At 41.7% G+C, this 72,089-nt stretch overlaps 3 protein-coding genes across 3 annotated transcripts in view; 2 read left to right on the top strand and 1 right to left on the bottom strand.

Moving 5' to 3' along the window:
* klhdc8b (kelch domain containing 8B) overlaps nt 1–3,329 on the top strand; it is a gene marked incomplete at its 5' end in the record, with an annotated part of 163,103 nt that extends 159,774 nt beyond the window's left edge. The window contains one exon of the mRNA XM_083919431.1: nt 3,108–3,329. Coding sequence (XP_083775557.1) covers nt 3,108–3,304 — 197 coding nt within the window. The 3' untranslated portion in view covers nt 3,305–3,329. The remainder of the gene's footprint in view (nt 1–3,107) is intronic.
* Nucleotides 3,330–42,411: 39,082 nt separating this feature from the next.
* On the top strand, nt 42,412–60,400 carry LOC310951190 (scavenger receptor cysteine-rich type 1 protein M130; the record flags this gene model as incomplete). The annotated part of the gene is made up of 20 exons (XM_083919313.1): nt 42,412–42,454; nt 44,573–44,887; nt 45,081–45,185; nt 45,930–46,133; nt 46,225–46,416; nt 46,638–46,792; nt 47,633–47,780; nt 47,928–48,245; nt 49,648–49,950; nt 50,048–50,338; nt 51,171–51,473; nt 52,382–52,672; nt 52,967–53,242; nt 54,678–54,862; nt 55,055–55,163; nt 55,372–55,530; nt 56,664–56,759; nt 57,178–57,345; nt 57,475–57,641; nt 60,299–60,400. 20 exons carry the CDS (start codon nt 42,412–42,414, stop codon nt 60,398–60,400), a joined length of 3,930 nt encoding a protein of 1,309 aa, XP_083775439.1.
* A 6,970-nt stretch (nt 60,401–67,370) lies between these two features.
* Nucleotides 67,371–72,089, bottom strand: part of LOC310951189 (serine/threonine-protein kinase SBK1) — a gene marked incomplete at both ends in the record, with an annotated part of 5,158 nt that continues 439 nt past the window's right edge. Inside the window, 2 exons of the mRNA XM_083919312.1 lie at nt 67,371–68,015; nt 71,303–71,505. Of these exons, the coding sequence (XP_083775438.1) occupies nt 67,371–68,015; nt 71,303–71,505 (848 nt within the window). The remainder of the gene's footprint in view (nt 68,016–71,302; nt 71,506–72,089) is intronic.

The raw sequence follows: 72,089 nt of genomic DNA, 5'->3' as shown, positions 1-72,089 counted from the left end.
CACACACACACGCACACACACACACACACACACACACGCGCACACACACACACCATACACTCACCAGTCCATATCATTTGGGCACTCGCTGTGATGTGCGTTGCCATGGGAACCGCAACAACTTAGTGCTGGTTGATGTATAATGACAGTGAGCATTGCACCTGAGGTGAATGAGAGGGAGGAGGGAGAGAGGAACAGAGGGAGGAGAAGCAGAGCAGACGCTAGAAAGGAGAGGGATCCTCGGTGAGACTCAACACGTCGTGCTGTAGAGATAATATTCACGTTAGGCTCTTAAATAAGCCTACTGGCTGCGCAGTACTTATTAGAAACCTCTTGGAGGACATATTCGATGCAGTAACATCCATAAATTAATAACATGCAACATTTGCATACAAATGAATCTGTGTTATGCTGCTTTGCATTTCTAAGTGACGTGAAAGAGGAGTAATTCACCCTACAGCCGGAGTGAATTGACAGCTTTTACAGTAAGCTGTTCCAATTAACCAGGTGTCCATTGTTTTTCCCTCCTGGTCGGAGCGTCCTTGTTTAATGACTTATTTTGTTCACTTTGTTTTTTGGTTATTCCTCCCGTACGGAGCGTCATAGTTCAGAGATTCATTTGTTAACTTTGCCTTTTGTTTTTTCCTCCTGGACGGAGCGATTTTATGTTGTACTTTGCTTTTTTGACCATCCATATTTGTTTGTTCCTCCCGTGCGGAGTGATTTTTTGTTCGCTGCCTTTTTGCTCTGTGCCACGTTCTTGTCGTCGAGGAGTAAATTCAGTTTCGATCCTCGAACCTCCGAACCTCCGCATCTGAGTCCTCATTCCTGCCTGGGCCTGACGCCAGGAGGTGTTAAGAGTTGTTAAACCTGGGAATAAGCAGGTAGTTAGCGTTGATAATTAGGGCGCACTCACACTGTCCTTCGGCACCGCGCCCCGGGCTTTAGGGTACTTGTCATCCCCTCCCTCTCCCCCCGCGGGCCAGGCCCGTTTGTACTCACACTACCTGGGCCTCGGCGAATGCTTCTTGCTGCCTATACGTCATCACGCCGTAACACGTCACACGCATTGATGACGTCATCGAGATGCGTCGCATTGTTTACAAATCTTTCCATAGACCTCTGAGTTTTTGTGCGTCTTGTCGACTGTTTTTGAATATTTTCATCGACCAAATCTAAAGTAAACACTCCACCTCCGCATCACACCAACGTGAACCTTTCACCGCCATTGTTGTTGTTGTTAAATGTCCGCGCATGGTCCCTCCTTCTTTTTTCTATGTCCCAACAGGCGCACATAAAATGATGTGAGAGCTGCCGTAGGCGTCGTGCTCGTGCTCGTACACGTGCGCACGCTTGTGCTCGTACATGTGCAAACGCGCTCTACAAAAGCCCACCTCTCTCAGACGGGCTGTGGACCGCTAGATGCGGAGCGGTTGCACTCACACTGGTCAAACGAACCAGGCTTTACCCGAAAAACCTGTTTTGGCCCGGTGCGGAAGGACAGTGTGAGTGCAGAAGAAAGAAAATTGTTCCAAATGAGGAAAAGTCCTGACTATGTGAAGGGTAGAAGAAAGAGCAGGTCTTGCAGATTAGTGCTGTAGAGCTGATACACTTTCAGAACATTTCAACTGTGAAATAGGTATAAAGGGCCCCATTTAGACAATCTACCGTCTACAGTACACGGCGCAAGTGCATTAGTGTGCGTCCAACTCCACTTTTGCTAGTGAGACGGCACATTTTCTGGGAGGAGAATTAGAGCAGCAAGCTGTTTTCGGCTCAGGTGAAGGATCTGCTCGTGCAAAAAACTGCTCTCAATCCTCAGTCCCATCAACAATTCCATATGACTGCATAAGAACAAACACACCAATAATAACCTATTAAAACTGGGATGTGGAGGAGTGCTGCTGTGCACCCCAGTGTGTGTGTGTACAAGCACGATGTGCAGAACGAATGACTTTCACTCCCCCTCTATTAGTCTCTGTAGGCTGTTGCTTTGTATGAGTTTATGTGCGCTGTAAAGTCACTCCAAAAATATTGCAGGAAATTTAAGCAGCAAAAATTACAAACTGCAGTTTTAAACTTGGCAGAGGAAACTAAAAGACACTTTCAGCTTCTGGAATAATCAATGAAATGACTGTTCCTCGTGGGGAAACGTGCACCGGGGAGCAGCGGCGGTGGCTCTATAATATTTTCCTGATTTATGATGTTTTATTTCACCCGCCCATCTACAATGAATTAACTGTGGGACCGCAGATAGCTGCAGACAAATGCTCTTTTAGGAAAAGACTGATTATTGTATTGTTACTCGTTGAGACTATTTTAGTGTGGAGGAGATTAAGTCACGGGGATTCACCATCACAATGCTGTAGGATGTTATCTTTGTGTGTGTGTGTGTGTGTGTGTGTGTGTGTGTGTGTGTGTGTGTGTGTGTGTGTGTGTGTGTGTGTGTGTGTGTGTGTGTTGTGCAGTCCACATTATATGTGGTATTTAGTGGACCATAATTATCAATACTGAATGACAGTGAAAGAATAAGGTAGCGGTTCAAGGACACTGATTTGATATGTGGCTATTGATAGGGATGAGTGCAGGGGGGTGTTAAGACTATATATATATATATATATATATATTTGTGTGTGTGTGTGTGTTTGTGTATATTCCTGATTGGAAGTGTCCTGAGCAAACGTCCATAACCTTAAAGTGTCACATTTTACCATTATGACGTGTGTGTGTGTGTCCATGCAAATAATTACCATAAAGATGTGAATCATATGAGCGACAGAATGACCAACTACTATTGAATGTTTTAAAGCTAACAAATTCATAGCACTGGATCATTTTAGGTTATTTAAAGGAAATCATGAGGGGTTGTCGGAATTCCCCTCTTTCAAAGTGCATCTATTCAATTATCAGTATCAAATTGTGCAATATTAGTATTTTTATTCCTTCAGTGTTCTCAAATATGCACTCACAGCATTCAAATTCCCAGTAATGAAAAACCAAAACAAAGCGTGAGTGTATTTCTATCTGTTTTTACTGAACTAAAGACATTAGACTGCATTCCAAACATAATTGCCGTCATCCTGACATGTTACTTTCCAATTTTTCAGGTAATGAACCGTCGCCGCTGGGCTCCGTGGAGAGCTACAACCCGGTGAAGCGGCGCTGGGAGTACGTGGCGCCAATGCCCACTGCACGCTGCTCCTCTGCCCTCCTGCAGACACCCAGCATGCTTTTTGTTATCGGCGGAGTCGCCCAGGGACCCAGTAATGCGGTTGAGGCCCTCTGCTTACCAGAAACAGTTTGACACATGCACACATGCGGGAGTGCAAACCGGCGTTGATATTTTATTCATGTGCGTGCATAAACACACACACGGGTTAGATCCACAGACCGCACTTAGATACATTTCTTTATGGCCGACTGATGGATTCCTCTCGGACGCTGGGTTGTAAGAAAATCTTTTTGACACTCAACGAGCATTTTCGACCGCAGAGTCAGTTTGTGACGGAGCCGGATGAATACGAGATGAAGGACGTTTAATATGGCTTCTGTGACTGGCACGGAGAACTGACAGATTTTCTACACTGGGGAAATCAGAGGAAGATGGAAATGAGCAAAAAACCAGACACAACATGTTGTCTGGAGAAACAACACGCCTTTGAACTGTTGAGCATTTTTCAGAATAAAAGCAGGGTACTTTTCTGGATATTAAAGGAAGATAGGGCCATATCTGTATCTCTTCTCCGCGGCAGCGTCGCTCTCCCCTGCTCCTGCTGCTGCTGCTGCGACAACAAGCTTGGACACTTTTCTATGACCTTAAACGCAACAGTTGAGGAAGGTGAATGTCTGTTTGTGTCTTCTATTCTTTTTTGTTTCAGAGTCGTATATGTGTGAGAGTTAGCACCACTAGCAACCGCTACCACAGTGTCAATAACAGCGGCCCTTGACACGCGTTCACACCGTAACTGCTGTCCATTATCTACAACCAGTGAACCGTCGGCTGACGTTGACCACAGCCGCTGTGTTTCCTTTATTTACCGTCGCGGAAAAAGCTGACTGCGCTCGGCACCTCGCTTTGTTACACATCTACTCACCTCTGCGACAACATTAGCACCACTGCAATCAATCCCAGTCAGTCCCCGAGCTCCAACGGTCCTTCACACTGTAGCGCAAGGATGTAGTTGCACGTGGGGTGAATGCAGAGTTACTCATGCCGGCTGCACTGAAGCATCCAGACGTGTTGATAATGTTGATATTTATAATGTTCCCCTTGAGTTTTATGACTGACTGTAGTACATTGTGTTATTCGGATGATGGAAAAAAGGGGAAGAGCAACTTAAAGTGATGATACATGGGCAAAATTTTGAAGCAGTTTTGTTATTCTAGGTTTTATCAAGGAAGAGAAAAGAAGATGAAGAATTACTTTATTAATCACTCTGTTATTATTATACAGGTTACACACACACACAGGCACAAACAGGACCCATATACATGCAAATAATGGAGACATGTTAGAGCAAGGGGGCTGCCAATGGTTTGGGGGTTCAGTGCCGTGCTCAGCAGCACCTCGGCAGTGCCCAGGAGATGAACTGGCACCTCCAGTTCACACTCCATCCATGGTGTGGACTCCACACAGGGACTCGGACCGGCAACCTTCCGAGTCACCTATGAACTGAGCTACTGCCGCCCCAATGTTGTACAGATTGGATTTGTACGAGTACATTAAATTAGTGTTTTAGTAGAGTAGTGAAAGGGCTGAAGATACCCTGTTTTTGGTTTGGTTTAACCCCAGTTTGTTGTAGTTGCAGCCTATTTGCATAAATCTCAACAGAAGAGACCGTGTCAGGCCCAGGCAGGAATGAGGACTCAGAGGTGGCACTGAATTTATTAATTCAGTGTTTAATTCAATTCAATTCAATTTATTACTTCAGTGTAATTATTACAGGAACGTGGCACAGAGCAAAAAGCCACAAACAAAAAAATCACTCCGCACGGGAGGAACAAAACGAAAATCGCCAGTAATAAAGCAATGTACAAAATAAAGACGCTCCAACCAGGAGGAAAAAACAAAAAGCAAAGTTAACAAAATAAGTAATTAAATAAAGACGCTCCAACCAGGAGGAAAAAACAAAGTCACAAGAGAATTCAAAAATGTTAAACTTTAACTAAACAAGGATGTGGAAACAAAGAACTCGAGGGCATAAACAAGACTGTGGAAAAACGCTGGATACATTCGACACAAGGTGCGAAATAATCTGGCACGGAACAAGGGGGGAAGACACGGACTTTATACACATGAGGGAACCACAGGTGGAAACAATCGGGGATCAGGGAATGACGTCAGACCGGTGACACCAGAGGAAGGGCAAGTGACCTGGAACGAGAGGAGAGTTACTTTCAAAATAAAACAGGAAATTCACAAGACAAAAACCTAAAGACAGGACAAACCTCAGCGCGGCGTGACAGACTGGAGATGTTATATTGTAGCAACTCACATATTTAGTTTGTGAAAGGCATTTTTTCCATTTCAGCACTTAGTGCAGCACTTTTACTATAATTTGACACATACAGAGTGGCGAGAGAAAATGACTGTACAGGAAGATGGAGCTTTCTCTGACCTCCAATATATGCATTGTTTCTCACACACAAACACACGTACACACACACACGCACACACACGCACACACGAACACACACACACACACACACGCACACACACACACACACACACACACACACACACACACACACGCACACACACACACGCATCTTTTTCACTATCATGCCCCACTTCATATATATTCCTGGTCTGCCCCCTGAGAGACCTTGTTAACAGAGTCAGACATCTGTTGGGCTGCTGGAGCTCAATTGAGATGCCAATTGACAGTTGGCTATTTCTGGTGCTGCATTGTGTGCATCTAATTGAGTGTTACGTATGAGCCACTGTCATATGTACGTGTGTGCGCACACACACTCCCGCTTGTACACAGAGCCAAGCAAAGACCTGCAAGCCTGAGTGCAAGGAAGCCGTCACTTACTCACACAGTTCTATCTGCCAACGATCACATGAGCTCAGTGAAAACACAGAGATCACCTCTGTGAGTAAACAAACTCTGGCCCTCCACTCATTACTGGTCAGCCTACTTCGTATCGTATATGATACTAATATGACATATCATATTATACATGTGGCTGTGCTTGTTGGTCTACATCCATGGTTTTCTGTGCATTCGTGTGATTGTGACTGCATGTGGGCACATTGAAGCACGATTGTAGTGATGCTTGTGTGTGTGTTTGTGCAAATTCTTGACACCAAGCCACACATCTGTGATTGTGTGAGCTGTCTGGAGGAAGTACAGAGTCTCCTTTTCAGTCCTGTGTATCTCCAGCGCTTCAGTACAGTTTACATGCCACTCTGCAGCCCCAAAGGAAACCTGGGACTTTGCCCGAGCTAGCTCCCCCCTTTGGTTGTCTGGTTTGTTTTCTGATCTTTAACTTATCTCTCTCACTCCCTCTCTGTCAGTGTTAGATTGGGTTTTTTCTCATTCACTAGAAAATCTCATCTCATCTCATCTTCAGCCTCTTATCCGGGGCCAGGTCGCGGGGGCAGCTGCTTTAGCAGGGGACCCCAAACTTCCCTTCCCTTTCCCGGGGCCACATTAACCAGCTCTAACTGGGGGATCCTGAGGCGTTCCCAGGCCAGTGTGGAGATCTAATCTCTCCACCTGGTCCTGTTTTTCTGGCTCCTGATGTGACGTAAGTGTCAGGCTGTTTACTCAGTGGGGAGAAAGCCCTCTACCGCCTCAGACAGCAGGCTGAGAACAAAAGAGCAGGAGGCTTTAGTACAGGTAGTAGCTAATTACTCGCTGTACCTTTTTAGCAGGCCGTGAGTGGATGATTCACAGGCATATGTAAATGTGTTCTCACAGGACTAGCTGAAAGCCAAAATGCATTGTGGACCTGTTTTCCCATGACAAGCGTGCATTAATAGGGTTTTATTTAGCACAAGTTTCCAGGTGACATTTTTCAAAAGCGAGCCCTAAAAAATCTGCTGAACCTAAGGCGCCGAGCAATTTTACAAGCAATAAGTGCCGGAGAATTATTACACAGATTTTTAATACCCACAGTATAGAGCGATGTTGACTTGCATCAAACGCGCAAATATGAAATGAAATAATCTTTTTCAGGCACGTTTTTATTATCTGGAGCAAACAGACGAGCGTTGCATTACTTCAAAATGTTGCCTTGTGTATCATTACCTCTCAAGCATTTGCAGATAAAGTAGGTTCCCTCTAGACACATTCAGGGCCCTGTTTGAGTGTAGGCCCACTGTGCATGGCATGCTCTGTGCCTTAATTCACAAAAATAAGGCCCACACACTCAGGTTCTGACAAAGCAGCGAGGGGTGCAATTGGCACAGCGCAACGATGGGGGTGGAAAATGCTGAATTGGCACTGTTTTTAGTTTTATGAATGCAATGCAGAAGTTTGACAATGAAAAAGCCTCTCCGGGTTTTTGTTTCGTGCGGTCAAACTCGAACACAGTTTCCTGGGTAACGGGGAAAGAGTGTTAACACCTGCAGGTAGCATAAATGTGTTCCTCTTACATTAGCATAGCCACATGTTCTTGTTTTATTATCGTTAATTAGATAACTAAGTTTTATAGAATTGTTTAGTTTGTTAATTGTTCATGTTTGTTCATTATTTTGTGCTGTGGATTGAGGTCGTGAGGTGACAGATGTGTCGTGGTGTTGTCCAGATCTGAGACGGGTTCCCCAAAGTGTTTGTCACTAGTTGTGTATCCTTGCAACGCTTTGCTTCGGTGGATGTTGCAGCAAATATATTTTGTAATAGAATTATATAGAGAAATCTGTTTATTTTCACCATGTTGTTCAGATGAGATGCATAGGAGAACAGTTTGTATATTACGGGGTGTGATAATTGTGTTATTCAGCTCTGTAGTAGCTATAGTGCAACAGGGGAAACAACAGAGATACATTTGGGACATGCAAGCTGGCATTTATTGCTTTTTAATCTGTTAAGTCATATTAAACCTTCTGGGTTTTCACACCCAAAGGTCATCAGCAATATAAAAATATAAAGCAGATGAATTTCAACACAGAATATATGTATTTTTGAAATGCTGTGCTTCAAATAATTACATTATGGGAACCCACGCCCTTCAGTGCTTTCTGTCATTTGAACAAATGAGTGTTAAAGGGAAACTAGTTTGTACAGACATTTTGGGAAACACAAACCCAGAACCCCCCCCCCCCCTGATCTAATCTCTATGGCTGTACTGTGCTGTTTCCCTACAGTGATTGACATGGTAGAAAACCTGGTGAACTGCTTCGTGGTCTCAGTGCATCTGTATTGCCATGTGCTCCGTATGTGAAAAATGTGATTTTGGAGGTTTATTGAAAACAATGAAATGTACCGAAGGGGATAAGGAAACATGAAGAAGGTTGGACTTGACTCACTCAGATGGTGTGTGTGGGGAGGTGTAAGACAGTGTGTGTGAAACACTAAAAAGTTAACCTCAAAGCAATTTCAGTCAAACACAACTGGACTTGGTTATTTGTCTAGGAAGACGTTTCACCTCTCATCCAAGAGGCTTCATCAGTTCATGTACGCATCTGACCAGGCTGGGACTGATCTCACACCAGTTAGTTGGACCAGTCCCACCCTGGTCCTGGTCCTGGTCCTGGTCCACTCCCAGCCTGGTCAGATGTGTACATGAACTGATGAAGCCTCTTGGATGAGAGGTGAAACGTCTTCCTAGACAAAGAACCAAGTCCAGTTGCTTTTGACTGAAGTTGCTTTGAGGAGAACGACGACCTGGACACTTGAGAACACTCACAGACTAAAAAGTTAAATATACCATTTGTGCTATAAGGCTTTACACTTTTTAGTTTTATCCCTATAATGACAATTCAAATAGACTTACCCTCACACAGTAACTTCAAACTATGCACTTAACAATGCAACGACTGCATTTAGATATAACCGCAATTTATCAGAGAACATTTATTTAAACAATATAGCGTAAGCTTAAATGAGAGAAATAAATACAACATGCTAACAGTTTTACATAATAGCGCATTGTTTACTGAGACATGCATTATAATTCTGATTCTGTTCTACAGTCATATTGTTAAAACACATTTCTAAATATTTAAAAGAGCGCTCTTTACACACGAAGGTCAGTTTACTATTCTATTAGACAATTAGAGTCCTAATTAGCCAGTGGTAATGCCCTCTGTGGCTTAGCACGGGGCTTTCTATGGTCTAAGAGGACAATTATTTTGGCTTGAGGTCGAGGAATAACGTTTTTAATATAAAGCGTGTGTTACTGGGGACATGGAGAGGGTCTACTGAGACAACTGATTAAGGAATTGTAGAATCTAGCATCTTTTAGTTTTAACCCATTATTTGGAAGTAAAATTTAGGCTATTTCCGCCTCTACTGAGATAATTTTGACCACACTTTAAAAAAAAATCTGATTCTCATGAAGCCCTCAACAAAGACATCATGGGTACGACAGACCTGTGGTCAGATCTGACCAAGTGCTGACTTGTGTCTGCAGTCACATATATTATATTTAAATTAAATAAAGATTTCATTAAGATAACATTATACAATTACACATTCACATCACTACCTCTGAAACATCATGTAAACAGTCCATTTTACATAATTATAGAAATGTTTATTGTTTTAGAGACATGGTTGACCCTTAAGTGAATATTTCGACATTTTGGGAAAACATGTTCATTGTCTTTCTTTCTGAAAGTTAAATGAGAAGATTAATACCTCACTTGTGTCCATGTATGTAGTGTGGAGCTATACAGCCTGGAGGCATTTAGCTTAGCTTAGCTTAGTTTAGCTTAGCTTAGCTTAGCATAACGATTGGAAGCAGAGAGAACTTTTACATGAGAAAAATAAACTATATTAGGTTTTATAGAAAGTTAAACAGTTACATTTAGAGTAAATGTTTTTTAACATACAACATCCATCCCCCTATTTCATCTCTGCAGTGTCTCCGTCGGTTGCCTAGCAACCTCAGTTTCACGACAAGATTCCAGGACGCCACTATGCCCGGCTGTTTGGTTGCAAATAAATATTTAACTATCCCTATAACTTCTCATTTTTGTACAATTCTGGTCCTGTACAGATAAAAGAAATGAAATGTATCAATTAGTTTAATTTAGAGTTGTTATGCAGAACATTTCTTCATGTTTTACCCAGCATAGTCACCTCTTATCTGACTCTCCGTAAGAAGGCAATCAAGCACGTTTCTTAAAAAGTCTAACTAGTACTTTAATCAACACTGTTGCTTCGACAGGGAGGCAAACTAAAAATGATGGCACAGTTATACTAGTACTACAGTTGTAGCAAAGAAAACAGATACTATATCTTTTCCTCACCTGTGGTCAGATCTGACTACAGCTGCTCATTTACTGGTAAGCATCACTAAGTGTGTTGGTGAGCATGCTAATGTGAGGTACGTATTCTGCGCAACTGATGTACAAAGTTATTCCAACATATTTCATGCTAATCTATAATTCCTCCAAGAAAAAAAAAACAATAATACAGTCGTCTACTGCCTGTTTACAGGTGGAGTGTTTTCTCTTCCTAACCTGCTCACACAGACAAACAGAGTGAAACAAGTGCGGATGTGCCAGCATTACTTTTGTTATTATAATTCTTATAATAATATTTGTAATCATAATGATATTTGTTGTGGTTGTTGTTGTAATTGATCATTGTGACACTGCAGTGTGTTCTTCAGATGTTGGTTGAGATGAGACAAGATGTTTTAAAAAGTTTGAGGCGAGCCACGTCTGAATCCGTTTAAGGTTTGAATGATGTGACGAACGGACATGTGGAAAGGATGCCTCCCCTCATCAAAGCCTGCCAGGCACACTGTTACACCAATGATACAGGGGTTTCCAAAAGGATAAGCAGGGCTCATTTTGTTAGCGGGTATGTGATGATGATGATTAACTGATTCAACAGAACGAGAAACGGCTCTCGGTTCAACTGCTCTGCTTTTTCATTCTCCATGCATAATTCAGGCCACTCAAACGGGCCGTCAAACATCTTAAAGGGATGGTTTAGCTTTTTGAAGTGCGGCCGTATGAGGTATTTATCCAAAGTCAGTGTGTTACCTGCAGTAGATGAGGGTTAGCGCACTGCTAGTTCGGAGAAGCGGACACAGAAGCAACTGTGGACGGGGACAGCAGCTGCAGCAAAATGTCTTTTAGTCACCTAAAAAAAGGCACACTTAAAAAAACAGTTTAAGTGAACACTATATTAAGAATATTTTCACTGCTTTTCCTTGCTGTCGGACAGCTCATCTCTACATTTTCTCAACGTATTCTTAAACATAAGCCCGACTGTGCCGTGCTCTGTATTACTCCGCTGATAAACTGTTTGAGTTGGAGTAAGATGTAAACAAATACAAGCAAATAAAAATGGGTGATTATGACGACAATGATAAAATTCTGTTCACCACCTGGAGAGCATGCTTTTGGAGCAATACAGAAGAAGAAATGTAGTAAAGTACAGTACTTTAGATATCAAACACTTCACTAAAAGTTAAAACACTAGTGGGGTTTTTCAAAATATTCAGGAAGTAAAAATCCACCTCGACTTATTGATACTTATTAATAATGTCCCTTTTTACCACCTTGAAAGGAATATTAAAAAGAGCCTGAAACTGTCTTTTATACAGATAATATACTTTGGTAGATCCATCAGTTAAGTTTGGGCGCACTCACACTGTCCATCCGTACCGTGCCCCAGCACGTTTCACGGCTAAAGTCTAGTTCGTTTGACCAGTGTGAGTGCAACTGTACTGTGTCTAGGCGCGGTACGGTTGCTGTCCATGGAGAGGTGGGCTTTTGTAAAGAACGTTTGCACATGTACGAGGCCTACGTCGGTTCTGGCATCATTATATGTGCGTCTGTTCATAGCAAAAATAACGAGGGACCATGCGCGGACATTTAAAACAATGCCGGTGAAAGGTTCACGTTGGTGTGATGCGGAGGTGGAGTGTTTACTGCAGATTTGGTCGATGAAAATATTCAAAAACAGTTGACGAGACGCACAAAAACTCAGAGCGACGCAGAAGCATTCGCGCGAGTCCCAGGTAGTGTGAGTACAAATGGTGGGGGGGGGGGGGGGACAAGTACCCTAAAGCACGGGGCATGATACAGATGGACAGTGTGAGGGTTAGGGTGTGGGGCTCTATCAGGGTGATGACATGTTGCACATGTATCGTGGCTGGCAGGCTTTGATATCCAGACCGAGTCGTGGCTGTGACTCCAGTGCAGTGTTAGTTCAGTGCCTATACTTAATGTGAGGTAGTGCCTCAAATATGAATCCTGTTCTACAATAAACTGTTTTGACCTGCTGTCTGATTCCATATGCCCTGTGTGCTCTTTTTTTCACCCTGTCATATTCCGACACCTTCTTGTGGTAAAAAAATGGAGGAGCCTATTTCTATGTGCCTGTTTGCCTTTCTCTTCAGAGGCGTATCGCGGAGCTGTCATCAGAAAAATGTCACCCTATCCATAATGGATGAAGCTGACATCAAAACCCACTTCAAACGCAGCGAGTGGATGAAGTGCTCCTATAGATAGAAGCAAAATAGAATTAGCATTTCTTTTCTCACAGTGGTAGTAACTGTATATACGACTCCACGGTCAGATGCTGATCCAAATGAATCTCCCCTTCACACTCTCCAAAGGAACAATATGTCACGCAGAATACTTGTCATATAGAAAACAAGCTGCAGCCCTCGGGAAGCAGCCATTAAATCTATGATTGAATGAGATGATGCTTTCAGAGTGTTTATTACATCACAAAGCATGTTAAGCAGGGGGAAATTGGCTGCAACCAAACTCCACCCTCCAGTGGATATTCATCAAGAATGGGTTGAGCGTCGCTTTGTTGTTCTCATTGAAGTTGGACTGTAGATGAAGGCGTATGCTTGCATTCTATGGACCTCTTGAAGCGGAAAATATACAGCAGGTTGGAGAAAGATTGAAAGAACAGAAGACTACAAAGAGGCGTTAACCATTCATCGAGCCCCATCCTTTTTAGTTACTGTTGCCACGCCTGCAAGCTTTCCGTTCTCCTCTAGGCATATAATTAAAGGACCCCTCCAATCAAAAATGTGTTTTCTTCTCTATATGGCCTCTAAAATGTCTGACATTGATTGCACTACACTGAAGATGTATTTTCACATTCCTCTCCTGTAGGAGGAGATGTCTGCGCACTCAGCAAATTAAATTCATACGTAGGCAACATATCCCACTAGCAACACTGTTCCTCTCAGCTAGTATGAGCTGGCATACCTGATACGCTGAAAATCTCAGGAAACATTTCCAAAGCAGCTTTTTGTGGCCTCACTTTAGTCAGATGGATCGTGAGTTTGTGAAGTGAGAGGTGCATAAATGATTAATGGTAAGCTATTTGTAATAAAACATTTATGATATTCTATCGCCTCTTTCTCCTCGTTTCTGGTCTGACACAGATTGATTATTAGCATTATTCCAATTATGTCATGTAATTGTGATGATATACATGTCGTTAAAAAGGATTATTTAGCCAGAAGATGAATAATATAGAGGAATGAGGTAGAGAACAAGCCGGATATGAGTTTGGCCCAAAGATTATAGTGCCCAAAGAAATAAAAACACTAATATTTAGTCTGGGTTCCAATTTCAAAGGCTGATGAACAAGAATAATGACTGTTCTTGCTTTTGCATGAGACACAGTACCACTGATGTTGGGAGCTGTCTGGTCAATGCAAGCTTATTATTTTTGGAAAGGCAAAGAAACAAAGCAGATAAACACCAGGAAATCATGACTCTGTGTCCGATGAATGCGCCGGCAGAGTATGAAGTTCTTTCATCCAAGACACATTGTTATTCTTTCCCTGCAACCCACGGCGTCAGGAAGCTATTTGTAACATCGCTGTGGTACAAAGCCTGGCTGTTACGTTCAGTTGAGCCTGGTCTACTCAAGCAGGAAACCATATCACACACCACATACCAGACAGATTGAACAAGGCACCCTGAAATATGCAGGTGCATACTATATATTCATGTCTGTATGCATAAAACAATCGAATATGCATTGAAACATTGAATACTAACATTGTATGCAATAACATAAAACATTTGCTCATCAGGTATTTTCAGTATAAACACAACTAATTATCACTTTACAGATTGTAATAAGATAATTAATTAATTATTGAGATTTAACCCTTTTAAAGTTTAAGCTTTCCGCACTGTTTTAAGTTGTGATATCTTGTTGAAAGAGTAATTGAACTGCGAGGAGCAGTGTGAATTAGTGGCATCTAGAGTTCCCTGAATCCCCCTCTGCTCACCCCTACAACCAAGTGTGTAGAGAAACTACAGTGGCCTTCAGATAACATAAAAATGTGAAAGGCCCTCTTCAGAACTTCTTAACATATATTTGTTTTTCAAATACAAAATATTCCAAACCAAGGCTGAAATGAATCAATCACCACCATGTTCTATGATAGTGTGCCAGCTGTTGAGCCTCTCGGCAATTGCAGACCAGATTTTACTGTGTAGTACCCAAAAGCTCAGCTTAAGTTTGTTTTTGTTTTTTTGACTGAAACTCTTGTCAATGGCTTGGTTAACATTCTACAAAAGTAAAACAATCTCTGGTAATGTTGGCTGGAGTTTATTGAGTGTCAACATCCCTAAATCCAGCAAAGAGCAACAGAGCTAGCATACACTTTGATAGCATCCAAGATGGCTTCCACACGGTGAGAAACAACCTGAAGTAGTTCAATTCAGTTTTATCTATAGTGCCAAATCATAACAAATAGTGCCCAATCATAACAAAAGTGATCTCAAGACACTTTACAAATACAATAGTACTAAACTCTAACAGTATCACCAACAACTGCTGTCTTGCAATCTTTTGGTTTGAATCAAGAGAGATAAAACACAAGAAATTGTAGCCCACTTATTCCCACAAGCCAGGAACGTGTTTCAACACGGAGGGCTCCGTGGATGAGGACCCTCCTTATGTAGATACACAGTTCTCATTCTAAGCTAATGAAAACACATCCCCAAAGCAATTTCAGTCAAAAGCAACTGGACTTGGTTATTTTGTCTAGGAAGACGTTTCACCTCTCATCCAAGAGGCTTCATCTGTTCACGTACGCAACTGACCAGGCTGGGACTGGACCAGGACCAGGACCAGGCTGGGACTGGTCCAACTATCTGGTGTGGGGATCCCGGTATTTAACCTTTCACAAGGCCAATGATGTCACTGGAACCCTTTGTGCTCCAAGTGCTAACGACTTTCCTTAGAGCGACAGTCGTTTGTTGGAAGTTGGTTTCGACTTTGTTGGGTCATAACGACAAGTTGTTGGGGTCACAGGAGGCCATTTGTGAACAGTTGTTCTTTGAGGTTAGATTGTTGAATCTCCTGAGAATGGATGAAAGGGCAGCATTGTAAATTGGGAGATAAGTGGTGTCTTAGTCTTGTTTAGCGATGGTTTCTCTACTTTTGCATAGATGGCTTCTTTTACTCCTCTTTCAAACCACCTGTCCTCTCTGTCCAGGATGTGGACATTGTTGTCATCAAAGGAGTGGGCTTTCTCCTCGAGCTGTAAGTGGACAGCAGAGTCCAGGCCTGAGGAGTTAGCTCTCCTGTGTTGGGCCATGCGTTTATGCAGAGATTGTTTTGTTTCTCCATAAACCAGATTGCTTTTGTGGGTGTGTAGTGTTCTGTTCTTGGGATGTACTAGTCTCTGTCTGAGTGTGTTACAGGGTTTGAAATACACAGGAATGCAGTGTTTGATGAAGATCCTCCTGATACTTTCGCTGATACCCCAGCTGAATACGGGATGGCTATGTTGTTTCTCTTGTTTTGTTTTTCTCTTCAACCACTTTGTGGTTACAAACTTGTTTATTGCTGTTTGTAACCAGATAAACTAGCAAATACCAAACTACTTTTTACTGGGAAGGACCATCAAATGCATCGATCCTTGAACAAGTACATGAGAGAACTTGCATACATCTGTGTTCTATGATACAAGAGGAATCAGAATCAGTGATTTTGCTGGATTTATAGAATCGGCCAGCACATGGCTGCCCTCTGCCTGCCGATAAAATGGTCACTTTGAATTTCACCAACTCCTGTTACCACTGCTTTCCAATCATTTTTGTCTTTTTAACCAGGTTGACATTAAGCCAGGATCAATGGTAGGAGGTGGAAGAAAACACTACCATGTTTTTTCAGATACCTAGCAATAAATATACATATCATACTGTATGATGACTGGATAAAATATTATTACTACTGCTACTACCTACAGTGCTTCTTCTGTTGAGTTGATACAATCCAAACAGTTGTCTGTTTCTGCCACCTAGTGGTGCTCAACATCAACATCTTCAAGTGTCAGAGTGAGTGTCGGTGTGGGTGTTCAATTAAAAAAATGTATTGAATAAAAGTACAAATGTATTATCAAGTACTAAAAAAGTAGTAGAAAAATTAAAGGTGCTCATGATAGTATGTGCCAGTTTACTGGAGATAACATACAATGCCCTTTAGAAATGCTGTAAATAAGAGATTCTCAAATAATTTTCCTCATTGATGTTATTCTGTGCAGGTCTTTCTGTGTCCATGAACTGTTGGACATGTAGGACCTACAATTAGCACCCAGACACATTCAGGCATTCATTATGGTACAGCTTTTGTACTATCACAGGACACATAGAGGCAAACAGAGATAGACAACCATTCACACCTACGGGCAATTGAGAGTCATCTTTTAACCTAACACGTGCATGTCTTTGGACTGTGGGAGGAAACCGGAGAACCTGGAGAAAACCCACGCAGACACGTTCTTTAATGTGAACATACTTAGTAAGTCAATATACAGTACAGTACAGTGTCTCTAAGGGATAGATACAAGGTATACTAATCTAACCTCTATTACCTAAACTATATATACTGTACACAAACATATACATGTTCCTGCATATGTATATGTCTGTTCATGTCTGTTATTCATTAATGTTAACAATTCAATTCAATTCAATTTTATTTATAGTGCCAAATCATAACCAAAGTTATCTCAGGACACTTTACAGAGTAGGTAAAGGCCACACTCGACTTGACTATGACTTATTTGTGATTTACATAGACCCAACAATTCCGCCGTAGAGTACGGTGGCAACGAAAACCTTCCCTATTACAGGCATGAATGTCGGACGGACCCAGCTCTGTGGAGGACAACCATCTGTATTGACCAGTTGGGGAGAAAGAAAGGGAGAGATAAAAGACAGACAGATGGACAGAGAGACACAAACAGACACACTTCCAGAGATGCAAGCAACCAAAGCGTAACAGTAACTATAATAATATCTATAATAATGTGAATATGACGTATATGTGTTGGCAGTTAATACAGCAGAAAAGTAACATTATTATTATTAACATTATTTCATTGATTTTCTCTCCAGATAATTCCATTTAATGTCTAATATTCATGTCTGTCCAACCCAATTTGTCTACATGCTGGTCATAGTTTTTCAACCTACATAATATAGTTCCAAAAAAATAATAACCCATAAAATTATATCCATATGACATTACATGCTGAAACGTAGGCCACTCTACCTGGGATGAAGACATTCTCTGGTGCGTCTGGTGTGGGTTCAGGCAGAGTGCATAGTATGTATCCTTGGCTTGTCAACAAATGCAAGTGTAGCCCCAATCCAAGGGTTAGGGTTAGGGTTAGGCTGGGTTAGGGTTTAGCGTTAGGGTTAGGGTTTAGGATAAGGGTTAGGGTTTAGGGGTTAGGGTTATTTTAGAGACTTGAAACTTTGGCTACCCCCCCCCCCCATTTCGTGGGTGCTGAGCGCACTCGTGCTGGTTTCGTTGCGATCGGACATCGGGAACCCTTCGATATAAAACATTTGTATGCCTATTTTTTTCCCCTTAGGTGCTCATTTGTTGAGACTTCGACTACCCCCCTAATTATGGCCACGCGCTTTCCATCGGTACCAGAATGGAGTCTCTACGACGTTCCTATCAAAAGTTATGGCCTATTTAAAATAGGGTTAAGGTTTGAGATTAGGGTTAGGGTTAGGGTTATGGTTTAGGAATAGGGTTAGGGTTAGGGTTAGGGTTAAGGATTAGGGTTAGGGTTTAGGGGTTAGGGTTGGGGTTAGGGTTGGGGTTGGGGTTAGGGTTGGGGTTAGGGTTAGGGTTAGGGTTAGGGTTAAGGATTAGGGTTAGGGTTTAGGGGTTAGGGTTATTTTAGAGACTTGAAACTTTGGCTACCCCCCCTATTTCATGGGTGCTGAGTGCACTCGTGCTGGTTTCGTTACGATCGGACATCGGGAACCCTTCGATTTAAAACATTTGAGTGCTTATTTTTTTCCCCTTAGGTGCTCATTTGTTGAGACTTCGACTACCCCCCTAATTATGGCCACACGCTTTCCGTCGGTACCAGAATGGAGTCTCTACGACGTTGCTATCAAAAGTTATGGCCTATTTAAAATAGGGTTAAGGTTTGAGATTAGGGTTAGGGTTAGGGTTAGGGTTTAGGGGTTAGGGTTATTTTAGAGACTTGAAACTTTGGCTACCCCCCCTATTTCATGGGTGCTGAGTGCACTCGTGCTGGTTTCGTTGCGATCGGACATCGGGAACCCTTCGATATAAAACATTTGTATGCCTATTTTTTTCCCCTTAGGTGCTCATTTGTTGAGACTTCGACTACCCCCCTAATTATGGCCACGCACTGTCCATCGGTACCAGAATGGAGTCTCTACGACGTTCCTATCAAAAGTTATGGCCTATTTAAAATAGGGTTAAGGTTTGAGATTAGGGTTAGGGTTAGGGTTATGGTTTAGGATTAGGGTTAGGGTTAGGGTTAGGGTTAAGGATTAGGGTTAGGGTTTAGGGGTTAGGGTTGGGGTTAGGGTTGGGGTTGGGGTTAAGGATTAGGGTTAGGGTTTAGGGGTTAGGGTTATTTTAGAGACTTGAAATTTTGGCTACCCCCCCTATTCTGTGGGTGCTGAGCGCACTCGTGCTGGTTTCGTTGCGATCGGACATCGGGAACCCTTCGACATAAAACATTTGTGTACCTATTTTTTTTCCCTTAGGTGCTCATTTGTTGAGACTGTGGTTTTTTCCCTTAGATGCTTATTTGTTGAGACTTCGCCTACCCCCCTAATTATGGCCATACACTTTCCAGTGGTACCGGAATGGAGTCTCTACGACGTTCCTATCAAAAGTTATGGCCTTTTTTTAAATAGGGTTAAGGTTTGAGATTAGGGTTAGGGTTAGGATTAGGGTTAGGGTTTAGGATCAGGGTTAGGGTTAGGGTTAGGGTTAAGGATCAGGGTTAGGGTTTAGGGGTTAGGGTTATTTTAGAGACTTGAAATTTTGGCTACCCCCCCTATTTTGTGGGTGCTGAGCGCACTCGTGCTGGTTTCGTTGCGATCGGACATCGGGAACCCTTCGACATAAAACATTTGTGTGCCTATTTTTTTTCCCTTAGGTGCTTATTTGTTGAGACTTCGCCTACCCCCCTAATTATGGCCATGCACTTTCCATTGGTACCGGAATGGAGTCTCTACGACGTTCCTATCAAAAGTTATGGCCTTTTTAAAATAGGGTTACGGTTTGAGATTAGGGTTAGGGTTAGGGTTAGGGTTAGGGTTTAGGATCAGGGTTAGGGTTAGGGATTAGGGTTAGGGTTTAGGGGTTAGGGTTATTTTAGAGACTTGAAATTTTGGCTACCCCACCTATTTTGTGGATGCTGAGCGCACTCGTGCTGGTTTCGTTGCGATCGGACATCATGAACCCTTCGATATAAAACATTGTGTGCCTATTTTTTTTCCCTTAGGTGCTCATTTGTTGAGACTTCGCCTACCCCCCTAATTATGGCCGCGCGCTTTCCATTGGTACCAGAATGAAGTCTCTACGACGTTCCTATCAAAAGTTATGGCCTTTTTAAAATAGGGTTAAGGTTTGAGATTAGGGTTAGGGTTAGGGTTTAGGATTAGGATTAGGGTTAGGGTTTAGGATTAGGGTTAGGGTTAGGGTTAAGGATTAGGGTTAGGGTTTAGGGGTTAGGGTTATTTTAGAGACTTGAAATTTTGGCTACCCCCCTATTCTGTGGGTGCTGAGCGCACTCGTGCTGGTTTCGTTGCGATCGGACATCGGGAACCCTTCGACATAAAACATTTGTGTACCTATTTTTTTTCCCTTAGGTGCTCATTTGTTGAGACTGTGGTTTTTTCCCTTAGATGCTTATTTGTTGAGACTTCGCCTACCCCCCTAATTATGGCCATACACTTTCCAGTGGTACCGGAATGGAGTCTCTACGACGTTCCTATCAAAAGTTATGGCCTTTTTTTAAATAGGGTTAAGGTTTGAGATTAGGGTTAGGGTTAGGATTAGGGTTAGGGTTTAGGATCAGGGTTAGGGTTAGGGTTAGGGTTAAGGATCAGGGTTAGGGTTTAGGGGTTAGGGTTATTTTAGAGACTTGAAATTTTGGCTACCCCCCCTATTTTGTGGGTGCTGAGCGCACTCGTGCTGGTTTCGTTGCGATCGGACATCGGGAACCCTTCGACATAAAACATTTGTGTGCCTATTTTTTTTCCCTTAGGTGCTTATTTGTTGAGACTTCGCCTACCCCCCTAATTATGGCCATGCACTTTCCATTGGTACCGGAATGGAGTCTCTACGACGTTCCTATCAAAAGTTATGGCCTTTTTAAAATAGGGTTACGGTTTGAGATTAGGGTTAGGGTTAGGGTTAGGGTTAGGGTTTAGGATCAGGGTTAGGGTTAGGGATTAGGGTTAGGGTTTAGGGGTTAGGGTTATTTTAGAGACTTGAAATTTTGGCTACCCCACCTATTTTGTGGATGCTGAGCGCACTCGTGCTGGTTTCGTTGCGATCGGACATCGGGAACCCTTCGATATAAAACATTGTGTGCCTATTTTTTTTCCCTTAGGTGCTCATTTGTTGAGACTTCGCCTACCCCCCTAATTATGGCCGCGCGCTTTCCATTGGTACCAGAATGAAGTCTCTACGACGTTCCTATCAAAAGTTATGGCCTTTTTAAAATAGGGTTAAGGTTTGAGATTAGGGTTAGGGTTAGGGTTTAGGATTAGGATTAGGGTTAGGGTTTAGGATTAGGGTTAGGGTTAGGGTTAAGGATTAGGGTTAGGGTTTAGGGGTTAGGGTTATTTTAGAGACTTGAAATTTTGGCTACCCCCCTATTCTGTGGGTGCTGAGCGCACTCGTGCTGGTTTCGTTGCGATCGGACATCGGGAACCCTTCGACATAAAACATTTGTGTACCTATTTTTTTTCCCTTAGGTGCTCATTTGTTGAGACTGTGGTTTTTTCCCTTAGATGCTTATTTGTTGAGACTTCGCCTACCCCCCTAATTATGGCCATGCACTTTCCATTGGTACCGGAATGGAGTCTCTACGACGTTCCTATCAAAAGTTATGGCCTTTTAAAAATAGGGTTATGGTTTGAGATTAGGGTTAGGGTTAGGGTTAGGGTTAGGGTTTAGGGTTAGGGTTAGGGTTAAGGATTAGGGTTAGGGTTTAGGGGTTAGGGTTATTTTAGAGACTTGAAATTTTGACTACCCCCCTATTTTGTGGGTGCTGAGCGCACTCGTGCTGGTTTCGTTGCGATCGGACATCGGGAACCCTTCGACATAAAACATTTGTGTGCCTATTTTTTTCCCCTTAGGTGCTCATTTGTTGAGACTTCGCCTACCCCCCTAATTATGGCCGCGTGCTTTCCATCGGTACCAGAATGGAGTCTCTACGACGTTCCTATCAAAAGTTATGGCCTTTTTAAAATAGGGTTAAGGTTTGAGATTAGGGTTAGGGTTAGGGTTAGGGTTTAGGATTAGGGTTAGGGTTAGGGTTATGGTTTAGGATTAGGGTTAGGGTTAAGGATTAGGGTTAGGGTTAAGGGGTTAGGGTTGGGGTTAGGGTTGGGGTTGGGGTTAAGGATTAGGGTTAGGGTTTAGGGGTTAGGGTTATTTTAGAGACTTGAAATTTTGGCTACCCCCCCTATTCTGTGGGTGCTGAGCGCACTCGTGCTGGTTTCGTTGCGATCGGACATCGGGAACCCTTCGACATAAAACATTTGTGTGCCTATTTTTTTTCCCTTAGGTGCTCATTTGTTGAGACTGTGTTTTTTTCCCTTAGGTGCTTATTTGTTGAGACTTCGCCTACCCCCCTAATTATGGCCATACACTTTCCAGTGGTACCGGAATGGAGTCTCTACGACGTTCCTATCAAAAGTTATGGCCTTTTTTTAAATAGGGTTAAGGTTTGAGATTAGGGTTAGGATTAGGATTAGGGTTAGGGTTTAGGATTAGGGTTAGGGTTATGGTTAGGGTTAAGGATTAGGGTTAGGGTTATTTTAGAGACTTGAAATTTTGACTACCCCCCTATTTTGTGGGTGCTGAGCGCACTCGTGCTGGTTTCGTTGCGATCGGACATCGGGAACCCTTCGACATAAAACATTTGTGTGCCTATTTTTTTCCCCTTAGGTGCTCATTTGTTGAGACTTCGCCTACCCCCCTAATTATGGCCGCGTGCTTTCCATCGGTACCAGAATGGAGTCTCTACGACGTTCCTATCAAAAGTTATGGCCTTTTTAAAATAGGGTTAAGGTTTGAGATTAGGGTTAGGGTTAGGGTTAGGGTTTAGGATTAGGGTTAGGGTTAGGGTTATGGTTTAGGATTAGGGTTAGGGTTAAGGATTAGGGTTAGGGTTAAGGGGTTAGGGTTGGGGTTAGGGTTGGGGTTGGGGTTAAGGATTAGGGTTAGGGTTTAGGGGTTAGGGTTATTTTAGAGACTTGAAATTTTGGCTACCCCCCCTATTCTGTGGGTGCTGAGCGCACTCGTGCTGGTTTCGTTGCGATCGGACATCGGGAACCCTTCAACATAAAACATTTGTGTGCCTATTTTTTTTCCCTTAGGTGCTCATTTGTTGAGACTGTGTTTTTTTCCCTTAGGTGCTTATTTGTTGAGACTTCGCCTACCCCCCTAATTATGGCCATACACTTTCCAGTGGTACCGGAATGGAGTCTCTACGACGTTCCTATCAAAAGTTATGGCCTTTTTTTAAATAGGGTTAAGGTTTGAGATTAGGGTTAGGATTAGGATTAGGGTTAGGGTTTAGGATTAGGGTTAGGGTTATGGTTAGGGTTAAGGATTAGGGTTAGGGTTTAGGGGTTAGGGTTATTTTAGAGACTTGAAATTTTGGCTACCCCCCTATTCTGTGGGTGCTGAGCGCACTCGTGCTGGTTTCGTGCGATCGGACATCGGGAACCCTTCGATATAAAACATTTGTGTGCCTATTTTTTTTCCCTTAGGTGCTTATTTGTTGGGACTTCGCCTACCCCCTAATTATGGCCATGCACTTTCCATTGGTACCGGAATGGAGTCTCTACGACGTTCCTATCAAAAGTTATGGCCTTTTAAAAATAGGGTTATGGTTTGAGATTAGGGTTAGGGTTAGGGTTAGGGTTTAGGATTAGGGTTAGGGTTAGGGTTAGGGTTAAGGATTAGGGTTAGGGTTTAGGGGTTAGGGTTATTTTAGAGACTTGAAATTTTGACTACCCCCCTATTTTGTGGGTGCTGAGCGCACTCGTGCTGGTTTCGTTGCGATCGGACATCGGGAACCCTTCGACATAAAACATTTGTGTGACTATTTTTTTTCCCTTAGGTGCTCATTTGTTGAGACTTCGCCTACCCCCCTAATTATGGCCGCGTGCTTTCCATCGGTACCAGAATGGAGTCTCTACGACGTTCCTATCAAAAGTTATGGCCTTTTTAAAATAGGGTTAAGGTTTGAGATTAGGGTTAGGGTTAGGGTTTAGGATTAGGGTTAGGGTTAGGGTTAAGGATTAGGGTTAGGGTTTAGGGGTTAGGGTTATTTTAGAGACTTGAAATTTTGGCTACACCCCCTATTTTGTGGGTGCTGAGCGCACTCGTGCTGGTTTCGTTGCGATCGGACATCGGGAACCCTTCGATATAAAACATTTGTGTACCTATTTTTTTTCCCTTAGGTGCTTATTTGTTGGGACTTCGCCTACCCCCTAATTATGGCCATGCACTTTCCATTGGTACCAGAATGAAGTCTCTACGACGTTCCTATCAAAAGTTATGGCCTTTTTAAAATAGGGTTAAGGTTTGAGATTAGGGTTAGGGTTAGGGTTAGGGTTTAGTATTAGGGTTAGGGTTAGGGTTAGGGTTAAGGATTAGGGTTAGGGTTTAGGGGTTAGGGTTATTTTAGAGACTTGAAACTTTGGCTACCCCCTATTTCATGGGTGCTGAGTGCACTTGTGCTGGTTTCGTTGCGATCGGACATCGGGAACCCTTCGATATAAAACATTTGTATGCCTATTTTTTTCCCCTTAGGTGCTCATTTGTTGAGACTTCGACTACCCCCCTAATTATGGCCACGCACTGTCCATCGGTACCAGAATGGAGTCTCTACGACGTTCCTATCAAAAGTTATGGCCTATTTAAAATAGGGTTAAGGTTTGAGATTAGGGTTAGGGTTAGGGTTATGGTTTAGGATTAGGGTTAGGGTTAAGGATTAGGGTTAGGGTTTAGGGGTTAGGGTTGGGGTTAGGGTTGGGGTTGGGGTTAAGGATTAGGGTTAGGGTTTAGGGGTTAGGGTTATTTTAGAGACTTGAAATTTTGGCTACCCCCCCTATTCTGTGGGTGCTGAGCGCACTCGTGCTGGTTTCGTTGCGATCGGACATCGGGAACCCTTCGACATAAAACATTTGTGTACCTATTTTTTTTCCCTTAGGTGCTCATTTGTTGAGACTGTGGTTTTTTCCCTTAGATGCTTATTTGTTGAGACTTCGCCTACCCCCCTAATTATGGCCATACACTTTCCAGTGGTACCGGAATGGAGTCTCTACGACGTTCCTATCAAAAGTTATGGCCTTTTTTTAAATAGGGTTAAGGTTTGAGATTAGGGTTAGGGTTAGGATTAGGGTTAGGGTTTAGGATCAGGGTTAGGGTTAGGGTTAGGGTTAAGGATCAGGGTTAGGGTTTAGGGGTTAGGGTTATTTTAGAGACTTGAAATTTTGGCTACCCCCCCTATTTTGTGGGTGCTGAGCGCACTCGTGCTGGTTTCGTTGCGATCGGACATCGGGAACCCTTCGACATAAAACATTTGTGTGCCTATTTTTTTTCCCTTAGGTGCTTATTTGTTGAGACTTCGCCTACCCCCCTAATTATGGCCATGCACTTTCCATTGGTACCGGAATGGAGTCTCTACGACGTTCCTATCAAAAGTTATGGCCTTTTTAAAATAGGGTTACGGTTTGAGATTAGGGTTAGGGTTAGGGTTAGGGTTAGGGTTTAGGATCAGGGTTAGGGTTAGGGATTAGGGTGGGTTTAGGGGTTAGGGTTATTTTAGAGACTTGAAATTTTGGCTACCCCACCTATTTTGTGGATGCTGAGCGCACTCGTGCTGGTTTCGTTGCGATCGGACATCGGGAACCCTTCGATATAAAACATTGTGTGCCTATTTTTTTTCCCTTAGGTGCTCATTTGTTGAGACTTCGCCTACCCCCCTAATTATGGCCGCGCGCTTTCCATTGGTACCAGAATGAAGTCTCTACGACGTTCCTATCAAAAGTTATGGCCTTTTTAAAATAGGGTTAAGGTTTGAGATTAGGGTTAGGGTTAGGGTTTAGGATTAGGATTAGGGTTAGGGTTTAGGATTAGGGTTAGGGTTAGGGTTAAGGATTAGGGTTAGGGTTTAGGGGTTAGGGTTATTTTAGAGACTTGAAATTTTGGCTACCCCCCTATTCTGTGGGTGCTGAGCGCACTCGTGCTGGTTTCGTTGCGATCGGACATCGGGAACCCTTCGACATAAAACATTTGTGTACCTATTTTTTTTCCCTTAGGTGCTCATTTGTTGAGACTGTGGTTTTTTCCCTTAGATGCTTATTTGTTGAGACTTCGCCTACCCCCCTAATTATGGCCATGCACTTTCCATTGGTACCGGAATGGAGTCTCTACGACGTTCCTATCAAAAGTTATGGCCTTTTAAAAATAGGGTTATGGTTTGAGATTAGGGTTAGGGTTAGGGTTAGGGTTAGGGTTTAGGGTTAGGGTTAGGGTTAAGGATTAGGGTTAGGGTTTAGGGGTTAGGGTTATTTTAGAGACTTGAAATTTTGGCTACCCCCCTATTCTGTGGGTGCTGAGCGCACTCGTGCTGGTTTCGTGCGATCGGACATCGGGAACCCTTCGATATAAAACATTTGTGTGCCTATTTTTTTTCCCTTAGGTGCTTATTTGTTGGGACTTCGCCTACCCCCTAATTATGGCCATGCACTTTCCATTGGTACCGGAATGGAGTCTCTACGACGTTCCTATCAAAAGTTATGGCCTTTTAAAAATAGGGTTATGGTTTGAGATTAGGGTTAGGGTTAGGGTTAGGGTTTAGGATTAGGGTTAGGGTTAGGGTTAGGGTTAAGGATTAGGGTTAGGGTTTAGGGGTTAGGGTTATTTTAGAGACTTGAAATTTTGGCTACCCCCCTATTCTGTGGGTGCTGAGCGCACTCGTGCTGGTTTCGTGCGATCGGACATCGGGAACCCTTCGATATAAAACATTTGTGTGCCTATTTTTTTTCCCTTAGGTGCTTATTTGTTGGGACTTCGCCTACCCCCTAATTTTGGCCATGCACTTTCCATTGGTACCGGAATGGAGTCTCTACGACGTTCCTATCAAAAGTTATGGCCTTTTAAAAATAGGGTTATGGTTTGAGATTAGGGTTAGGGTTAGGGTTAGGGTTTAGGATTAGGGTTAGGGTTAGGGTTAGGGTTAAGGATTAGGGTTAGGGTTTAGGGGTTAGGGTTATTTTAGAGACTTGAAATTTTGACTACCCCCCTATTTTGTGGGTGCTGAGCGCACTCGTGCTGGTTTCGTTGCGATCGGACATCGGGAACCCTTCGACATAAAACATTTGTGTGCCTATTTTTTTTCCCTTAGGTGCTCATTTGTTGAGACTTCGCCTACCCCCCTAATTATGGCCGCGTGCTTTCCATCGGTACCAGAATGGAGTCTCTACGACGTTCCTATCAAAAGTTATGGCCTTTTTAAAATAGGGTTAAGGTTTGAGATTAGGGTTAGGGTTAGGGTTTAGGATTAGGGTTAGGGTTAGGGTTAAGGATTAGGGTTAGGGTTTAGGGGTTAGGGTTATTTTAGAGACTTGAAATTTTGGCTACACCCCCTATTTTGTGGGTGCTGAGCGCACTCGTGCTGGTTTCGTTGCGATCGGACATCGGGAACCCTTCGATATAAAACATTTGTGTACCTATTTTTTTTCCCTTAGGTGCTTATTTGTTGGGACTTCGCCTACCCCCTAATTATGGCCATGCACTTTCCATTGGTACCAGAATGAAGTCTCTACGACGTTCCTATCAAAAGTTATGGCCTTTTTAAAATAGGGTTAAGGTTTGAGATTAGGGTTAGGGTTAGGGTTAGGGTTTAGGATTAGGATTAGGGTTAGGGTTAGGGTTTAGGATTAGGGTTAGGGTTAGGGTTAAGGATTAGGGTTAGGGTTTAGGGGTTAGGGTTATTTTAGAGACTTGAAATTTTGGCTACCCCCCCTATTCTGTGGGTGCTGAGCGCACTCGTGCTGGTTTCGTTGCGATCGGACATCGGTAACCCTTCGATATAAAACATTTGTGTGCCTATTTTTTTTCCCTTAGGTGCTTATTTGTTGGGACTTCGCCTACCCCCCTAATTATGGCCATGCACTTTCCATTGGTACCGGAATGGAGTCTCTACGACGTTCCTATCAAAAGTTATGGCCTTTTAAAAATAGGGTTATGGTTTGAGATTAGGGTTAGGGTTAGGGTTTAGGATTAGGGTTAGGGTTAGGGTTAAGGATTAGGGTTAGGGTTTAGGGGTTAGGGTTATTTTAGAGACTTGAAATTTTGGCTACCCCCCTATTTTGTGGGTGCTGAGCGCACTCGTGCTGGTTTCGTTGCGATCGGACATCGGGAACCCTTCGACATAAAACATTTGTGTGCCTATTTTTTTCCCTTAGGTGCTCATTTGTTGAGACTTTGCCTACCCTCCTAATTATGGCCGCGTGCTTTCCATCGGTACCAGAATGGAGTCTCTACGACGTTCCTATCAAAAGTTATGGCCTTTTTAAAATAGGGTTAAGGTTTGAGATTAGGGTTAGGGTTAGGGTTAGGGTTTAGGATTAGGGTTAGGGTTAGGGTTAAGGATTAGGGTTAGGGTTTAGGGGTTAGGGTTATTTTAGAGACTTGAAATTTTGACTACCCCCCTATTTTGTGGGTGCTGAGCGCACTCGTGCTGGTTTCGTTGCGATCGGACATCGGGAACCCTTCGACATAAAACATTTGTGTGCCTATTTTTTTTCCCTTAGGTGCTCATTTGTTGAGACTTCGCCTACCCCCCTAATTATGGCCGCGTGCTTTCCATCGGTACCAGAATGGAGTCTCTACGACGTTCCTATCAAAAGTTATGGCCTTTTTAAAATAGGGTTAAGGTTTGAGATTAGGGTTAGGGTTAGGGTTTAGGATTAGGGTTAGGGTTAGGGTTAAGGATTAGGGTTAGGGTTTAGGGGTTAGGGTTATTTTAGAGACTTGAAATTTTGGCTACACCCCCTATTTTGTGGGTGCTGAGCGCACTCGTGCTGGTTTCGTTGCGATCGGACATCGGGAACCCTTCGATATAAAACATTTGTGTACCTATTTTTTTTCCCTTAGGTGCTTATTTGTTGGGACTTCGCCTACCCCCTAATTATGGCCATGCACTTTCCATTGGTACCAGAATGAAGTCTCTACGACGTTCCTATCAAAAGTTATGGCCTTTTTAAAATAGGGTTAAGGTTTGAGATTAGGGTTAGGGTTAGGGTTAGGGTTTAGGATTAGGGTTAGGGTTAGGGTTAGGGTTAAGGATTAGGGTTAGGGTTTAGGGGTTAGGGTTATTTTAGAGACTTGAAACTTTGGCTACCCCCTATTTCATGGGTGCTGAGTGCACTCGTGCTGGTTTCGTTGCGATCGGACATCGGGAACCCTTCGATATAAAACATTTGTATGCCTATTTTTTTCCCCTTAGGTGCTCATTTGTTGAGACTTCGACTACCCCCCTAATTATGGCCACGCACTGTCCATCGGTACCAGAATGGAGTCTCTACGACGTTCCTATCAAAAGTTATGGCCTATTTAAAATAGGGTTAAGGTTTGAGATTAGGGTTAGGGTTAGGGTTATGGTTTAGGATTAGGGTTAGGGTTAAGGATTAGGGTTAGGGTTTAGGGGTTAGGGTTGGGGTTAGGGTTGGGGTTGGGGTTAAGGATTAGGGTTAGGGTTTAGGGGTTAGGGTTATTTTAGAGACTTGAAATTTTGGCTACCCCCCCTATTCTGTGGGTGCTGAGCGCACTCGTGCTGGTTTCGTTGCGATCGGACATCGGGAACCCTTCGACATAAAACATTTGTGTGCCTATTTTTTTTCCCTTAGGTGCTCATTTGTTGAGACTGTGTTTTTTTCCCTTAGGTGCTTATTTGTTGAGACTTCGCCTACCCCCCTAATTATGGCCATACACTTTCCAGTGGTACCGGAATGGAGTCTCTACGACGTTCCTATCAAAAGTTATGGCCTTTTTTTAAATAGGGTTAAGGTTTGAGATTAGGGTTAGGGTTAGGATTAGGGTTAGGGTTTAGGATCAGGGTTAGGGTTAGGGTTAAGGATCAGGGTTAGGGTTTAGGGGTTAGGGTTAGGGTTAGGGTTTAGGATCAGGGTTAGGGTTAGGGATTAGGGTTAGGGTTTAGGGGTTAGGGTTATTTTAGAGACTTGAAATTTTGGCTACCCCACCTATTTTGTGGGTGCTGAGCGCACTCGTGCTGGTTTCCTTGCGATCGGACATCGGGAACCCTTCGATATAAAACATTTGTGTGCCTATTTTTTTCCCTTAGGTGCTCATTTGTTGAGACTTCGCCTACCCCCCTAATAATGGCCGCGTGCTTTCCATTGGTACCAGAATGAAGTCTCTACGACGTTCCTATCAAAAGTTATGGCCTTTTTAAAATAGCGTTAAGGTTTGAGATTAGGGTTAGGGTTAGGGTTAGGGTTTAGGATTAGGATTAGGGTTAGGGTTAGGGTTTAGGATTAGGGTTAGGGTTAGGGTTAGGGTTAGGGTTAAGGATTAGGGTTAGGGTTTAGGGGTTAGGGTTATTTTAGAGACTTGAAATTTTGGCTACACCCCCTATTTTGTGGGTGCTGAGCGCACTCGTGCTGGTTTCGTTGCGATCGGACATCGGGAACCCTTCGATATAAAACATTTGTGTACCTATTTTTTTTCCCTTAGGTGCTTATTTGTTGGGACTTCGCCTACCCCCTAATTATGGCCATGCACTTTCCATTGGTACCAGAATGAAGTCTCTACGACGTTCCTATCAAAAGTTATGGCCTTTTTAAAATAGGGTTAAGGTTTGAGATTAGGGTTAGGGTTAGGGTTAGGGTTTAGGATTAGGGTTAGGGTTAGGGTTAGGGTTAAGGATTAGGGTTAGGGTTTAGGGGTTAGGGTTATTTTAGAGACTTGAAACTTTGGCTACCCCCTATTTCATGGGTGCTGAGTGCACTCGTGCTGGTTTCGTTGCGATCGGACATCGGGAACCCTTCGATATAAAACATTTGTATGCCTATTTTTTTCCCCTTAGGTGCTCATTTGTTGAGACTTCGACTACCCCCCTAATTATGGCCACGCACTGTCCATCGGTACCAGAATGGAGTCTCTACGACGTTCCTATCAAAAGTTATGGCCTATTTAAAATAGGGTTAAGGTTTGAGATTAGGGTTAGGGTTAGGGTTATGGTTTAGGATTAGGGTTAGGGTTAAGGATTAGGGTTAGGGTTTAGGGGTTAGGGTTGGGGTTAGGGTTGGGGTTGGGGTTAAGGATTAGGGTTAGGGTTTAGGGGTTAGGGTTATTTTAGAGACTTGAAATTTTGGCTACCCCCCCTATTCTGTGGGTGCTGAGCGCACTCGTGCTGGTTTCGTTGCGATCGGACATCGGGAACCCTTCGACATAAAACATTTGTGTGCCTATTTTTTTTCCCTTAGGTGCTCATTTGTTGAGACTGTGTTTTTTTCCCTTAGGTGCTTATTTGTTGAGACTTCGCCTACCCCCCTAATTATGGCCATACACTTTCCAGTGGTACCGGAATGGAGTCTCTACGACGTTCCTATCAAAAGTTATGGCCTTTTTTTAAATAGGGTTAAGGTTTGAGATTAGGGTTAGGGTTAGGATTAGGGTTAGGGTTTAGGATCAGGGTTAGGGTTAGGGTTAAGGATCAGGGTTAGGGTTTAGGGGTTAGGGTTAGGGTTAGGGTTTAGGATCAGGGTTAGGGTTAGGGATTAGGGTTAGGGTTTAGGGGTTAGGGTTATTTTAGAGACTTGAAATTTTGGCTACCCCACCTATTTTGTGGGTGCTGAGCGCACTCGTGCTGGTTTCCTTGCGATCGGACATCGGGAACCCTTCGATATAAAACATTTGTGTGCCTATTTTTTTCCCTTAGGTGCTCATTTGTTGAGACTTCGCCTACCCCCCTAATAATGGCCGCGTGCTTTCCATTGGTACCAGAATGAAGTCTCTACGACGTTCCTATCAAAAGTTATGGCCTTTTTAAAATAGGGTTAAGGTTTGAGATTAGGGTTAGGGTTAGGGTTAGGGTTTAGGATTAGGATTAGGGTTAGGGTTAGGGTTTAGGATTAGGGTTAGGGTTAGGGTTAAGGATTAGGGTTAGGGTTTAGGGGTTAGGGTTATTTTAGAGACTTGAAATTTTGGCTACCCCCCCTATTCTGTGGGTGCTGAGCGCACTCGTGCTGGTTTCGTTGCGATCGGACATCGGTAACCCTTCGATATAAAACATTTGTGTGCCTATTTTTTTTCCCTTAGGTGCTTATTTGTTGGGACTTCGCCTACCCCCCTAATTATGGCCATGCACTTTCCATTGGTACCGGAATGGAGTCTCTACGACGTTCCTATCAAAAGTTATGGCCTTTTAAAAATAGGGTTATGGTTTGAGATTAGGGTTAGGGTTAGGGTTTAGGATTAGGGTTAGGGTTAGGGTTAAGGATTAGGGTTAGGGTTTAGGGGTTAGGGTTATTTTAGAGACTTGAAATTTTGGCTACCCCCCTATTTTGTGGGTGCTGAGCGCACTCGTGCTGGTTTCGTTGCGATCGGACATCGGGAACCCTTCGACATAAAACATTTGTGTGCCTATTTTTTTCCCTTAGGTGCTCATTTGTTGAGACTTTGCCTACCCTCCTAATTATGGCCGCGTGCTTTCCATCGGTACCAGAATGGAGTCTCTACGACGTTCCTATCAAAAGTTATGGCCTTTTTAAAATAGGGTTAAGGTTTGAGATTAGGGTTAGGGTTAGGGTTAGGGTTTAGGATTAGGGTTAGGGTTAGGGTTAAGGATTAGGGTTAGGGTTTAGGGGTTAGGGTTATTTTAGAGACTTGAAATTTTGACTACCCCCCTATTTTGTGGGTGCTGAGCGCACTCGTGCTGGTTTCGTTGCGATCGGACATCGGGAACCCTTCGACATAAAACATTTGTGTGCCTATTTTTTTTCCCTTAGGTGCTCATTTGTTGAGACTTCGCCTACCCCCCTAATTATGGCCGCGTGCTTTCCATCGGTACCAGAATGGAGTCTCTACGACGTTCCTATCAAAAGTTATGGCCTTTTTAAAATAGGGTTAAGGTTTGAGATTAGGGTTAGGGTTAGGGTTTAGGATTAGGGTTAGGGTTAGGGTTAAGGATTAGGGTTAGGGTTTAGGGGTTAGGGTTATTTTAGAGACTTGAAATTTTGGCTACACCCCCTATTTTGTGGGTGCTGAGCGCACTCGTGCTGGTTTCGTTGCGATCGGACATCGGGAACCCTTCGATATAAAACATTTGTGTACCTATTTTTTTTCCCTTAGGTGCTTATTTGTTGGGACTTCGCCTACCCCCTAATTATGGCCATGCACTTTCCATTGGTACCAGAATGAAGTCTCTACGACGTTCCTATCAAAAGTTATGGCCTTTTTAAAATAGGGTTAAGGTTTGAGATTAGGGTTAGGGTTAGGGTTAGGGTTTAGGATTAGGGTTAGGGTTAGGGTTAGGGTTAAGGATTAGGGTTAGGGTTTAGGGGTTAGGGTTATTTTAGAGACTTGAAACTTTGGCTACCCCCTATTTCATGGGTGCTGAGTGCACTCGTGCTGGTTTCGTTGCGATCGGACATCGGGAACCCTTCGATATAAAACATTTGTATGCCTATTTTTTTCCCCTTAGGTGCTCATTTGTTGAGACTTCGACTACCCCCCTAATTATGGCCACGCACTGTCCATCGGTACCAGAATGGAGTCTCTACGACGTTCCTATCAAAAGTTATGGCCTATTTAAAATAGGGTTAAGGTTTGAGATTAGGGTTAGGGTTAGGGTTATGGTTTAGGATTAGGGTTAGGGTTAAGGATTAGGGTTAGGGTTTAGGGGTTAGGGTTGGGGTTAGGGTTGGGGTTGGGGTTAAGGATTAGGGTTAGGGTTTAGGGGTTAGGGTTATTTTAGAGACTTGAAATTTTGGCTACCCCCCCTATTCTGTGGGTGCTGAGCGCACTCGTGCTGGTTTCGTTGCGATCGGACATCGGGAACCCTTCGACATAAAACATTTGTGTGCCTATTTTTTTTCCCTTAGGTGCTCATTTGTTGAGACTGTGTTTTTTTCCCTTAGGTGCTTATTTGTTGAGACTTCGCCTACCCCCCTAATTATGGCCATACACTTTCCAGTGGTACCGGAATGGAGTCTCTACGACGTTCCTATCAAAAGTTATGGCCTTTTTTTAAATAGGGTTAAGGTTTGAGATTAGGGTTAGGGTTAGGATTAGGGTTAGGGTTTAGGATCAGGGTTAGGGTTAGGGTTAAGGATCAGGGTTAGGGTTTAGGGGTTAGGGTTAGGGTTAGGGTTTAGGATCAGGGTTAGGGTTAGGGATTAGGGTTAGGGTTTAGGGGTTAGGGTTATTTTAGAGACTTGAAATTTTGGCTACCCCACCTATTTTGTGGGTGCTGAGCGCACTCGTGCTGGTTTCCTTGCGATCGGACATCGGGAACCCTTCGATATAAAACATTTGTGTGCCTATTTTTTTCCCTTAGGTGCTCATTTGTTGAGACTTCGCCTACCCCCCTAATAATGGCCGCGTGCTTTCCATTGGTACCAGAATGAAGTCTCTACGACGTTCCTATCAAAAGTTATGGCCTTTTTAAAATAGCGTTAAGGTTTGAGATTAGGGTTAGGGTTAGGGTTAGGGTTTAGGATTAGGATTAGGGTTAGGGTTAGGGTTTAGGATTAGGGTTAGGGTTAGGGTTAGGGTTAGGGTTAAGGATTAGGGTTAGGGTTTAGGGGTTAGGGTTATTTTAGAGACTTGAAATTTTGGCTACCCCCCCTATTCTGTGGGTGCTGAGCGCACTCGTGCTGGTTTCGTTGCGATCGGACATCGGTAACCCTTCGATATAAAACATTTGTGTGCCTATTTTTTTTCCCTTAGGTGCTTATTTGTTGGGACTTCGCCTACCCCCCTAATTATGGCCATGCACTTTCCATTGGTACCGGAATGGAGTCTCTACGACGTTCCTATCAAAAGTTATGGCCTTTTAAAAATCGGGTTATGGTTTGAGATTAGGGTTAGGGTTAGGGTTTAGGATTAGGGTTAGGGTTAGGGTTAAGGATTAGGGTTAGGGTTTAGGGGTTAGGGTTATTTTAGAGACTTGAAATTTTGGCTACCCCCCTATTTTGTGGGTGCTGAGCGCACTCGTGCTGGTTTCGTTGCGATCGGACATCGGGAACCCTTCGACATAAAACATTTGTGTGCCTATTTTTTTCCCTTAGGTGCTCATTTGTTGAGACTTTGCCTACCCTCCTAATTATGGCCGCGTGCTTTCCATCGGTACCAGAATGGAGTCTCTACGACGTTCCTATCAAAAGTTATGGCCTTTTTAAAATAGGGTTAAGGTTTGAGATTAGGGTTAGGGTTAGGGTTAGGGTTTAGGATTAGGGTTAGGGTTAGGGTTAAGGATTAGGGTTAGGGTTTAGGGGTTAGGGTTATTTTAGAGACTTGAAATTTTGGCTACACCCCCTATTTTGTGGGTGCTGAGCGCACTCGTGGTGGTTTCGTTGCGATCGGACATCGGGAACCCTTCGATATAAAACATTTGTGTGCCTATTTTTTTTCCCTTAGGTGCTCATTTGTTGAGACTTTGCCTACACCCCTAATTATGGCCGCGTGCTTTCCATTGGTACCAGAATGGAGTCTCTATGACGTTCCTATCAAAAGTTATGGCCTTTTTAAAATAGGGTTAAGGTTTGAGATTAGGGTTAGGGTTAGGGTTAGGGTTAGGGTTTAGGATTAGGGTTAGGGTTAGGGTTTAGGATTAGGGTTAGGGTTTAGGGGTTAGGGTTATTTTAGAGACTTGAATTTTTGGCTACACCCCCTATTTTGTGGGTGCTGAGCGCACTCGTGCTGGTTTCGTTGCGATCGGACATCGGGAACCCTTCGATATAAAACATTTGTGTGCCTATTTTTTTTCCCTTAGGTGCTTATTTGTTGAGACTTCGCCTACCCCCCTAATTATGGCCATGCACTTTCCATTGGTACCAGAATGAAGTCTCTACGACGTTCCTATCAAAAGTTATGGCCTTTTTAAAATAGGGTTAAGGTTTGAGATTAGGGTTAGGGTTAGGGTTAGGGTTTAGGATTAGGGTTAGGGTTAAGGATTAGGGTTAGGGTTTAGGGGTTAGGGTTATTTTAGAGACTTGAAATTTTTGCTACCCCACCTATTTTGTGGGTGCTGAGCGCACTCGTGCTGGTTTCGTTGCGATCGGACATCGGGAACCCTTCGATATAAAACATTTGTGTGCCTATTTTTTTTCCCTTAGGTGCTCATTTGTTGAGACTTCGCCTACCCCCCTAATTATGGCCGCGCGCTTTCCATTGGTACCAGAATGAAGTCTCTACGACGTTCCTATCAAAAGTTATGGCCTTTTTAAAATAGGGTTAAGGTTTGAGATTAGGGTTAGGGTTAGGGTTAGGGTTTAGGATTAGGATTAGGGTTAGGGTTTAGGATTAGGGTTAGGGTTAGGGTTAGGGTTAAGGATTAGGGTTAGGGTTAGGGGTTAGGGTTATTTTAGAGACTTGAAATTTTGGCTACCCCCCCCTATTCTGTGGGTGCTGAGCGCACTCGTGCTGGTTTCGTTGCGATCGGACATCGGGAACCCTTCAATATAAAACATTTGTGTGCCTATTTTTTTTCCCTTAGGTGCTTATTTGTTGAGACTTCGCCTACCCCCCTAATTATGGCTATGCACTTTCCATTGGTACCGGGATGGAGTCTCTACGACGTTCCTATCAAAAGTTATGGCCTTTTTAAAATAGGGTTAAGGTTTGAGATTAGGGTTAGGGTTAGGGTTGGGGTTAGGGTTAGGGTTTGGAATTAGGGTTAGGGTTAGGGTTAGGGTTTGGAATTAGGGTTAGGGTTAGGGTTTGGAATTAGGGTTAGGGTTGGGGTTAGGGTTAGGGTTTGGAATTAGGGTTAGGGTTAGGGTTTGGAATTAGGGTTAGGGATTAGGGTAAGGGTTTGGAATTAGGGTTAGGGTTGGGGTTAGGGTTGGGGTTAGAGTTAGGGTTAGGGTTGGGGTTAGGGTTTGGAATTAGGGTTAGAGTTAGGGTTAGGGTTGGGGTTGAGGTTAGGGTTAGGGTTTGGAATTAGGGTTAGGGTTTAGGGTTAAGGTTAGGGTTTAGTGTTAGGGCTAGGGTTAGGGTTAGGGATTAGGGTTAGGGTTTAGGGGTTAGTGTTATTTTATGAAACTTGAAACTTGGGCTACCCCCCCTATTTCATGGGCACTTAGTGCTCTCATGCTGGTTTTGTTGCGATCGGACATCGGGAACCCTTTCATTTTAAACAATTTTGTGCCTATGTTAGGGTTAGGGCTAGGTTTTAGGATTAGGCTTAGGGTAAGGGTTGGGGTTGGTGTTGGGGTTAGGGTTGGGGTTAGAGTTGGGGTTAGGGTTAGGGTTGGGGTTAGGGTTTGGATTTAGGGTTAGGGTTAGGGTTAGGATTTAGGGTTAACGTTTAGGGTTAGGGATAGGGTTAGGGTTCAGGGTCAAGGTTAGGGTTAGGGTTTAGGGTTAGGGTTAGGGTTTAGGGGTTAGTGTTATTTTAGAGACTTGAAACTTATGCTATCCCCCTATTTCATGGGCGCTGAGTGCACTCGTGCTGGTTTTGTTGCAATCGGACATCGGGAACCCTTTCATTTTAAACAATTTTGTGCCTATTTTTTTTCCTTAGGTGCTCCTATGTTGAGACTTCGCCTACCCCCCTAATTATGGCCTCGCCCTTTCCATTGGTACCAAGATGGAGTCTCTACGACGCTCCTATCAAAAGTTATGGCGTATTCAAAATAGGGTTAAGGTTTGGGATTAGGGTTAGGGTTAGGGTTTAGGATTAGGGTTATTTTAGAGGGTTAGGGTTAGGGTTAGGTGTTTAACGTATCTATGTGACACAACATAGGGTTATATTTTCTGCGTTAAATATATATTGAGCCATTTTGTTCTGCTGCATTATGTGGTACTATGTTGGGGCCGTTGAGGGCCACGTCAAACTGTGGTACCCTTAGCACATGGATGACTGATTTTGAGGGTGCCCTTTAACCTTGTAATCAGTTTGACGTAAATCCACGGATTTGTCAATAAAACAAAATTAAAAAGTGATAAAAGCCCCAGTCTACGTACACAACTACTTGTGTTTCTTTAAATAAACTCTAATAAACACAGTTGAGAGTTGACACTTTGATGTTTCCTGAGAAAATATCAGAAGCTAGTGTGAGATCACTACTTCCTGCTTAGATAGAAGACTTGGTTTCAAAAGCTCAAACCACAGGAATGTGGCTTTATTTCTGCGAAGCCAGCTCCGCTCACAGGATATTGGTTGAGTCAGTTATAACTAATCTCTGATCGCTTGAGTGATAAATGTAAACTCTGTGGTCCAAACTTGAGATCAGACATGTGGAATGTTCTGCCGTAATATTCTACCGCTCAGCGGGGGGAAGTTAAACATTTTTCGTGTCTATTTCAAATTACAAGCCCTCCTCTTAACCATAACATCAATCATACAGTCGATTTTACATACTATACATTCAGTTTATAATATTTCCAGGCTATATATATATATCAGATATATTTATTGACTGTATGAATGTAACTTCTTCTAACCCTTAGAGACACGGTACTATACTGTATATGGACTTGCTGAGTATGTTCGCATTAAAGAACTTGCCACTAGTAATTAAAGTATACAGTACACCTACAAAATTAACTGAATTGATGAACGAGCTATGAATAAATTAAATAAATACAAGCAAATAACACACACACACACACACACACACACACACACACACACACACACACACACACACACACACACACACACACACACACACACACACACACACATATATATTTAATGTATCTATGTGACACTTAGCTAAAGCAAACAATGTCCTCTATGAGAAGTGAGCAACTACTTCCATTGTTTAAGTGAGTTTTGAAGGTATTTTAAAGGAGACACTTTGTTTACTGATTTTAGGCAAAAGGCTGTGACTTAAAAAAGGGGAAAATGTAACTCACTTAGGTAAAACCTGCCAATATTGCCCTATATTCTGTGGGCAATGTCACTGTTAGAGCAGCTTAGACAAAAAAAGACAAATTAATTCATATTCATTAATATTCACTTATCTGTCTACAACTTTCTTATGGTGATGTAATCTGTGTATGATATGTTCATGTACTGCTTATACGTGCTAACAACGGGGTGTGAGTGTGAGTGTTACCTGTACTTTTTACTCCACTACAATTATGTGACCGTTAATGTAAAGTTTTGGGTTTTATATACAATACGTATGAGCTCATCTCACTGGTGTTATGTTACAGTGTAGGTATATGTCTTACATCGGTAAGAGAGCTACAAAAGAAGAAAGAAAAGTTAAAACAGTGTTAGCAACGTAAGTAATTAAAGGGCACTTGGGAGTCTAATACAGTATGTGTTTTGCATTTTGTAACTTAGTGGTTGATTTCACTGACTGACAGCTCTGGGAAGTCTGAAACCACAAAGCCGCAGCCGTGTGCAACTCTGTTATGTTTTTCAGTTTGCACCTGTAACTGTAAGTCCAGACAGCATTTAATAAAATCTGACCCTGGACCTGAGCATATAGAGCAGTCATTTTTTTGTTTCACTGATGGAGTATGCTTAGGTCTTCTAATAAAAGATGATTTTTTATAGACATGTTTGGAGTTGCATACTGTACCTACAGCACAAGCAAACTACTGTAAATGTACAGTGCTTTACTCGAGCTCTGGGCTCCTTTACTTAAATTAAAGTAGAAATACATCAAGGTAAAAATACTCCATCACAAGTAAAAGTCCTGCATTCAAAGTAAACTTAAGTAGAATTACAGAAGTATCATCAGCAAAATGTAGAATGCAAATGTACATTGTTATATATGACACTAATTATTTTATTTCAAAATTGAATTAGATGATAAGTACAGAAAGTGTTGGGCCCCTAAAAATGATATATCGATGTGTGCGCATGCACTTTCTCTCCAATGAAACACAAACATGTAACTGAGCAAAACGAGCTGAAAACGTGCTGCTTCCCCACATCATGCGAGTCAAGTGCTGCTCGTGCAGCAGCACCCAGAGCAAGCGTCAGGCTGCAGCCGTCAACACTTTCTACACCGTGTTATCACTACTTTTACTAAAACAAACAAAAAAGGCTCCATAAGGACGGGATTGTGGGTTGTTGTTGTGGGGGACGTTAAGTGCAGCTCAGGCTTTGTATTGAACAACTTCAGAATTACTTAAAGGGTGCATACTTAAAATAATAATATATTTTTTTATTGAAGACAATTGTTCTTAAAACATGATCACCATCCATACTAGCATCAATTACAAGACAACTTTAAAATATGTTGTCCTAAATACGTGAAATTAAACTTTCTTTTCATTCCATCCGATTCCTTAGTTACAAAAATACAGTATTATATATATATTTTTTATTAGTTTTTACTTTACACATATTGTTGGGAACTGATTATTGCTGAGCAGTCATGTTTTAAAAAATTTAAATAAGATTTTAGTTTTACATCTATGATAATTATTAACCATTGGTATTAAAAGTACATTTAATCAATGTAGGTCTTCACCTGTGTGGCTGTGTTTAAAAAAATAGTTGGATTTTATAGGAAGCAAAGACATTTTAATCAGATTTGAGGTTTATTTATATTATTATAACACATTTCATCAGCAAGGCATTCAAAGTGCATTAAAGAGCATTTGAAACAGTCATTGAAGAGAACTTTAAATAAAACCTGTGAGAATAGAAAAGGAAACGTGTAAAATACCAGAATAACAGTTGCAGTGCAGTGTAAAAAATTATTTTTTATTTTTATTTTAAATAGGCCGAATAAAAACAGAAAAGCCTTCAGCCTTGATTAAAAAAACCAACCATTGTTGCAGAAGACCTGCAGTTAATTAGGAGTTATTTCCACGTACAGTATGTGATGCATAGAAACGAGACACTGCTTCAACATCTTTAGTTCCGACTCATCTCATCGCATCTGCAGCCTCTTATCCGGGGTCGGGTCGCCGGGGCAGTAGCTTTAGCAGGGGACCCCAAACTTCCCTTTCCCGGGCCACATTAACCAGCTCTAACTGGGGGATCCCGAGGCGAGATATAACCTCTCCACCTGGTCCTGGGTCTTCCCCAGGTGTTGTTATGTGATTCACCTTCTTGGTCTCAGTTTGTGGACTTTGCAGAATAAAAATGGATGGAATTGATTTCACGGGCATACATGCAAGTCTCCATTATAATTAAAAGTATAAACATATAAATACTTAGAGTAAAACCTTACAGTGCAGTCTTTGTTGGATGAGGAAAACACATTTTTGAAGATGAACATGTATGAGCTATAAAACTTAAACATGCACTTTGCAATTTATCAATAATTCAATTCAAATGAGCTTTATTGGCTCCACAGATCAGAAACCTATAATGCCGAGGCAGGACAGAAAAGTATGAATAATTAGCAGGTGAATAGAAATAGGCTGTATTTACAATAACGTGCAACCGTCAACGATCATATAAACAACAATAATAAATAACAATAATGCTTTCACAGATGTAGCCTTCTTAATCAAAAATACTTTAACAGTGAACATACTTTGCTGCTTATATTTCACACGGGCTTTTCTTCCCACATAAATTAAATTAAATTCAATTCAATTTTATTTAAAGTGCCAGATCATAACAACAGTTATCTCAGGACACTTCACAGTGAGACCCACAATGTGGTAGTTTCCGAGGATCGGGGAGATGTAGAAACTCTGGAAATATCAAGTAAATAAAAAAACAATAATAAGTAACAATAATGCTTTAATTTTATTTCAATCTGCTGCTAAATTGCACGCTGCGTATTGTTGTATATTGTATAAACCTACGCTAAACCATAATGTCTGTTGCACTCTGTCACACTTAGTTCATTGCTTGATTTATCCGATGTTAGCTTTATTTTGATTTGATTTATGTTTTTATGCTTATTGTTACTCTGACCCTTTCCCACCTTTGTATTGAAACTGTTGCACAATAATTTCCCTCGGGATAAATGAATCTTCTTGAATCTTGAATCTTGAATCTAACAATAATGCTTTTTCAGACGTAGCCTTATTAATCAAACATATTTACAGAGCTTTTTTCCCTAAATTTAACAGTCAACATACTTTGCTGCTTATATTTCACTTTTCTTTACTTTTCTTGTAGAAACTCTGGAAATATATTACTTCTTATTTTTCATCAAAGAAAACCTCCCGTGTATCTGTCACAATAGAGTAAGAAGTGAGATTGGTAGTCTTTAATTTAACAATCTCATGTAATCCACGTTTACTGCACTTAATGTCCCCAAATTTGTCCCATTATCATGGTGAATTTTAGTGTTGACATATTGACTTTTTACATAAATATAATTGCGTAAATATTTCGTACGCTGCCTTCACTGATTTATGGTTGTTGGGATTTTTGAAACAATGTTTTACACATCTTTTTCCACCCCAGAACCAACATATAAATGAGTGAATCGGTTTTCTTTTACTGTCAAACTATGCGCCACGTGCATGCCACAGCTCATTTGGGGGGCATATCCTTGGCAATATAAAAGTGAGCTGATCCTTCGTCTGCCTCTCTCTCTGGTCATGAGCTGTGGTGACGATGTGGTTCCTCCTTCTCCTCCTCTACACAGCTCTCGTGGAAGGCAAGTTACAACTACTCTTTTGGATTCATCTCTGCTTGCTCGTCACTAACTCAAACTGGACGGTATTTCTAATCTGACGTACACTATTTTATATAAGATAGGTGTTTTTGGAAGGGCACGTGCGGGTGCTGCAGGAAATGTCTTGCTCAATCTGCAAATTATATTTATTTTTTTTTTTCCTTAATGTGAAAGCAAACATGAAAAGGTAGTAGGTAGTAATTATTACGTCTGTAAGCAGCATTATAGCAAAACAATCTAGCAGTTTATTCATGTAATGTTTGAGGGTTTTCACTTTTGTTTCTTTTTATAATCAAGATTTTAAAATTGAGATAATCCTACAGTTCCACAATCAGAAAAAAACATCCTTACACTATTGTCAACATCAATTAAGATCACTGGCTAAAGGATTTTACAGATCTGATAACGATGGAGAAAGCAGCCGTTCCCCTGCTGAAATCCTACAGAGATAATGGTCTAAACAACTTATGGACTTCTGTTCGGGAATATGTAGAGGAAAGAGAATAATAAAAAAAAGCATCAGGCTCTGTATTTTCCTCCCCCCCCCCTTCCTTGAGAACAATGAAACTTTGATTTAATACTCATCGAGAAATAAATGAATACCTTTTTGAAATGTTGATTTGTGCTCCCCTGACGCATCAACTGTTATTGTTGTATTTGTATTGTTTTATGTCGTAGTCTTGTGTTATGCTATGTTATGTTAGACCATAAAATGTAAACAAAAAAAATAATAATATTAAATTATTTGCTAGGGTAACAAACTAAAAATGTATTTTAATCATGTGGAAATACCCTGATGTGTAGAGAGAAATCCCATGCATATTATTTTTTTATTATGAAATCAGTGAACATTTCAGATTTAAAAACGTATGAAAATGAACAATAGTCATTCCACGCGTCCTCTGCCTGATAAATAATTAATATCATGTAAGTGTCAGGGTACGTTTGATTTATGTAGAAGTTATGTCAGGATACTTTTGCACTTTTGGCAAACCTTTTTATGAATCAAATTTGTAGGAATCTAAAATAATTTTGGATTCAATCATTTTCAATGGGTTGAAATAAAACAACTATTTTGATGTAACTTTGGAAGCTGCAGCACCCACAGATAATTCCTAATGAAATCAAAGTGGTGCCACAATCAGCTGACTGTTCTGCGAAATTTCAGAATTTGCAAAATTACTTTAAATACAACAGAGAAAGAGAAGAAATAGAAAGGTAAAGTAGAAATAACAAAACAAGATGTTATGACCATTAAAAAATACCAAAACTTAGAAAAAGCTGTGTCTCCATTTTATAATTTTGTGTACATATCAATATCAGGTCCCCCCCCCCCCGAATAGTTTTCTATTAAGGGAAAATGTGTAAACATAAATATATTATTAGCAATACAGGGGAATACAGTTTGTAACATTATGTACTGAATAAATACGTGCAGTACTTGGATCTAATGAATCTGTCTTTCTATTCTTTTACTATAATTTATAACAAATGACACAGGATTTCTAATCCAGGAAACCAAATTATTCCCAAATTTCTATATAACACCATTTTTTTTAATTTGCATTAAAAAAAATACTAAGAATTTGGAGCTGCAGTGTTATCAAATAATAACACATGAGAGAGTTTCAAAAATGGAAAAAGGAATGTTTCATGGTAGTCCGATTTCTGGTTTTAAAATAACCAATGAATCCTTCAGGGGCGACTGTGGCTCATTGAGAGAGTGGGTCGTCCTCCATTCGAGAGACTGGCGATCCCCACCTCCCCCGGTCCACATTTCGAGGTGTCCTTGGGCAAGACACTGAACCCCAAATTGCTCCCCGTGCTGCGCATGGGTGTGTAAATGTGGTGTGAATGGTTAGATTAGATGGTCTATAGATGTCCACCGCCATCAGTGTGAATGTCTGTGTGAACGGGTGAATGTGACAAACACTGTGAAAGCGCCTTGAGTATGTAGAAGGCTCTGCAAAAACATAAAAAACACACACACTAAAAAAAGAACAACTCAAAATTCACATCCAATAAATTCATGGAAACAACAAAATGACATCCCATGACGTATATATACATACTTCTCCAAACCTCCTCTCGTGTGACCAGGTGAGGACAGGCTCATCCTAAGGGGAAACAGAACAAACCCATGTGAAGGCCACATTGAAATCTACCATGAAGACAAACTGGGCTATCTTGGAGAGAAATACTGGAACAGGAACGCTGAAGAGGTGGTGTGCAGGAGTATTAACTGTGGGGAACCCGTGAAGAGCTCAACAGAGACTGCGCTGCAGCCCATCAGCCAAGTCTGGCTCAATGAAGTGAACTGCGATGGAGATGAGCGTCATCTGTGGAAATGTTCACATCCCGGTTGGGGCATCAGCAATCACCAAAAGGGGACTCTGAAAAAGATTGAATGTTCACGTAAGGCTGAACTTTTTCATTTTGATTCTTGTTGAGAAGTAACGCACACATTGAAATGCTCCAGTTCTGCGCAAAATAGCTGCTAAGAATAATCCAAAATAGAGAAAATGACATGATAATGAGGATGATGATGATGATGATGTTGGCTGTTGATTGTATTTGTAATGGCTGTTTTCTGTTTTTGCACTTCTAGATAACATTAAAATCAGCCTGGATGGATTTAACTGTGCAGGAGCTGTCCAATACTCCACAGATGGGGAAACGCCTCCAGGTTACTTCTGTGCTGATAATGGCTGGGGTAAGCATCATTCATACTCTTCACACTTCAACAAGAGTCAGTCTTTCTAAGTGCTGCAAGTGCGTTGAAATGGGAAACAGGACATCTTGTTCATGTAAAGAGCAAATGCAGTAAATATACTTCAAAGATCAAGTCAAATGTAAAAAAATGGCCCTATATTGGATCATGATAGTAGTGCGTCGATGTGTATTTATTCCTCCTTGATGGCCAGAGGAGGGATTGCAACTTAACTTGACCTCTGACCCCTTGATAGGTTTGGTCTAATGGAAGGTTAGGGAAACAAAACTTTGCTTGATTTGAATATACTGTATACTCATAATTTTGGGGTTAACAAGATATATTTAAACCATTTTTCTTTAAATCTAGCAAGTAGCTTTCCTCTAATTGTGTTCATGCTGCATGATCAACTATTACTATACATACTGTATTTTGTAAGTCAGCTTCTGCAAAAACAGCATGAAGCTCTGCACACCATGGAGAACTGTGAGATTTACACCACAGACAAAACTTCTTATTAACTCATTGAACAAAATTATTCCAAATATCCTTAAATCCTTATTTACTTTCTAAAGCTAGGAAAAAGGACTATTTGTTTCTTTTTAATTAATGTTGTCTTGTAGGCCTATTTGGGCTGGGCCTATTATTTATGCAACCAATCAATCAACCAACCAACCAACCAATCAATCAATCAATCAACCAACCAATAAACCAATCAATCAATGATATATGATTCCTCTCATAAAGGAAAAGAAGCAGCCAATCTTGTGTGTAAACTCCTCAAGTGTGGAACATCCAAAGAGATTCCTCAGAAACCATGGATGGTTTGGAAAAGATTCCCAACCTCAAGAAAGATGTCGATCAAGTGTTCAGGCATTGAAGATCACCCGTGGCAGTGCGCCCCTCAGGAATCACCATCATGCAAAAGTCCTGCTTCTGTCGAATGCACAGGTAACACGCACATATGTCCAATGAAAATACAGTTTACGTTTACTCAAGTGTTGCAACACGTCTGTGAATTAAGAAAAGGGTTCATAAACAGGTTATGAGAGACTGCGACTCATAGGAGACGAACCAAATGCGTGTTCTGGGTGGCTGGAAAAAGAGGAAGATGACAAATGGAATCCTGTTATAAACGACACAACCAGTCCTGATGAATGGTGCAACCAAATGCACTGTGGTGCCAGTGCCAGTTACACACTGCACGACAATGGCACACAGCTGACATGCACAGGTAAGTCAAGTAATTAATGTTCCACCCATCTTTTCCAAAAACAACCTCAAAACAAGCACATTGTTGTTGTATTTTCTGTCCAAATTAGCTTTTTTTGTCTTATATAAAGAGTCTTTCAAGTCATATTCGTAGCCTATTTTATTCACCCACTATCTTGAGCCACTTGGAATATTATGATATTAATTAATATTAAAACGTTCCTATATTTGTATTTCTCACAGACAATATTACAGTAGTTCTGATGGACAATAACAGACCCAGCAGGTGCTATGGTGGAGTTCATATTGAAGTGAATAGTTTGCCTCAGCCCGTGTGTGCTTTCACCTGGACCAACGAGGATGCTAAAGTGGTTTGCGGGGAGCTAAACTGCGGCAGTGTGAGTTTTCACAACTAAATTAAATGTTTTATTTAATGTGAACGGATAGTAAGTAATGCTGTGGCAATGACAAGTACATGATAATGCTAACTAATGTAGTTTATCATTAGCACACGTAGATAAAAAAGAAGTCAGAAAAGGCTAAAGTTAGCTAACATTAGCAAACCTTGTCTGAGCTGCAGGTCATAACAGACCAAGTAAGGCTTTGGTAGCAAAACCCCTGAGTATATTGAACTAAGCAGAGGTGTTTTTTTATGGCACATTGTGTTTCAGTTTCTATTTAATGCAACTTACGTCATTTGTAGGGGAAGAAGGTTTTGTATTTCTCATTAAATGTTTAAGGAATATCTTTTGGGTTAGCATAAAAAAAGGTATAAAAAGTGTTATTCACTATTGGGCTGAGAGTTCCACAAGACTATTAATACCAGCACATGTCTATCAACTAAACATGAAACTAAAGATAGGAGACAATTAGCTTATATTTGCATAAAGACTGGAAACAAACTGGGAGGATTTATTTTTAACCCTTGGACAAAACCAGACTAGCTGTTTCCCCATTTCCTGTCTTCATGCTAAGCTAAGCTAACCATCTCCTGGCTGTAGCTTCATATTTAGGTCAGTATGAGAGTGGGTCTAGATTTTCTCATCTAGCTTTTGACAAAAAAGTGAATAAGCTCATTAACGAAAATGGTAACATATTAATAAATAAGTATTTAGCATATCTAGTATATCTATAATGCTATTATTTCTGTAACTTAGTGTTCTTTTCGGTCAATCGATGTCTTCTGTTTGGCACAAATGAATGAAATAATATCTAAATGATGACATGCTTTCTTCCAGGTGGTTAGTAGAGGTAAACAGTTTAAGCTGCCGGGGATAATGGACAATGTTGAGTGCTCTGGCAGTGAAGACTCACTGTGGCACTGTAGAGCCAAGCGTGACAACACCATTTTCCCATGTGCCTCCAACGCTTACGTAGTCTGTGCAGGTGAGATATGGCGGGAATCATATGGTGATAGAATCTCACTGTCATTTTTACGTCATGGTGGAAGAAAGTTGTAGTATGAAATGTTTCTACAATCGGATTCATGTATGCCCGATAACAGCATGTTTGACATTTCTCTTCATGGGACAGATAGTATAAAAGTGGAATTGAAGGACGGTCCCGGAAAATGTGCAGGGAGGTTGGAGATCCACTATGAAGGCAGATGGCAAAGGGTCAATAAAGAAGGATGGACAGACATCAATTCAGATACTGTCTGCAGACAACTGGGCTGTGGGAATAAAAGAAAATCCCAGTCCAATCCTGAGAAATTCAGCCAGGGTTCAGGTGAATTTCTGGGTAAGACTGTAAAATGCAAGAAAAATGACAAAACAATATCTGAGTGTACAGTTACAGGCAGAGACAACAAGGCACTAAAGGAAACGGAGGCAGTTGGAATAGTTTGTGAGGGTGAGTGGTTATTTTCCAGTTTTTACATCTATTGTTGTTGTGCGTGCTTGTCATAAACCAATTCCGTACTGTCAGTTACAGTAGAGAGGTGTGTGTAAACGTACATTAGCGGACTTGACTATACAGCCATTGCAAATAATCTGCAAATATTTAAAGTTCCATGTGAAATCTTTCTCCATATTTCTTAGTCCTTAAATGGTCTCACCCGGTGAAACGCAGCATTTGTATAATATGTTGCCACCAAGGGGCAGGGGCAATTTCAATTACCCGTCTAGCACGCAACGCAATATTAGCACCAGATGAATGTCCAACCCACTTTTTTGCTCGAAACAGCTGTTGAAAGTGAAGTTGATGACAGAACCACGTCTGCACAACCAAACCAATTAGATGATCACTAGGGTTTTTTTTAGGGGCTTGACGTAGTTATACCACTCAACTACATGTTTGAGTACAGCATTTACAGCCCAGGGAGGTTCATTTCATTTCCACTTTAAACTTTTCATGTATTAAATTTATACATGCATACATTTTGTTGTATAATGTACCTTTAAAAGTTTGATTAATTTAATTAAATTAGTTTCACTGACTTATGGCGCAGAGTTATAGTTCAACTTTTAAACTGCATGTTTACCAGGGACAAGAGTTGAAAGTTAGCAATGACTATAAACTCTCTGTACAGCACATCAGTTGTATTCTTTGTATTGGAACTATGTTGAACTCTATCGTCCAAATTATCTTCTATTCAACCATTTCCATTCATCTTAGGTGATAACACCTCCTAACCCTATTCAGGTTTGTGTGGGCTTGAGTCTATCCCCATCAGGCATTGTCAAAAAAAGAGGGAGACATCCTAGAGCAGCGGTGTCAAACTCCGATTCACAGTGGGCCAAATTTAAAGACTGGGACAAAGTTGCGGGCCAAACTCAATATCTACAAAAAGATTAAAAAAAAGACTGCAAATGTTCATGTGTTTCCCTTCTCTCCAGATGTGTAATGTTGAGCCTTTTCAGTGCAGGTCCTTGTTCCTGTCGTGGTGTTTCTCATGTTTGATTCTTTGGTGACAGCCACGGTGGCTCTGCAGACGAGACAAATAAACAGATAATCTGCCTCCCACCGGTGCTGAAAGCTCCTGTTTTCCATCTTTCTTTTGGTCGTTTTTGGGGAGGGGTGGATTAAGTTTGTCTGCAGAGACTGGTAGCATGGCTGTATGTGCTTTATACTCGCAGGCCAGCTCTAATAGAACCTTGATATGATCTTGCGGGCCCAATATAATCACACCGCGGGCCAGATTTCAGTCAGATTCAGTTTGATTTGGCCCACGGGCCTGAGTTTGACACCCCTGTCCTAGACGAACAACCGGTCTCTCATAAACTAATACTAACAGGCATGTTTTCTCTGTCAGAGCACAAGGTGATATTTCTGAAGGGAGACGTTCCCTGTTCTGGCATGGTGGGGATAGAGCATGGCGACAAGGTCTACTGGCTCTCCGGGTCTAATGAGACATGGAACCAAAGGACTGCAAACACAGTGTGTCGGGGGATGAACTGTGGGGAAGCCTTGTCACATTACTTTCATGCTGATAAGACAAAAGATATTTGGAATCAGTCTTACATCTGCTCACCCAACACCACATCCCTGTTTGACTGTGAAAACACAAAACTACCATTCGACCACGAAGAATCTATTGCCGTTGTGACATGCTCAGGTAATGTGACACAAAGGTGACAAATACATTAAGTTGAACACATTTCATTCCAGTTCCTTCATATACTGTGCTATTCATCTTTTGGTTGCCACAACAGTCAACATCACGATGAACCTGTCCAATGGTTGTTGGGGGAACGTCAATTTTTGTGTGGACGGGGAGTGTGGAGGTACGTGCGCAAACACCTGGACAGAACAAAAGGCCGCGATGATGTGTGAAAACCTGGGCTGTGGGGAGGCCTTAAACGGCCACAACAAGCCCGAAGAGAGTAAAGTGATCTTCAAAAGTCTGCACTCTACGAAGAGCACCACCAACCTGACCCAGTACAACTTCATCAGAAATGAAGGAAATGATAAAACGTGCAACCCAGCCTATGTTGTTTGCTCAGGTAATGGATTTTAAAAAATTAATTCAATAAATATGTCACGTCAAAGCAAGAAGGTTCCAGGTTCGCATCCTGTCTTGGGCCTTTCTGTGTGGAGTTTGCATGTTCTCCCCGTGTCTGCGTGGGTTTTCTGCGGGTTCTCTGGTTTCCTCCCACAGTCCAAAGACGTGCAGGTGTTCGGTTCATTGATGACTCTAAAATTGCCCGTAGGTGTGAATGGTTGTGTGTCTCTGTTCGTCTCTATGTGCCCTGTGATACTGAAACTGGCATCCTGTCCAGGGTGTACCCCGCCTCACGCCCGATGTCAGCTGGGATTGGCTCCAGCCCCCCGCCACCCGGACAGGGACAAGCGGTTGAAGTTGAATGAATATATATATATATATATATTATGCTTTTCTTTTGTTCAGCTTGAATGCCTCATTGATGCCTATCACCTTAAATTGCCCTTTCTAAATATCACACGCTTTTGTTTGCTAGGTAGTGACCTGGACATCTCACAGATTCCAGAGCTTAAGCATGCAGCATAAAGTAAACAAAGATTGATCATAAACAAAAACAAAATTTGAAGCTTACTTAGTTATGTGTCGATAATAATGCAATAGTGGTATCAGTTGTTCCAGTGCTTTAAGAACTACTGTTGCAGTCCAGGCCTGTGACCAGGAGGTGGCACAACAACACAGATGTGATTATATAGAGCATGCAAAGATTATTCATTTTTGTTTTATTCAAATGACAATTCACGTAACTCAAAGGTGATGTGGCTCCTCTAAGCTCCAACGAGTTTCAGTTTGTTGTTTGAAGGTTTTACTTTGTACCTTTCATTGTTTCGTTGCAGGTAGTGTCGAGTCCAGGATTAGTTCTTACAGAGACAAATGTTCTGGAAATGTGGAGGTGTTCTATGAAGGTCAGTGGCTCCCAGTTTGCACGGAGGCTCTTGAAGACGTCAACACACAAAACGCTATTTGCGGGCCTGAATGTGGACAGGCTGTCAAAAAGATTGACTACTTTGGACCGACATCAGGACGGGGTTATGTCATTTCAAAAATACAGTGTGCTGCAAATGGCAAGGAGTCATTAAAAGCATGTAACGTTGATTCAGATGATCGCAGCTGCACCCCTGGTGGCCTCGAATGCTCACGTATGTTTACTGATTTTGTCTCAAATTGGTCATTTTCAGAATTGATTCATTATCCTGTTTTTAATCATACAGATTATGTCTTGACTAGGGCCTGACCAATATTCAATTTATAAGACCAATACTGACAATTGTTGACTGATTTACAGATATGGTGGCAGATATAGTAAAAGTTTTGAGCTGAAATCAGAATAGAACTAGAAAGTGTTAATTTTACACTGATATCAAAGGCACTCAGAAAGCTGCTTTCCTAAACAAATTTCACATTATTTAATGTTAAAAGACAATGTATTACATTGTCAACTGAATCTAAATTAACTTACGCATATTAAGCTTTTCGCGTGTCATTTAACGCCCGTCATTTCAGCCATCCTTCACATGAAATATTGATTTAAAAAAAAACCTCTAACAGAAAGCTCCACCAACGCCATCTCTGCACAATACAAGTCAATTGAGACTAAATGGCTTGAAATGACACGCAACAATCATGAAATGCGTTGTAATTATACGCAAACTGGCTTTTGGTGATACCAGGCTGATATTGTCGGATAGTATAGGCTGACTGATATATTGGTCTGGCTCTAGTCTTGACATATGCTCTGTGTGTAATCATTTCAGGTTGGAAAAGGTTTGTAGATCAGGATAGTGATGGGGCAATTTTCAACTGAAGCTTTTCTCCAATTCAACATATCTTGAGGCGATTGTTTCCTTTTCTTTTCTTGTAATCTTTAAATATGACAAACGTGCAAAAGCCGTTGTTAAATTGGTGGAGGATCACAGTGTGAACTAATTCTAATTACAGTATATAGCACAACATACAATCAACATCTTTAAATTATTACTAATTATACGTTTTGTGAGTTGTTGCATTCCCTGAATCTTTTCCCACCTCTCCCCGCCCCTTATTTCAGGCTGGAAAAAGATGGCGCTGACCGTCGACAGAGCCTGTAGTGGGGCTGTGTTTGTGCACTCAAAGGACAAAAAAAGTGCCGTTTCCATTGAAGGCTGGACGAAAAACGAGGGAGACAGGCTTTGCGAGGATTTGAAATGTGGAAAATTCAAGTCAAATAAGACAACTTTGTCGGATTCTCTCTGGACCACGAGCTTCAGTTGTGCAGGTGTGAAGAATCCGGAAAACATCTGGCAATGTGAAAATCAATCCCCGCCCTCAAAGAAGCAGCAGCTCTTTATTGAATGTCAAGGTAAAATGTACTTCGGCAGGTTTGTGGTCAAATGCTCTTCTTTGCAGTTGCATCATAAACCTCGTTAAAAGCCTCGCTTTTTTGTTTTACAGATACCGTAGATAGGCTACTTCACAATCACATAATTGTATATAATTGTATTTAATAATTCCTTGCTAAAACATTTCAAGGGGTTATGACTTAGACTATTTCTACTGTTGCTATATATACTGTATGTAATATTTAAGCACAAAACCCTCCGGAAAACCACAACTTGTTGCATGAATCCCTTCATTCTATTGCTTTCCTCTCTAGATGAGCCCAAGGTCACTCTTTCAAAAGACTGTCATGGTGAAGTGAGGATAGATGACATCGAGGTGTGCAACAGCAACTGGGACGACAGGAATTCACAGTTGGTTTGCCAAGAATTGAATTGCAGCAACGCTATTAAAGGTGTCTCCCATGATAAAGTGCCTAGTCCAGAGAAGCAGTACTACCATGTCCGCTGTGAGGACAACCATTATGAACTTGGACAGTGCAAGAGATTCAAGGCAAAGTGTAACAGACGTTTGGTGAAGGTTTATTGCGTTGGTAAGTATGTACGTTCTTTGTGTACCATCGGAAATGTATTGTACGTATTTATATCATCCTCCCGTCTGAAGACATGTCAATATTATTTTAAATTTAGAGAGCATCTCGCAACTGTACCAAATTAAGTTTCAATGGCCCCCACACCTCATCTTCCCACATTATTCTTGATTTGAATTCTTAGATTAGAAGTTTATTAAGCAGGGACGAATACACTGTACATTTTTTCATATCAAATATTAAAGAAGTGCCACGCGTACAGGTTTTTAGTCAACACCTGTCCCTGGTTAGGCCTTCACTAAAAGTTACACAAGCAAAAAAAATACACACGTTAGAATACAGAACATCAAACAGAAGGACACGTAATGACAAAAACAAGTATATAAGAATATAAGAATTGAATGCATGTTTGAGTAAATCTGACACTATTTAAGCATCATTGAGGTGGTTCAGGATCATCTAGCAGGGATGTAAGGATGAACCCTGGGCGCCTCCCTAGGGAGGAGTTCCAGGCAATTCCAGCTGGGAGGAGGCCTCGGGGAAGACCCAGGACCAGGTCGAGAGTTTAAATCTCCACACTGGCCTGGGAACGCCTCAGGATCCCTCAGTTAGAGCTGGTTAATGTGGCCCGGGAAAGGGAAGTTTGGGGTCCCCTGCTAAAGCTGCTGCCCCCGAGACCCGACCCCGGATAAGAGGCTGAAGATGAGATGAGATGTAGCTGAAGGAGTGAACCCATTCAAAAACACAATGGGATATTGTATTACAGAAATAATTTGACATTATGAATGATGTCCTCGGTACTTACTCATAATTCTTCTTTCGAGCTAGATTAATAGATTGATACGATTCTCATGTCAGCTATTTTCAGGAGACGATGAGTCTATCTTCTTAGCAGCGTAAAACAGCTAGCCTAGCTGTATCTGTCGAAAATAAAGAAAGCTTACCAGGACCTCTAAAGTTCACAAATTAACATTAAATCTTGTTTGTTTATTCTATTTGAGAATATATAATATATATAATCCATAAGATTTTCATCGGGTTAACTGTCTTTTAGGGCGACACAGTGATTTGGTGGACAGCACTGTCACCTAACAATAAAAGGGTTTCTGGTTTGAATCTCTTCCGTGTGGAGTTTGCATGTTCTCCCCGTGTCTGCGTGGGTTTTCTCCGGGTTCTCCGGTTTCCTCCCACAGTCCAAAGACGTGCAGGTGTTCGGTTCATTGATGACTCTAAATTGCCCGTAGGTGTGAATGGCTCCAGCCCCTGCGTGCCCCCGACAGGGACAAGCGGTTGAAGATGAATGAATGAATGAATGAATAACTGTCTTTTAAGTTACTCTCTACCAATGAGTGATTTCAGTACTTCCATTTTTTTTAAACTCTACTTCCCAGGGATACCTGAAATATTTTTATGATTCATTTATTTATTTATTTTACAGGCAAAGTCCAGTTCAACACCACAGAAAAATGTGGAGGTCAGATTGAAGTCAAATATCGAGATGAGAAGTGGGAAAAAGTGTGTCCCCTAATGACATTTCCCCCCAAACTTAAGGAAACTCTGTGTGTACAGCTTGGTTGTTCTGGTCACAATGCTGGCAAACCAACAACAAACAATGGCAAACTGGTAAATCTCTGTTTTCTACTCTTTACATCTGCATATGCATATTTTACTGGGATCTTTTACTGTTTGGCTACATGTTGTCATAGCTCATTCAGACTGAATGCTATGATAATGACGGACATTCTGGCTATGTGTTGATTTGCTTGTCTGCATGGAAAGGTACTGCTCTAAAGAAGTTTAAATTTAAATTTCAAGGTTGACTTGGAAACAACACTGGATTGCCTCAAAGACTGCCGGGACCCCAAGTACTGTGTCCGCAAACAGTCGTGTAAAAATGTCAAACCAGCTGTGATCTACTGTTACGGTAAACAGAACCATGAATCCTTTTCCAATAAGTCAGACTAGTTCGGTGACTATACATTTAGTTGTTTTGCATAAGAATCAGCTTTTGGTAATCTGTAAAATCTGAATTTATTTATCATGAAACCAGTTTCTGATTTGCTCAATGTAACAAAAGTAGCACCCCCGCTCTGTGAGAGAATGCAAAGTAATGTGGTTGTGACTGATTTCAGGGCACGAGGACAAACCAATAGAACCACCTCCACCCCCTAAATCCCCCTTAGTGTCTATTATCCTCGGAGTAGGATTCCTTCTGGTTCTGGTGATATTAATTGTTGTATTTATACGAATCTGTATTGTCAAGAAAGCCAAGAATGCCATCGATGTCTCATGTGAGTATATTTCTCTAGTACACCTATCTTCTTCTAGTTGTTATTGCTTAAATGCTGATCATTTGTTTCAATTTTAACTGAATTGGCTTTTAAAAAAGTGTGCCATATCATCAGACAAAACTAAATCAAACCATATCTATATTGAAAGAGGTGTACAGGAGCATTTTGCCATGAAAGGCCTGTCTCTCTGTATGCTGACTGAATTCTGACAGCTGTACATTGAAAGGATGTTTGAAATAACATTATCACTGCTGCTTTTGTCCAGCATGTATACTTCTTCTCTTAAACCTATTCAATTCAAATTGTATTATTAATCATTAATAGTTATATTAGTGTCATGACCGAAAGAAGGAGGTCGCGGGTACAAGCGGCCGAAATGGAGAGTGTGAGAAGTTCAGCAATCCGTGAGGAACTCGGACTAGAGCCGCTGCTCCTTTACGTTGAAAGGAGCCAGTTGAGGGGGTTCGGGCATCTCGTAAGGATGAACCCTGGGCGCCTCCCTAGGGAGGTGTTCCAGGCACGTCCGGCTGGGAGGAGTCCTCGGGGAAGACCCAGGACTAGGTGGAGAGATTGTATCTCCACACTGGCCTGGGAACGCCTCGGGATCCCCCAGTTAGAGCTGGTTAATGTGGCCCGGGAAAGGGAATTTTGGTGTCCCCTGCCCCCGCGACCCGACCCCAGATAACATGTTGAAGATGAGATGAGATGAGTTATATTAGTGGGCTTGGGACCAAGAGGGTCACATGTTCAAGTTGAGCAAAGCACCAAACCCCCCTTCCACATGCAGCCCAACATCACTCCATTCGATGCATGTGTATAGGTCCTGTTTACATGTGTGTGTTTCAGGCCTGGAACAGAGGGCGAACATTGAATTTCCCCTCTGTGATTATTAAAGTATGTCTTGCAGATGCAAGTATGGAAATGGAACAAGAACTTACAGTCTTTAGATAAAAGTGTATATATACCATACGTGTATATATATATATATATATATATATATATATATATATATATATATATATATATATATATATATATATATATATAGTATATAAATATGCATGTGCTGGCCTCTTAGGTTTGAGACAATGTCTCGCGTGTACCAGTAAATGTCTAATGTTCTTTTGATGTAGCAAGAAAGTTGTCAAGTCAGGAAGTGGAGTTTGAAAGTGGCGACTATGATGATGTCACAGGCAAAACAAACGAAATGAAGGACTTGAGTCATGGCGGTGAGTCTAAAAACATATTCGTTTAATTTATTCGTGTTTTCTTTTTGTTATTTTCTTAATAATAGAATAATGAATCCTAATCACAGTCTGCACCTTGCCCTCAGCTTCATGTCACCAGTTTTATTTCTACGGTAAAACTAATTGTAATTCTACTTACTACTGTATAGTGTGTATATATTACATATACTTTTATATTATAAGAATAGACATTATATAGAATAGACTTATCCTTAATACCTATTCAATGTACAGTATAGTTAATTGGTTCTTTCCCATAATTCATATAATCTAAGGTATTTTAATGCATATATTGTATTTAGCTTTTTTAATGTCTTCTTCTAATGTTTTGTCTTTTTTCTTACCTTTCCATTTGTGTATGTGTTGCTGTAATATGAGAATTGTTCCTTGTTGCATGCAGGATTCAGATCAGAGTCTGAAGTCATTACAAAGAACGACGCGCAGAGCACTTCCTCTCTTCCTTACGATGATATCGATGTTGTGGTTGAAGCTCAGCCCCTGATCTCTCAGCCCGTCACTGATGGGGCCGCAGGCGACAACTACATCAACGAGGCTGCCCTCAATCAAAGTGAAGGAAAGTTTTGAACCAGTTTAATTACTTCTTTTTGGTGCTTGAATACCAATAATTTGACAACGTGTCACACTGTTAGCAATTAGACTGAGCACATTTTGATATGCGACTGTTTCTTTTTAACAGACGAGTCGACCTATGAGGCGGAGGACCCGGGGGAGAATTACGACGACATTGAAGCGAGCCCTGAAATCACTCAGACTGAAGCTGAAGTCCACTGCAGCCCCCAAATGAGACCTGAAAGCAACACAGCAGCACCTCTAGGATTAGTGCAGGGTGATGAGGACTACCTGGTACCAGGCCAAGACGGGTGAGCAACACCTGAGTTTAGCTCTCCCCAAAACCTAGCTCCATTATTGTGACACAAAATTACAGACAAAAACGATGTCACAGTAAATACACTTAAAATAAAAATATAATGATCTTTAAATTCAGTGTATTACGCTACACGGTGGTGTGGTGGTTAGCACTGTCGCCTCACAACAAGAGGATTCCTGGTTTCGAATCCCGGCTGGGTACTCCGGCTTCCTCCCACAGTTCAAAGACATGCACAAGTGTTAGACGCGTTAGGTTAATTGATGACTCTAAATTGCCCGTAGGTGTGAATGGTTGTCTGTCTCTGTTCGTCTCTATGTGCCCTGTGATAGACTGGCGTCCTGTCCAGGGTGGACCCCGCCTCACACCCGAAGTCAGCTGGGATCAGCTCCAGCGCCCCCCCGCGACCCGACAGGGACAAGCGGTTGAAGATGAATGAATGATACTTTTACATAATAATTTGAAATCAGACAAGATGGATCAGTTTACGAACAGAAAAAAAAAGGACGTTTCAGTTTCAGTTTCCTGTAGACACAGATAACAAAATCCGATGTGTACTGCTGATTTACATTCCTTTCAGCAATATTAAGTTTGCTTTATCTCTTATTTTACATACTGTGTGTATTATCAATTGACTGTATTGCATTTGCAGGTGAGGAGATGAGTGCTAACATTTGCTTTCTCTTCAAATGTACAAAATAAGAGTTGTAGTTGTAGGAACATCAAGCGAAAAGCTAAGTTGCAATAACATACTTTCTCTTTTTTCTTCTTCATTGTATTCCATTTTTTGGATGACATGTGCTCAGAATATTTCGCAATCATGTATGTATGTATATGATGCATATACAGTAGTTGAGCTTTCATGATTTATGCAATATTTGACGAGAGATAACTTTTACAGTTTTTCTTAAATTAGCTCCATAAAGCACAGAGACAGCAAACATGAAATAAATGGTACAAGTCAAACTCCTTGCAAAACAGATGACACAGTAAAAACACAGGTCTTATTAACACAGGCTTACATTGTATATTTTGAAGTTCTAGGCCTTGCAATAATGTATAACACTGGGAGGTTACTGTCACATTAATGTTTTTTTTTTTGCTAAATTAGATGAGAAGATCAATACCTCTCAGAAATCATGTCTGTATGGTAAATATGACAATTTATTATCATCAAAAGGTTGGCAGCTATTCTACATGTATTGTTACCCAACAATTTGTATATCTTATGGAATATGACGCTCTATTAAAGACTATGAAATAAGTTTTCATGAAATCTTCTGAAATATGATTTCACGCTGTGAAACCGCGACCAAAAGTTGACCGCAACGGTTGAGTTTGGTGTTGCAACAGAGGGGGTGGTTAGGTTTGGGCACCAAAAGTGCAGTTATATGATCCATGAAGTTAAGGCACAAAAACTACTTGGTTAGGTTTTGAGAAAAGGTCATGGTTTGACTTAGTATTGGGACTCAAATATTATCTTGTCAATCTTGTGTGTTTTGAGACCCATCCACCGCCCCAACCCGCCATCCTGCGCAGTTTACAACTTTTATATTACGTCATAAATGTATGCGCAATGAATGAGGACAGCCGGATGTAGAGCTTAGCTTAGCAGAAAGACTGGAAACAGGGGAGAGCTGCTAGCCTTGGATTGCATTTGCATTTGCATTGTTGCGCCTCTTTCGCTCTCCTCACTGACTGTTAAAAAGTCTGTGAGGAGGAGTCCACAAGTAACACACGTCACCTGTGTGTCACTAATTTATACATTATGTATATGATAATTATACAAATTTAGAGTTGCTGGTAGGCAGATTGTGTTACCTTTTGCCAGGGTCTGACTAGCTGCTTTCCCCACTTGCAGTCGTTTTGCTAGGCTAAGCTAACCATCTCCTGGCCCAAGCTTCATGTTTAGCATACAGATGGCTATCAGTCTTCCAATCAAACTCTTAGCAAAACATACTCTATAAAACATGAACCTTTCAGTTAGCCGTGATTGTCATATGTTATTGTTTGTGTTGCCAAGTTACATTTAACTTGTAAACAACAAAAAAAATGTTTATAGTTCTTTATTAATGATGTGTTCTTTGATTAAGTTGTAAAGTCGCTGAATGTCTTGCTAACATGTTACACATAATTAAATTCAGTCAGTGCTTCATAGCATTAGCTGTGTGGGAATTATTGTATGTCGGGGCACTGTTGCATTGTGGGAGCCTTGTGTTAATAGCAGCTTTGTGCAGCACATTAAATTCTCTACCAAGACTTTGTGTATGTTCTGTGTTACCACTTTAAGGTTTTATCCTCTTCTTGCATCTAATGTCCCTCAGAGACTCAGGTTTTGGAAATGGCTCAGATGTTGAGTATCAAACTGTATGTTATATGTCATATATAGTTTGATACACAGCACAATGAGCCGTTTTCTTCAAAAGACATCATTTAGAGAGTGACTCAAGATTCAAGAATTTCACTGCTGGTCTATTTTGAATGAATTGTTGTGACTTTGCTCTGCATCTACCACACAAAGAACAAACGGCGCCCCTGGATGACAACAGGTGGCTCTGGGTAAAACACTTTGAAGACAGTTTCATGTCTGTACGCTTAAGCATTCTCTTGATCACTTAAACATTTCCCCTCAAAGGTTGAAACACAGAGCGAGCAGCTGCTTGCTACAAATGTTAACATGAGTAAGACCATCCGCAAGAGACTGACAGACAAACTGGTGGTGCTATTAAGAGATTGACAGACGTGCTAGAGTGTCACATGTTCAGTCAGGAGTTAGCCAAGGGCCACTGAGATCACAGAGCCAGTGATACACCCAAAGGGAATTGTAAGCAACAGTCCTTGTATGATATGTAAACATCACACCCAGCCTCGCTGTCAGAGGCCTTGCTGAGGGATGATGGTGTAGGATAAAGACCGCTGTGTGGCTGAAGCTGAAATAGATACGGTGGAACCAGTGATCTGGGAGTGAAAGAGGTAACATTTACATTCAGTCTCGTCAAGCATTGCGCTGTTTAGCTCAATGCATAAGATTCTATTAAAATGTTTTCAGACACGATCGTCAGATCACTCCTCAAATCCACAGGTCACGGCATTAGCAGTCTCTCTGATCCTCTGACCCTCTTTCGACCTGACACCAAGAGATCCTAACAGAGCGTCCTTCAGTGTTGAGATGAGGACTGGCTGAGTGTTTTAGTGTTTAGCCCATTAACCTTTAATTATGTTTAATGTATCACTTTCCAAAGAATACCATTGTGTTTAGGAATGGCACCGTCCGCCACACCATTACTTCGGTCCGGACTGAAATATCAACTCAAAACATCCCTGTGCCTCATAATGTGGCTGTAGACTCTTAGTCTGTGTGATTTTCCATCCTTGAAGGGTTAACTCTTCATTTCAATGAGGTTTGAAAATCCACTTACAGACATATTCCATCGTTGCATGAACATATTGCTCTGTTTCACTTTCAATATGTTGGTATTGTTGAACGTGTTGTAATGCAAGTCCAGCCATTGGTGAGTGTGCGATGCTTTAGTTTTTGCTGTGTTTCCCACACCATCAGCACGAGTCGGACCTTGTCAGTGGCTTTTTAGCCAATTAACCCGTGAGAGAAATCTCTCTGATTGGCAGTTCAGCTTAATCAGTGCACAAGAAAAGAAAAATGACTAAAGTCTAGGCATGATATCCAAAACAAATTTCAGGTAAGATTATTTTTTGGAGCTCTGCGAGATGCTGTGCACCGAGACAGATCCTTGCCCTGTTCAGCACTGAACTGGTAAGAAACTCCAGCTGCAGTGTTGAACCGATTCACAATCGAGTTTTCGCATAATCCTCTCGTCCATCATTCTCCTGCACTTGTTTTACGTGGACGGTCGGCCTTTTCGAGGGACTTAAATTAATCTGTGTCCTTCTAAAGTTTCAATATTCTTGAAACCACAGACTTTGCTGAGAAGGACATCCCTTTGTTCTTCATCTGGACAACCTGCTGTCTCAGCGTGTCAGTCGCCTTAGAGCAGCTCGCCATCTTGCAAAGTAACCAGGAGAGCTGCAGATAAATAGGGTGTGTCCAACAATTAGGTAAATTGTCACCAGGTGCAGATTAACACCAATTACTGGGAGGTGTTGCTCACTGTGTTTTCACAAAATAAAGGTTTTTGTTGAAGTGCCTTGGTTATTTAAAAAAACACACGCTAGTACAGCAGTTTTATAGCCACAGCTGACATTCTATCAGATTATGAACAATAAAAAACAACAGTATTTCAGAATAAATCAAGTAGTCAAGTGCCAATTTTGAAGCATTGAAGCATGGGGGAGTGCGTATAAGAAGCATATTGATCCGGTCTTCAAACTACAAAAACGCTCTATTCGCGTCGTAAATGGAAGTGGATACAGGGATCATACAAATCCAATATTTATACAATTAAAAGTTCTCAAATTTAATGAATTTCGAGAATTTAGCCTTCTCAAAACAATGTACAAAGCTCACTAATATATATTACTGGAAAATTTGCAAAAGAGATTGGTTAATAGAGAAAGTAGTTCCACATTAAGAGGAACTGAAGTCTTTCTGAAACCAGAGTTTAGACTCAAACCAAAGGAAAGATGCATCTCGGTTCAAAGTGTCAGTCTGCGGAACAATTTAAATAGTGAAATTAAAACTTCTCAATCACTTTTTATTTTCAAGAAACGTGTAAAAGCGCTATTATTAGAAACGTACAATGATGCTATTTAGCAGAAAAAGTGCATTTTTATTTTGTATTCGTTCTGCAAAGTTGACAAATGTAAGCGCACCAAATTGTTTTATTTATTTATTTATATTTTTAACTTTATTTGACAGTGCACACTAATAAACAACGATAACAACATAACACTGTAAAAGTGCCGGATTATAGCAAAGATGCTAATTTGCATCCGTAAAAAAAATAGAACAAATACTACTAAATAAATAAATAAAATACAAATAGAAGAGGCAAGACACACTGCACAATACATTATATACTCAGGAGGACACCAGACCCACACAGGATAAATCAATGACTTTGGATTTTTTCTTTTTTAATCATTATTTGTGAAATGCTGACGAGGAACAGACATAAGTTTATCTTCTTTCTGCTACCTTTCATTTCTTTTCTAAAGAATGAAATAAAAATGAAAATGAAATATGAAATTAAATGAATAATTTTATCTTCAATGCATCTCTTATCAAAAATGGAGAATGTGAGGAGACTGTCTAGTCTAGTATAGCAACTGTCTATTATAACTGTCTATTATACAGCAGTATGTGTGTTCATGTGCCCAGCGGTATTTGAATTATCACATATGGATTAGGGATAATAAAGTTAATTTTCCTAGATAAGTTCATATTCCTTCTTTATAAAGGATCTTTGAAACTTTTTCATCTCACGTGAATTTTAGTCCGATGCCTTTGACCAAATGCTCGTAACGTCATGCTTCAAATATATTAATCCGGAACATTCTAGACCGTCTCCTCTGCTGCCGGTGGCTCTCGTGGTCATCATCCATTCAAACACAGACCGACGTTGGCTTTTTATGGAGGTAACAGAGCGAAGAGCCGTCAGCTGGGAGAAAGGCCCAGTTGTGGTGATTATCCACAACAAACAATAAGGTATTATTAATAGTGCTCTCCTGTGTGTATCGTGTCATCCAGAATGTGTGTGTGTGTGTGTGTGTCTTTTCATGTGTGTGTGTGTTCATGTGTGTGTATGTATGCACTGGCTCAAGGATTCAAGGATTTTCCACACTTGTCTGGTGTAGCCCGATAGTCCACTGTTGGTCGTATGTGTGTGTGTGTGTGTGTGTGTGTGTGTGTGTTTTCATGTGTGTGTGTGTGTGTGTGTGTGTATGTGCCTGGTCCTCTTTTTGCGCCCAAGGACAGACTACTTTTAGGAGTTTGTCACAATCTAGAATCTGCATTACATCTATTACTTTACTATTTAAAAATATTGTAAGGTAAGTAGACGTCATACTGAATTAGGTAGGACAATTATTTAACAGATCCAAAAGGAATATAACGTGTCCAGCCAATCGCTTGCTGAGAAAAAAAAAGCCATGGTTTCTACAGTGATACATGGTAATAAAGGTTTATTAGATGCAGTTTTAATGAGACACCCAGTGTGTAGCTGTAAATGTAAACAAGTTGTTAAAAGATGCATAAATGAGCACTGTCCTGTTGTCCTGTTGGAGGATAAACACCAGTCAGCCTGACATATGTTTCACAACCTGCTAACCCAAAAGTTGTTCTTTGGCTTTGAAGTGACAGATAGAGTATAGTGAATTATTATATCATCATTTCTACAGTTTCATATAGGTAGAGCTGAGCTACTCTATTTTTGAAGGTATCCTCTGATGGCTGCAAGCACCCTGGGGGGTACAAATTAATTGTGCTGGCCTTAAATGGCCCTTTCCAGGACGTGTATCTATGCATCACACTGCAAGATGATTTACTAATGTGATACTCACGCACCAGAAAAAAGACACCCCTGTGGGTAAGATAAACTGGAAAGTCCATGACCGCAGTGCAGTATCAGGCTAAGGAAATCATGAGATGGTAAGACCTGATTCTTGTGTAGCTCAAGTTTCCAGGAAATTGCACTTTGCTTATCTGTTGAGTCTACTATGAACTGCTAGATTTTACAGGAAAGCATAATCTCTCACACATATTTAAAAAAAAGTTGTTTTGTAAGGCAAGATCCACAAGATTAATGCACTGGCTACAATGTCACATTACACTGAATAGGCAGGCAAAACACGTTTTAATCTTTTTAAACATCACGTCTGTTCCTGTACGTGTAAACACCAGCACAGAGGGCTTTGCGGTCACATCTACTTGGCTGTATTAGTGTTTGTGTGGCAGTCCTGGGTGTGCAGTCGGGCCCAGGGGTCAGCTGAAAGATGACCGTGGTTAGTGTAATGCCCTAAATATGCTGTAAAGCACAAGGGGGCCAAGCAGGTTCAGGCCCAAGGCCAAGTTTGGATCAGCCTCCCTCTGAGTCTGACAAGTCCCCTGCTGACAGCACCTGTGGCTTCCCGTATACTCGAACAAAAACAGGACATCCATCAGTGAAGTGCCAGCTGTAGCCGATTGCGAAGAGATTATTAAATGTAAAGCGGCAGAAGAAGGTCAGTGAAGTAGGTGAAAGGGGGGATAAAGACTGAGTGAGACGAGCAGAGATCTGAAATTGGCCATGGCCAAGACATGGCTCTTACTTCAAAGAGGGTAACATGATATCTGCTCAAGAGAGTGGGTGAAAACTGCAAAACTGAATGGATGTTTCATCATGGGAACTGTCTGTCATCACCTGTGCACACTGTCCATTTTTGTAGTTATTCCTATTATATTGTAAAAATATTTGGTTTGTCAAACTCATATGAATACCATCCTGTTTCAAATAAGTTAAATATTCAATTCAACTTCAACCGCTTATCCCGGGGTCGGGGGGGTGCTGGAGCCGATCCCAGCTGACATCGGGCGTGAGGCGGGGTACACCCTGGACAGGACGCCAGTCTATCACAGGGCACATAGAGACGAACAGAGACAGACAACCATTCACACCTACAGGCAATTTTAGACTCATCAATTAACCTAGCACGAGCATGTCTTTGGACTGTGGGAGGAAACCGGAGTACCCGGAGAAAACCCACGCAGGCCGGGATGCGAACCTGTGACCTTCTTGCTGTGAGGCGACAGTGCTAACCACTACACCACCGTGTAGCCCCTAAGTTAAAGATTTGACTCTAAAATGTTCATAAAAGCAACAAATACAACAAAAAGTTCAGCTCATGAATGACTCAGTGATTAAAGTGTTAATTCGTCTTCAACCGCTTGTCCCTGTCGGGGTCGCAGGGGCTGGAGCCGATCCCGGCTGACATCAGGCGTGAGGCGGGGTACACCCTGGACAAGACGCCAGTCTATCACAGGGCACATAGACACGCACAGAGACAGACAACCATTCACACCTACGGGTGATTTAGAGTCATCAATGAACCGAACACCTGCACGTCTTTGGACTGTGGGAGAAAACCCACGCAGACACGGGAAGAACACGTAAACTCCACACAGAAGGGCCCCAGCCGGGACACAAACCTGGAACCTTCTCGCTGTGAGGCGACAGTGCTAACCGCTACACCACCGTGTGTATACATCAGTGTAAGATTTGTTGCCGTGCGAAGTTCAGTTATCAAAAATAGGTGATTTATACGTAATTTATAAAAAAGTTTTCATTTTAGTTGACAGGCAAGCAACTGGTAGATAATGCTCATTCCACAAACAGCTGACATCAAATAATAAAGCCCATGTAAATAAGTGAATGATTACTTAAAAAAAAAAGAAATCCACTGTTTAAATTTCCAACATTTTTATTCGTTTTTGCAGCAAAACACAGGAAATTGAAAATTTTATTTAAAATTCTACGTGATAACTTGACACAACAGCACCACCTGGGGCAGGATGTCAGAACATGCAGCAGAAGATTGTTGCACCTCAAACACGTAAGGCAAATGAACACGAACTGTCTGGGGAAGACGCAGTACAAGAGATTGAGCAGAACTTTATACAGTAGAAGAACTATAAAAACAAAGCAGATTTGACACAAAATTATGAACAAATATGCATCTAAAAGCTTCTTCGATTACAAAAATGTAGTCAAACGTAGGCTGTTTTTGTGTCATAGCATACCGAATAATTTTATTATTAATCAGCAGTGACGGTAAACAAGTATGTTTAATTTAAATTTTTAATTTAACCAGACACGGATATTAGAATACTCAGCAAAAGAAGTGCTTTCATTAGTCATATGAACAATAACCATTGTTAGATAGGAAGTTAAAAGACAACTAAATAGACAAAAATTTTACAGGGTACACCTTTAAAGCTGCAGTAGGTAAGAAGCGCAAAAAACCCAAAAGAATCCGCAATAGGTACCTCTTCTTGGCCACCGTCTCCCATCACAGGCTACATTTTCTAAAGCCTGAAAACCAAGAGCGAGAACCGAGAGGAGGTGAAGAAGTTTGTTCTCAGACCACTTGACTTACAATAAAGAAGATACATTATGATTGATGATTTTTGCTCTATATCGCCCACAACTTGTCAAATGGTCCCTCATTAATCAAACGAACGTACGGCAGAAAAACATGCGTACGACCATTTCCTGGCAAACTTCGGCATTTATCAATTTGGACGTGAGCGGAAGCTACGATCAAATCTCACGTCAGGTCTGAGATCGAGACACACGCGATTCTTTTATATTTCAAAACAGATCGGCTCCAGTCCCCCGCGACCCCGACAGGGACAACTGGTTGAATATGAATGTGTTGGCGCGCGGCTGCAGGAGTGCGCACTGCAGAGCCAAAGTCATCTCCTCGGTAAGTGGCTCCCCTCGATAAATTGCATTAAATCAAACAAGGTATCAGATGATTAACATTGTGGTATGGTTCTTCTAGGTGACAAAGGTATCCTCTAACGGTATACCTAATAACCCCGCTGGCAAACCCCGCTACAGAGCGGAAGATTGATAAATGAGGCCCCATATGTTTTATCACTGCGAACCACTTGCCTAATACCAGGCACCTGTGATTGCATAGATGCCTTATCCTGTAGGCATATAGAAGTTCTAGATCGGCTGCTTTTGGCCGATGAATCAAGAAATGAATTTGACACCCGGCTTTAGATAATATAAAAATGCAGTCTGTTGCTAAATATTAGGCTGTACATCCACCTCACTATGCCTAGGGGCACTGACTGTGTGCTCTTGCCCGTTTCCATGTACCTTCTTAAGCCAGTCCTTCTCCACATATGCTCTCACTTCCCCCACTGTACACCTTTTGCTTACATCCAGGGCCAGGAGCTTACCAAACATCTCCATGGCTTCTGAAGTGAACCTTTTCCACAAAGGAGGAACTTCCGCCTCATTTTTAGGCCTCTCCTCCATTTTGCACCAGTCTGCAAACTCCTGGTAGAAGTCGTCCGAGTCCATGCACCGCTCCCAGGGGAAATAACCTGTAAGGATGCAGAAGATAACCACCCCGAAGGCCCAAGTGTCCAGGCTTGGCTCCACACTGAGTGGAGGTGCGGTCACTTCTTTCTGGCCCTCCACCAGGGCCATGGTACAAAGTTCCGGGGCCATGTAGGGCAGGGTTCCTGTGATGAAGCGTATCATAGTGCCTCTCTTCTGGGCCAGGCCAAAGTCTGCCAGCTTGACTTGGCAGCAGTGATTGTCCAAAAGGAGGATGTTTTCTGGCTTGACATCACGATGGACCAGGCCATGGCTGTGGATGAACTCCAAAGCACTGGTGATCTGGAGGACACAGCGTTTTACTGAAGATTCTGGGATACCCACCTAGAACAATCAGACAAAGTAGGGATAGGGAATAAAAGTCATTTTAAAAAGTGAGTACTCATCACAAAGCGCTGCATGAAGTAAGAAAGGCTGGATCCAAATATCTAGGCATACAGAGGCTACCTGCCCATCGTCTGATCTAATCATTTAAACCACATTCACAAACTCTGGGGTACCCACTCTGGGGGCAATTTGGGGACATGCGCACCGGAGAAGCTGGGGAAGTTGTAAATGTACTTGTGCCCTTCTGTCCACCCATTGGTGTGTTGGTCTTTAAATGAGCTGTGGTCAGGCACAGTGTTGTAAAATTGTTATCATCAACTCAACAATTGTAGCACTGACCAACAAAAACCTGGTCTAAAGTCAGTGGTGCAGTATTTTCTTGCTTCTCCCATTCTTTACGGACAGCTCCTCTGCCTTTTTCCTTTCAGAGGCAGTAGTGGGCTCAGTATCAAAGCAATATATTGGTGTCATATGAAACTAGACAATGTTAGGGATTTATTTTCTACCAGCCATGCTAACTTTTCATAAAGGGAAAAAACTAGCATGGCCATTTTTGAAGAGGTCCCTTAACCCTCCTGTTGTCCTCATTTTCTGTATACACCCTTTGTCCTCCGGGTCAAAATGACCCGTCTTCACTAAACCCCTAATATAAGCAGCTTAATTGAATTTAAACACTAAATTTCATCTTGCTTGAAGAAACAACTTGTCATTCACCACAAAATGTGTGAATAATTGAGTTTTCCCTCTTCACTTCATTTCTATAGCTTCAGGGTTTTCTTCTTCTTCTGAAGATGATTCATCATGCTCTGGGTTGTATTCCTCCCCATCTTCTTCTTCTGATACATCCTACACACTCATGGCTTCAGCACAGACAGAGTTCAGGGCCCTGTCATCTGCAGCACCTTTATAATCTCTGCAGTCTGCGATAACACCTGTGTGTTGTTTACGTCTGCTACTCATTGATCTGAGACTGATCAAAGGCCCAGCCGTCCGCGAGAAGACCACATCATTTGTCTTGTTACGTCTGCTACTGATTAAAACAAATAAAACATTGTAACATTCTGTGGTTTGTAAATAACTCTGTGACCTTGATTTCAACTCTTTGTGCCTCACGGGTCATTTTGACCCCAGGACGACCTTTGTACCTTTTTTTGTACAGCTTAGATGGAAATGTGAATGAAAGCAACATTTCACTTTTTCTACTGTTGGTGCCAATCTAGGAAAAGTCATAAAATTTCAAGTTAAAAAAATATCGTTTTTTTGGGTTTTAACACAGTGGCGGGTCATTTTGAACGGAGGACAACAGGAGGGTTAACCTTAATTTATTTATTATTGTGTGATTGTTTGATGGTGGTTACGTTCAAAGCACAGATAAACTCATACAAACACCTCTACAGAGTCCTGCTCTAAGAGCGTGCTCACATTGTCCTTTTGGCTGCGGCCAAAACCGGTTTTTCAGCTAAAGTCTAGTACCTTTAAGTAGTGTGAGTGCACCCGCTCCGCGCTCAACTGCGGCCAGCGGACCGTCCACGGCCCGCTTGAAAGAGGTGGGCTTTAGCGGAGCCGTTTGCACATGTACGAGCACGAGCGTGCGCACGTGTACGAGCACGAGCCCTACGGCAGTAGCGTTATGTCCGCCTGTTCGGACATGTAGATAGAAGGACGGACCATGCGCGGACATTCAACAACAACAACAATGGCGGTGAAAGGTTCATGTTGGTGTGGTGCGGAGGTGGAGTGTTTACTGCAGATTTGGTCGGATGAAAAACTCCGTCGTCTGTGGAAAGATTTGTAAACAAAGCCACACACACGCGATCAATGCGTGTGACGTGTTACGGCGTGATGACATATGGACAGCAAGAAGCATTGGCCGAGGCCCTGGCAATGTGAGTACAAACGGGGCTGGGGCGCGGGGGGAAGAGGGAGGGGGGGCAAGTACCCTAAAGTCCGGGTCTCGGTCCGGGAGGACAGTGTGAGTCCGCCCTAAGGTGCTGCACTGTTAGATTATGTGTGTGTGTGTGTGTGTGTGTGTGTGTTACAGACACACTTTCTTGTGCTCTGTGCTTTAGTATCTGATGCTAAGGGAGAGGGGCATGACAAAGTGGCAGTTAGTAACGAAGGGGCTGCTGCACACTGCGCTGCCATTGGCCGGGGGTTTAATACCCATTTGGGCCAGGCCTTCACCCATAAACATCCCTGTCCCTCTCTAAACACCAAGTAAACGGAAACAGACACAATCACACAATTCTAGTGCGTCATAAGTGGTGATGAAGAGGGACTACTTTTTAATAAATTATTTCTTAGGATAATTCTACAGATCACACCTTCACCTCTGACCCACTGGTACCCACCAGTTGATAGACATGCCCACTTCACTTCTAAAGGGGAAAATGAGGGAATGGTGCACAACTATTCAAAAATATGAAGCTTAATACAGAGCTTAATGCAAATGGGTGAAGTATTCCTTTAACCCTCCTGTTCTCCTAAGGGTCAATTTGACCCCATTTAATGTTTAACATCTCTAAATAATGTCATTTTTTTGTTTTTTTTGCTTTATATTTATGACTTTTCCTCATTTTATGGGGACAACTCATAAAAAAACAAAAATTGGCATGATTATATATATTCTTTTATTGTTCTTATCATACATATACTTGTCGCATCGGTGTTCCTTTGGGTCAGTTTGATAATCTGGATGATTTAATCATTATTATTATTGTTTATTTTACAATTCAAATATTATATGAGGTCAAATTCATGCTACTGTCCTTGATAACGGCCGTTACTTTCATTCCAGATGTTACAAATAACACAAAATAGTACTTAAAATAACAGACTTACTTTAAAACACACAGACAGAGATCCCTTGATGCAGTTTAAGATCAGTAATATTTTTCATTTTGTTAATTAAATACATAAAGTACCCGACTTAACTTGAGTCACAAATTGATTATGATAATTTTCCAGATGTTTAAATTGCTTCGGTCAATTTGACCCCTAGAGTAAATGGTGTAAGTAAAATTTGAGGGCAACAGGAGGCTTAAAGACATAGGTTACCCATTTTAATCCAGGCCTGTGTTATGGCAAAGTGTTCATGATGAGGTCGAGGGAACAGAGCAACAGGGATGTGCCAAAATCAATCGAATGATGCCTCATTAGGCGGAGTGATAACGCGAAAGGGCACATAATTTTGCCATGACACAGACCTAGATTAAAACGGGTAAAGTATCCCTTTAAATAGGCCCCTACGTGTCTTAGTGGTGTTTCGCCAAGGTTTGACTCACCTTTGGCTGGATTACAGCGAACAGGTCCCTTCCAATGACAAGCTCCTGGGCAAAGCAGTAGTGCTCATTAGACTGGAAGGCAATGCCAAACAGGCCCACAATGCAGGGGTGGCAGGAGAGGTGTAAGGAGATGCAGTACTCTCGCAGAAAGCCCTGCAGCTTAGTCGAGGCTTTGGGCATCACTTTCAAGGCCATGGGCGTCCCTGCAGATCATCCATATATTGGTTATTATTATCACTGTTAATGCACATCTTCTTGTCTTACTGAAGAAATGAAGGGTTGCAGACATCATGGTACTATTATTGTTTTGCTGTTCACTGCAATAATTTACCGTAATATGGCTTTTCTTAAAACTTAAACCTCACCTAGGTCACACACACACACTCTCTCTCACACACACACACACACACACACACACACACACACACACACACACACACACACACACACACACACACACACACACACACACACACACACACACACACACACACACACACACACACACACACACACGCACACACACACACACACACGATTCCAATGGTTTTCAAATTCAAAGCCTCCAGCCCTTGAGCCAGCTAGTGTCATGCCAGCTCGTGCTCTGCATTCTGCCCTCTACTTTGTCTACACCAACCCGGTCACTGCTCTACTTTGGCTTCTCTCTTTTTCATCTCAGGGTCGCCGAGAGTTCGAGGTTCGAATCCCATCAGAAGAGTGCAGTAACCCATCAAAAAGTACTGTCCCTGCGGTTATTGTTCACTGTGATAAGTTTCTGACTGAAATC

Source organism: Echiichthys vipera (genome assembly GCF_963691815.1).
Source record: "Echiichthys vipera genome assembly, chromosome: 9".
Taxonomy (NCBI): domain Eukaryota; kingdom Metazoa; phylum Chordata; class Actinopteri; order Perciformes; family Trachinidae; genus Echiichthys; species Echiichthys vipera.
This window is presented reverse-complemented; position numbering and strand designations above follow the sequence as displayed.